The sequence below is a fragment of the Vicia villosa genome, linkage group LG1 (genome assembly GCF_029867415.1).
Source record: "Vicia villosa cultivar HV-30 ecotype Madison, WI linkage group LG1, Vvil1.0, whole genome shotgun sequence".
NCBI lineage: Eukaryota > Viridiplantae > Streptophyta > Magnoliopsida > Fabales > Fabaceae > Vicia > Vicia villosa.
The window spans coordinates 238,846,701-238,918,789 of record NC_081180.1 but is presented as its reverse complement, the minus strand read 5'-3'; the positions used below and the strand labels follow the sequence as shown (position 1 = coordinate 238,918,789).

Genomic DNA, 72,089 nt, shown 5'->3' with positions numbered 1-72,089 from the left:
GTCACATAGGTATCTGAAGAGTTTCACCGGAAATAATTCCCTTCAAATACCAGAAGAATGTATTTTGTAAAGAAATACAGTTTTAAAAACAAACTATGAAAAGAAAAAGGTGTTGGGTCTTACACTCTATTAGAGGCCCACTGAAATTGATTCACTGTTTATGAAAAAGCAGTTGAAGAGATTTTGCTGGATGTAAGGTTTTGTTGAATGAAAACCTTAGTCGTCGTTTGATCGAAGTTGAAAACAGTTTAAGTTTTGACAAAAGGTCAACTTAATTAGGATAAAGATAAAATCTATACCTAATTAAGACCTAAATGATCAGGGTTTTATCACAAATTATTTACAAAATGATTAAGTTATGAAAATCAAGTGAAAACTATATTTAAAGTTTTTTTAAAATACTTCAAAATATGTTATTTTAAACCTAATAAAAATGTATCAAATAATTAATATTTTTTGTGATTTTTTTATTATTCATAAAATAGATATGTTTAACGACAAGTGTGTGAAAAATCAAGTGAAAATGACTTAATTTGAAGTGTGAATCAGATGGTTAAAGTTGTGTAGAAATTGAATGGGAAAAGTGATAAAAAATATGGTTTTGTCTCCACCAAGGCTTGAACCCACACCCTTGAAGTCACCAGTTCAAAATAACACCACTGGGCCAAGCGCCAGTTGGTGACTATAACATGCTTCTATTTGATTAGGTTTCAAAACAAGTTTAAAACCTTTGAAAAATAAAAGAAATAAAAAGTCTGGGGCGAAGGGGATTCGCCAAACTTGTGGGCAAGAGAGTACTAAGAGCGCATGTGAGGCCACTAGGGCAAACAATGAATTCGTTTAGTAAACGGATTCAACTAAATATATTTTAAACTTGAACCCTAAAATTCAAAAGAATGGCGCCATCACCACTTCGTCTTCAACCTCAAGCTCATTCATATTTGAATTTCTGAACTCTCTCAATTCTCAACCATTTGCAAAGATGTAAACATCAAACTTGTTCTAAATTCTCTCACGATTTCAAATATGTAACCATCATAAACTATAATTAACTATAGCTGCTGAATTATCTAAAATACGTGAAGAACCCTAAAATTTGAAAATGAAATTAAATGACTATGTTGAAGAATAAATGAATGATGATAGAGGGTTTTTAATCCTCTGATGATGCTGAATGAATTGGTATTGAGTTTTAACACAAAGAGTACACGAATTAAAGAGGTGGAGTTCAAAAACTTACCTCTGAAAATGAAGGTCGCGGTGATGGTGGAGAGCTTTTGGCTATGGATGAATGATCACAAAAGCTTCCTGGTGACTTAGTGATGCTAACTGAATACTTATTGCAACTTGAATTCTTCAGAATTGCCCTACTCAACACCTTCTATTTGAGCTTTAAGTGAACATGGAGGTTGGTGATTCTGCACTTACAGATGAGCTGCGACCATCTAGATAGCTTCACTACACCCTAAGGAATGTATCTGAATCCTTAGACTTGTTTGACACCTTCTGAAATGTTCTACAGACCTCCAACTGCTTAGGCTCCAAAACCAAAGTGAAGATGGTGTTCTTGCATTTACAGAAGTGTTCCAGGTACTTGGATCACTTCTAATGAACCTCCTTGGGATGTTAGAAGGCTTACCAAAAGAAAAGCTCTGGTTTGAAGAATTTGATTCTTCTTGCCAAAGAACTTTTGAAAACCATAAGCATGAGGGAGAGAATGAGAAAGCAAGTTCTTGAGTTGCTTTGGTGTGCTTATTACTGAGGTATCCACTTCTATTTATAGGCAAATGATGCAGAGTAGTTTGGGAGAGTGAGCTTGCTTAGTGAAGTAGTTTTGGTTTCTTGGCCATGAAGAAATTCAAAGAATCTCCAAATTGTAATCATTGCATTTTCGAGCTAGCTCCCCATCCATTGATCTCTTCTTATCTTAGGGGACAATTCTAATGCAGAGGAGAGTTCTAATTAGCTTAGAAAAGATTCCAATTAATGAATCACCATTTGCCATAAATTCACAAATGTAATGATTAGAGACACCAATTAGTGTAGAGACGCCAATTAGTGTAAGCACTTGCATAAAATTGCAAGTTTCAAACTTAGGCATGACTTATAATTTCAATTCAAATTCCTAACTTTGATCAATCATATCTCTTATCTCAAGATAAATTTGGAGAAGGATGACCATAATTTGGAATGCTATTAACATGTACTTCAATTCATTAGTTTGGAGTTTCTTCAAAATCATTTGGGAAATTTGTGAAAAATGGGCTTAAGGTTTGAAGAAAACTAGGGTTTTTTGCTAGTTTCATGAAGGCAACAACTTTGAAGCTCCATATCTCTTCAATGGTTGATTTCTAGCCAAAAAATCATATGTGACAAAGTTGTTCATTGGATCAAAATATACAACTTTGACATTGGAAGTTTTTTTCAGTTTGTACTTGAAATTTTGAGATATTCCCTTCCAAAGTTTTGAAAAAAAGACCTTTAAACACTTAGAAAAATTTATAAGTATGAAAAGTCAATCTTTGACTTTTTGATCCTTGATTGATTTTCTTGATTTTTCTTGGTCAAATGTCTTCAATAATCATATATTGATGATATTGATCCTTAAAAGTCATGGTTTGACCCAAAAAACCCAAAAGTCAAAGGTGATCTTGTACAGTTGACTTTTTTTAGATGAAGTCAAATCTTGGACTTTTGTGATGAATCAAGTTCTTCTCCTCAAATGAATGATATGAATGGAACATGTTGAGGTAATAGAAGTTCTTGAACCATGTTTTGGGTTGTGGAGCCATGTCCTGATTAAAAGTCAATTGTCCAAGTGAATTAGGTCAAAAACCCTGATTTGTAGGCCAGATGAAATTGATGACTGTAGATCTTGAATTGAAGTACAATTCCCATTGGATATTGTCATAGGGATCATTTGAGGATGATTGAATACTTTGAGTGATGCCCTGAAGCTTTTTAGGGTTTCTCAGATGTGGTCCCTAATTTCAGTCTTTGATGGGCTCAAAACCCTAGTCTGGTGACCTGAGCAAACCTGAGTCCCGATGACTGGTGTCTAATCAACATAGGTGAATCATTTGAGTCCCATGATGGTATTAGAAGTCATTTTCTTATTGATTGATCCTTTGCCTGAGCTCTTTTGTTCTTGAACACCCCCGATTGAGTATCAGATAAACAAATGACTACTCTGGGTACTTGTCTTGAGTTAATGAAATGTCTGGAGGTGTGACATCTCAGGGGGGTCAAAATTAGGGTATTACACTCGAGAAAACTTGTTGTAATCTTGTATGGGCTTCTCACCGGCTAAGGCAGTACATGTTGACTCATACGATATATCTCATATCCAAAATGGATCCAATCAAATACTTGTTTGAAAAGCCTGCGTTGACTGGAAGAATTTCCCGCTGGCAGATGCTGTTATCAGAGTACGACATCCAATACCATGCCCAAAAAGCCATCAAAGGAAGTGTTTTAGCCGATCATTTGGCCTCCCAACCTATTGATGATGACAAATCTTTACAAGACGATTTCCCAGACGAAGAGATCATGTATTTGAAATCAAACGATTATGAGGAACCTCTACATGGAGAAGGACCTGATCCTGAATCCCGGTGGGGTTTGATATTTGATGGAGCTATTAACGCTTATGGTAGAGGAATTGGGGCAGTCATTGTTATGCCACAAGGTTCTCATGTGCCGTTCACTGCAAGACTGATATTCGATTGCACCAACAATATGGCAGAATACGAAGCTTGTATCATGGGACTAGAAGAAGCCATTGATCTTAGAATCAAGATTCTGGATGTGTATGGAGATTCCGCTCAAGTCATTAATCAAATCAAAGGAGAATGGGAAACCCGTCATCCTGGTTTAATTCCTTATAGAGATTATGCCCGAAGATTGCTAACCTTGTTCAACGAAGTTGAATTCCATCACATACTTCGTGAGGAAAATCAAATGGCAGATGCATTGGCTACCTTGGCTTCCATGTATCAAGTGAAGTTTCCAAATGAAGCTCCTCAAATTTTAATCATGTGCCTGGATAGGCTGGCTCATGTATTCACTGTTGAAGCTCTCACAGATGACAAGTTGTGGTTTTAGACATCAAAGTCTTCTTACAAAATCAGGAGTACCCACCTGGGGCATCTAGCAAAGACAGAAGGACTTTAAGAAGATTGTCTGGTAATTTCTTCCTAACTGGGGATGTGCTCTACAAAAGGAATTTTGATATGGTATTGCTCAGATGCGTGGATAGACACCAAGCAAACCAATTAATGCAAGAAATTCATGAAGAATCTTTTGGCACTCATGCCAACGGACATGCAATGACAAGAAAGATACTGAGAGTAGGTTACTATTGGATGACAATGGAATCTGACTGTTACAGGTATGTTAAGAAGTCCCCCAGATGCCAGGTCTATGCTGATAAGATCCATGTGCCTCCGATGCTTCTCAATGTTATCTCCTCTCCATGGCCTTTATCTATATGGGGAATTGATATGATTGGAATGATTGAACCTAAGGCTTCAAATGGACATCGTTTAATCCTGGTCGCCATTGATTACTTTACCAAATGGGTCGAATCTGCCTCTTATGCCAATGTTACTCGACAAGTCGTAGTAAGATTTATCAAGAACAATCTCATCTGCCGCTACGGCGTGCCCAACAAAATCATTTCTAATAATGGTTCTAATCTGAATAACAAGATGATGAAAGAGTTATGTGGAGAGTTCAAGATTGAGCATCACAATTCCTCTCCCTACCGTCCTAAGATGAATGGAACGGTAGAAGCAGCTAACAATAATATTAAAAAGATTGTCCAAAAAATGGTTCTGACTTACAAGGACTGGCACGAAATGCTCCCTCTTGCTCTGCATGGGTACCGTACTACAGTTCACACTTCAACCGGGGAAACGCCTTTCTCCTTGGTATATGGCATGGAAGCCGTACTCCCGATAGAGGTTGAGATTCCCTCCTTAAGGATCCTAATGGAAGCCAAGTTATCAGAAGCTGAATGGTGTCAAGCTAGATATGATCAGTTGAATATTATTGAAGAGAAAAGAATGATTGGATTATGCCACGGTCAGTTTTACCAAGAAAGGATGAAGAGAGCCTTTGACAAGAAAGTCAGACCTCGAAGATTCAAGGAAGGCGATCTCGTGCTCAAGAAGATATTACCTCTTTAACCAGATCCCAGGGGAAAATGGACTCCCAATAATGAAGGCCCATATGTTATTAAGAAAGCCTTCTCAGGTGGAGCTTTGACTCTTACGACTATGGATGGTGAAGAATTCCCACTACCATTCTATTAATAAAATTTGAGCCTTATTTCATTTCTTGGAATTCTTATTTTTATTCTATCTTGCAAAAATTTTGTTTTAAAATTAATAGATTTGAAACAAAGTCAAAAGTTATTTTTTAAAATAAAAAGATAGAATATTTTCTTAAGACTCTTGAGTACAGAAGAGAATGTTGACCTAAAATCCCCAAGAGAGTTGGTTCTTGAAGCAAGAAGAGAAAGCACCGACAGGTTTCACTCCTACAAAGCGGCTAGGTCTTGACACCAGTTGTCTCCAGCCAGAGATAGGTTTTCTTCTCGGAATGTGTTCCCCTTTTCAACGGATTTTCTTCTCGGAATGAATCCTTTGATAATGGAGATTGATTTGAAGGGTATTCTCTTCCCCTGCAAGATTTGCAACCCCTACATAAGATATTATTGACAATCAAGCGAGTATATACCCTGGTGTGGTCATTTCCCAGTGTGGTCATCTTATTATGTGTCTGTTTTGTCTGTATGCACACAACACTCACTTATACACTCATGCATTCATGCATCATACATTCATGCACATCATTTTCATCTTGTCAATAAGGTGAGCTTATTATTCCCCAAGCAATGTCTTTACTCCTTTCATTTAAGCGTCAGCTTTAGGCAAAAAGACCCATAATTGTTATGTTTCCCCAGAGAGTTTGTTCCTCATGGGAAGATCTTGTTTCAACTTATCCACCTGTCTGTAGATAGGGTGAACCCCCATTTTGAGCTTGTTCCTCAATGGGAAGTGTCTTGTTTGGTGTTTCATTACAACTCTGCCTTGGATTGAACACTTTCTCCAGCAGATATGATTATTTGGATCAGCGAATCTTGGATTCTCAAAGTGCATTTATTTTGCACGATTGAAGACCTGATGTTTTCCCTAGAGAGTTGTATTTATATCCCCAGCAATTACTATTGCAATTATTACCTGACGACAAGTCATGATCTCTTTATTTGAGCAGCTTGTATGTCCCCAATTTCCTTCTTGAAAGAAGATGACAATCTCTACAGAGCAAGAAAAATATTTCCAGCAAAGAAGTTTGGGAATGATATAAGTTTCACAATAGATGGTTGGCCTTCTTAAAATGATGAAGACAGTCTGTTGAAGAACCTGATTTTGCAAGTGACTAGTCTCTTGGTGTAACAAGACAATTCACTATGGAAGATTCACAATAGATGATGAAGACAGTCTATTAAAGAACCTAAAGAAGATTATGAATGGTTAGTCTCTCCAGCATCGATACAGTTCATGTTGAAGATATTTATGAATGGTTAGTCTCTCCAGCGTCGACACAGTTCATTAAGAAAGCCCACTGATTTCCTTCCTCAGCATGAGAATGCTTCCTATGAAGAAGATTAAATCCTTGTCCTCTAAAATCCTGAGTCTACCAAAATCTATTACATTGTTCTTTTCTTAGAGTCAGGGACTGTTCATTACATGTCCCCAGTAGATCTGTTTCCTTCCTCCTAGTTAAAAGGAAGGATGTTGTTTGTTTATTTATTCCATATAAAAATAATATATATATATATATATATATATATATATATATATGTTGCTTTCATATCATGCATGTGGGCTCTCAAGGTCCAAAATTGTGCTATCTTTTTTATTTAAGTCCCTCCTACCGTGCTAAGACGAAGATTCCACCTTCCCCTAATCAAGTATCAGGAACTTAAATAGGGGCATCTGTTGCACCCCAATTTTTGACCACTGAGATCCCACCATATCCTAAATATTAGGATCATCATTGTCATCACTATCATCATGCATTTATCATTTGCTAACCAAAAAAACAAAAAAAATTATTGTTTGTTGCTTGTGTCCTAAGACAAGAGACTGATCAAGTGAAGACCGAACAAATTAGAGTTTTTGAGGCCCACAAATAAATCCAAAATTCTTCTATGATTCAAAGGGTTCTTCAATCAAAATCAAAAACCAATGATAGGTCAATGCAAGAGCAATCACCTTCAAGTTCATCAGAAGCTCCAATTAGGATTTTTGACCTAACTTCCACTAGAGGGTTGACTTTTAATCAGGAGATGGTTCCAAGACTCAAAATATGATTCAAGGGCATCCAAATAAACATTATAGTCCATTCATATCATTCATTTGAAGAGGATATCTTGATTCATAAGGAAATCACAAAACTGCAACTCATTTGGAAAAAGTCAACTACGCAAGTCAACCTTTGACTTTTGAGAAAAATAGTCAACTATGAACTTTTAAGGATCCAAATCATCATCATATGGATATTGAAGACATTTGATCAAAGAAACTTTAAAGAATTCATCTAGAATAAAAAAGTCAACAAAAAGTCAAATTAGGGTTTTTAAGTGTATTTTGACCTAATTCATGGATCTCAAAATTTTGCTTACACACTCAAAAATCTCCCAAAATGAAAGTTGTAGATCTTGGCAAGAAAAACAACTTATCACATAGGAACTTTTTTCAAAAAGTGATTATTTATAAGTGATTTTGAGCAAACAAGGTTTATGTTCAAAAAACTTAGAAACTTTTCTAAGTGTTTTACCTAGTTTTTCCTCCACTTTAAGTCCATTTTTCTCCAAGATCCAAAAGGAGTTTGAGGAAACTTCCAACTACTCATTTGAAGTATGTAGCAAGGGATTTCCAAAGAGCTAAGTAGCATGAAAATCCATGACTCCATTCATGAGATATGATTTTGTCAATATGCCACCATGAACACTTGGAAATGAAGAAGAACATGAAGAAAGTGAAGAAGTTATGTACCAAACTTGTTCAAATTTGAAAGATTCCTTTCTTTCAGCCAATATAACTTGTTCAAAGCACTATAATCAGAAGATTACACTTGCTTTTGAGCTATAATCCAAGTGTTTAAGCCATTATCCAATTGATCATTCCATTAATGGCATAAAGATCATACTTCCATTTTGATAAAGAGGCTTTATGCACAAAGTCCACTCTCCTTGAGCCACTACAATGTCTCTTCTGCACCAAAAGCAATTTGAATCTCACAAGCAAGCCTCTAAGATCATATCAAAGTCCTTGCAAGCATGCTTAAAGTTTGTACTCACCATGGGAACCATAACTTTCTCATTTCTTCACAAAGAAGCAACATGGTACAAGATCACATGTGAGCTTCAAATCTCTGATATTTTTCCCTCCATAAACCCTAAATCTTGCCTCTAAATAGAGGCCATTGCTCATTGCATCCCTTACACTAGAATTCTCCCAGTCCATAGTCACTTGAAATTCTCAATTTTCTCTTCTTTTCACTTTTATAGTGAATTCTTGTTCTAAGAGTTCTGGGTATCAAACAAGAGTTTGAACAACTTCTAAACATCAATTAGAAGCTGTCCATACCTCTCTCAGCCTTTCAAACACTTCCAAACCAAAAATCACTTTTTAAACTCCATTAAAGCTTTCTTTAAGTTCATAACTAGCCAAAACTTAAACCAATCACTTTCAAACCAAAACAACCTTTCAATCAGCTTCTATTTATCATTTGGAAGCTATCCATAACATCCAAACACTTGCCAAACACTTATAACCATAAATCACCATTCAAAATTTCACAAAAAAGTCTCTTTGAACCAAATTTTGGAAATCAAGTTTTACTCGTGCATTTTGAGGCCTTTTGAGTTTGATAGCTTCTAAACATCGTATAGAAGCTATCTAAACTTCTGTTTTGCATCTGGAACACCATTTCCATAGCTAACTCACCATAACTTTTTTCAAGTTCTAGGTGAAATCGAGTTTTGTTTTGCAGGCATTCCCAGGTCTACTGAATTTCTCTCCCCGAGTCCATTTTCAGAGGTATATTTATTGAACTTGTGCATATCTGTTTGAGCATTGTTCTAATCAATTCTTGATACCATTATGTTCATAATGATGTAGGGAACAAAATCCCTAAACTCTTAGGGCCTGATTGTTAAAATTGACCATTTAATTTAAGTTTGAGTTTTTAGGGTTCACCATTGGTTTTTAAAAATTCACGCGTTTAAGGGTGTTTTAATTGTTGTTAATGATCTGGTTAAACTCGTGATTGGATTCTAAGCATGTTTGAATCTTACATTTTTGGAAGGTTGAGTTATGAAGAAACACGATTTTCTGGAAAAATTGATGTTGTTGTTGTTCTTCGTTGCTGGAGGTTTAAGAAGATGAGTGGGAAATTTGAATTTTATCACTTTTTTTATAATATATTGAATGGCGCATGTTTTATGAACGACTACATCGTTCTAGCCCAGTTGGTAATGTGAGTTTGTGTGTTGCGCGTGCCCAAGGTCTGGGGTTCGAATCCCCCTCGCCCCAGACCTTTTGGTTTTATTTTTTTTATGTTATGCACTCACTTGTTTTCATATATTTTGAATTGATTGCATTGTGTTATCACCACACACGCCTAGCAGAGTTAATTGTTGTTTTGTGTTGCAAACCAAAGGGCGTGGGTTCAAGCCCTTGTGACCACACCCCATTTATTTTTTTAGCACTTATTTCTTTAGTTTTTATAAAACTGAAAAATCATAACAAATTGAAAAATTGAGTTTTTTAACTTGTTCTTTTTTTGTATGATCACTTATCTTGTGTATTTTCATACCATGTTAAAAAATAACAAAATAATTTATTTTATCGTCATTTTAAAATTAATCGAAAACAAGTCTTTTAATATATTAAAAAATCTACAAGAAATATGTTTCCTTTTGAATATTTTTCTAAAGTGACTTAGTATATTTTTGTAAATACTTGTTTAGGGTTAGGTTAGAGCGTCATTGACTTTCTCATGTACCCTTAGACCATTTCTCTTAAAGAAATTGGTATTTAACAATTAAAATCATTTATGTCTAGGTGTTTCTTTAGAAACCCTAAATCAAAACCCTAATTAGAAAACCCTAATTTGAAAACCCTTAGGTTTAAAACCCTAATAAAAAATTTGCAATATGTTGATCGTTGCTTATCCATGCTTATCTTTGTACACACTTGTTAATTTTACTCCATGTCTTGTACTTAATTATTAATCTTTGTACATAATTGTTGATTTTCTAGTCCATGCTTTGTACTTAGATGTTAAACCTTGTCTTGTACATATACTTGTTGATTTTATGTCCATATGATTTGTACTTGTTATTATTTTTGTTTATTTAACTCAATGATTAATCATCTCATTAATCATTCATCATTCATACATGATTTGAATCCAAAAGTTTAGAGGCATTCATCTCTTTCTTGTTAACACCCACTTGTTTTGAAACCTTGGTATTGAGAATAGAATTATTCCCGGTCAAACTATTCTTAATCCATTGATCTTTTTTTTAAACCTTGGTGTTAAGAGATGAATTATTCCTGGTGAAACTTCTCTTAACCCATTGACCTTGTATTTTAAAGCTTGGTCCTTCTTTGATTTGTTTTAAAATTGTTAAGTATTTTAAAGCTTAACCTTTTAAAACTTATTAGGTATTTTAAAGCCTAATCCTTTTTTAACTTGTTAAGTATTTTAAAGCTTAACCCTTTAAACTTATTAGGTATTTTAAAGCCTAATCTTCTCTTAAACTTGTTAAGTATTTTAAAGTTTAACCCTTTTTTAAAAAAAACTTGTGAGTATTTTAAAGCTCACACCCAAAAAGATTTTAGCCACTTTGGTCCCTTTTTTTTTTCCTTTTTTTAAAAAGAGGAACTACAGAAGCTCTAACTTCCCTATTGCACTTAAGGGGTATGTAGGTCTAAGATGCGATATCTTATCGAGCTCACTTTCAAAAACTTCTCTTCCCATCCCCACCCTCTATTTCAAACCAGTTTTTCACATAGGATTTTCACAAAAAAAGGTTATTTATAACAAAAGATAAAAACATAAAAACAAAGAGGTTCCCATGGAGTACCATGGATATGAGGGGTGTTTAAAACCTTCCCCTTGTATAACAAACTCTCCGTAGCCAGATCTCTGATAAGTTTATTAGTTTTGATTTTAAAAACTTCTGTGGGTTTTATTCGCTCTTTCACCCATTCCTTTTTAGAAACAATAAAGCGCGGTGGCGACTCTGTTTAAAATGAGCTAAGTCTTCCCATGACTTTAGTCTCACCAAATTCACCGCTACAAAGATTATCTAAAATAAGGTACAATATGTTGGGAAAATAACAAACATAGAGAAAAAAGAGGAATAAAATAATAACATAAGAGAATAACGTGGAAACTCTAAAATCGGAGAAAAAACCATGGCCGTTGTCAATAGACAACTAGAGAATAACACTATGTATAAATTGTTACATCACATAATATATTCTCAAATACCCCAAGCCCCCAGTACACTCACACCCTCCAAAACAAATATTTAACTACATCTCACAACAATCTAATACAAGAGCATAAGAGAACAAAGAAAGTCAAATACAAGCTTAAAGTGCCTTTGACTGGTGTATCTTGTAACGAAGAACTTGAATTCTTTATATAACCTTGGACTCCCTCTTCCTTCACAAAATTAAGCGATGTGGAACTTTTTCAACATATATATTTTCAACCAAACCCAATAATCTCACCTTTATTGAAAATAATACGTAAACTTTCATTGTCTTCACCGACAAACAAACTCCACCATAAAGAGTATCAACATGTATATTTTCAACCAATCTCATCAATTTCCACATTGATTGAAAATAATACATCAACTTTCATTCTCTTTACCAACAAACTTACTCTACCATAAAGAGTATAGTCACTTAAATCTACACCACTCCAAGAATTTTCACATTGTCTTAACCGACAATCATAATTTTAAAAACTATCATACTCTTTCATGAAGAATATATTTCACTTTGAAGATAAACCACTTCAAGAATTTCACATTGTCATTACCGACAATAATATACTTTATCATGAAAAATAAATTTCACTTGAAGGTAAACCACTCCAAGAATTTTCACACGTAAAAAACCAGGTTGAAACTTTATGGTGCAACTTCCATGTTGGTAGGAAGCTCTTCAACCATCGACATAATCTTGCACCTTGTGTAATCTTGTTTTATAAACACATCTTTCACTTGAAGTTTCCACAAGTCAAAAACAATTCTTCCATCAATTTTCTCTAATTCAAACTGCACAGTAGAACTTGTGACTGTAGCTCAACAACTCTTTCACAACACCACCCTTCTTTTCTAATATGGAATATCAGACAAAGCCGCAACCATAAAGCATAATAAAAACTCGTATCCCTGGATCGAACCAAAAGCTCGGATACGAGTTGTTTGAACAAAAACATAGAGAAAAAAGAGGAACAAAAAACAACATAAGAGATTAACATGAAAACTCTAAAACCAGAGAAAAAACAATGGTCGTTGTCAATAGACAACCAGAGAATAACACTATGTGAAAATTGTTACAACACATAATATACTCTCAAATACCCCATGCCCCAAGCACCCACACCCTCCAAAACAAATATTTAACTACATCTCACAACACTCTAATACAAGAGCATAAGAGAACAAAGAAAGGCAAATACAAGCTTAAAATGCTTTTGACTGATGCATCTAGTAACAAAGAGCTTGAATCCTTTATATAACCTTAGACTCCCCCTTCCTTCACTAAACTAAGCGATGTGCGACTTCTTCAATATATATATTTTCAACCAAATCCAACAAACTCCACCTTTATTGAAAATAATACGTAAACTTTCATTGTCTTCACCGGCAATCATACTCCATCATAAAGAGTATTAATATATATTTTTTTCAACCAATCTCATCGCAATTCTCAACACAAAATGGTTGGAGTAGAAATTAAACATCTACTCATTGTAAACAATCATGATATGGTGGTTCAAATGTCCTTACGCTCACAATGAATTAAATAAAAATATATGATTAATAAAATTAAAAAATAAATTACTCAATTAATAATTGTATAAAAAATTGGAGTTACTATTTTTATCATAAGTAACCTTTATCTTGTGATGTTGATCGGACTAATCTGCATTGTTGAATTGATAAATGTTTTTGTGATTAGATGAATAGAAGTGACGACTTTATTTTTTTTTTACTAATTGTGGAATTAAATAATTTTATAATTTCATAAAATAAAATTAAGAGACTAAATGATGAATTTTGAAATAGGGGATAAAAACACTATTTTAATAATCGGACAGTACTGGCCAGTCGAGCCAGTTGAACTGAAAACTGGAGGTATCACCAATCTAGTCCGATTATTATATTGAATATACTATTGAACTAGTGGGAACCATCTATGATCGGGAAAAAATGATAAAAATCGATGAATAGATGATTTTAGAAAATTGGCAGGTTAAATGCATGTTTTTTTACCGACAAAACGACGTCGTTTCGATTTTTTTAAAAATAAAATAAAATGGAAATATAAGAAGACTTTATTCAAAATTTATTTTGAAGAATTTTCTCATGTTTGCAATTACAACTTGTTCAAAATTTATTTGAATTTATATTTTATATTATTTTATTGTGAGTGATGATTACGTTTAGTATTTAAATTTTAAGGATGAACATGTGAAATTATGATATTTTAAAATTTTGTAAGTGTTAGTGATATTTTTTAGAGATCGAATGATTTAGTTTGACCAATTTAATAGATATAATTTTATTATAAAAACTGTTTTATTCAACTGAATTATTCAATTTATTTTAATTTAGTTACGTGATTAAACCAATAATCTAATATAGTTCAATACTCTCATTGATGTAATGACGGATTCAATTTTATAAAACATTATCAAAAGGTTAAAACATCTTAATAGAAGGATAAAAAGTGTTTAAACCTAAATTTAAATTTAACGTTGAATTCACTTACATAAAAATATTATACATAAATCATTATATATTTCACTTATATTTTGTTAAACCTTTTGTTTTTAATGGTGATGAATATAGTTTCTAATTAATATTTTTTTTCTACTAATGAAACGATAGATGTACTGTCATTTTCATTTGATGGGACTATTATTTATTGTGCAAATGTGTGTATGCACTTCATGTGAAAAGAAGTGAAGCTTTTAATAAATGGCACTAGTAATGAGAATCACGTAACATATGGCTGTCTGCCATTATCTCTCACTGTTCCAAAAGATAATACACTCACCAACCACATATTAAATAATGTGAGTGAGTGACCTAAAGAAGCCATAAGAAGATATTCTAGATCTAAACTCTTCCATTTGCTTTTCTGCATAATTCACTCCTTCATTTATAAAGGTAAACTTTCATCTATGCTCTTCTCTTTCACCTTTATATATAAAGGCTGGTTTTCTTTTTCATTATTGAAACATTCAATAACATGTGTTGAAGATTTCAGGCGGTTGAAACTTGTAGGAGGATGGCATGTGATTATTTTGACCAGACTCAATCATTTTCAATTATACCAACTATGATTTCCTTGATTAAACATATAAGGTATGCTGTCTATAGTATAGCAAAGATTTTTAATTTTATTTTACCTTGTAATGTTATAATAGGAATCTTAATTTCTAATATTAGCTTAGGGTGTGTTTGGATTGGTGGTGAACAGAATTGATTATGAGAGAATCGAGTTTGGTAGAATTGATTTTGAGAGAATTGAGTTTAGAAGAATTGATTTATGTTTGGATACAATGATATAGAAGTGATTGTTATCCATTCATGTTGTTTGGATAGTTTTAACAAAATTGATTTTGAATTGTAAAATTACCAAAGTGGTAATAAATTCTAATACAAATAAAAAACAAAAGAAGTAATTGATGAAAATTAAAGAGGGTAAAGAAGGAAAATTTAAAAGAGTTGTAATAAATAATATATAATAATTGTAGAATTGATTCTACTAAACTCAAAAGCTAGGAATTGTAGCTTATACTATTTTGGAAAAGTATCCAAACAAGAAAAAAAAACCAATTTTCAAGTTGAAGTGGACTAGAAGTGCTTTTGGGGCTTGTAGAAGCCAATCCAAACATGCACTTAGCATTTCTATATCTATCATATAAAAAGATTTTTTACTCTAGAAATTACTTCAACACTCTTTTGGCTTCTTAAGCTTACCCGTGAACATTTTACGTTTAATTTACCGACACATCCTAGGGATTTATCGTTTTACAAGTTACTAAATCTTACTGGTTGGTAAAATCTGTCTTTAGATTGTACTTGACAATAGTGCATCTAAGATAATTTTGGTGTTGGCAATTTAAAGTTTCTCATGTATTAGGAGAAAAATGTAACACAACCAGCTTCTACATTTCATTTATATGATAGCAAATAACAAATTTGGTTTTATTTTAGAGTATCTCTTCTTGTACTTTTAGTGGTGTTTTTGCACTCTTGGTTTTATTTCATGACCATTGCTGAGGCACGATAAGTTGGACTTAAACCACTTTTTAAAGGAGTTAAATTGTTTATTACATGGGCATTTGATCAAGAATGTTGTCGGACAGAGGGAGGAGTGAGATGTCCGTATTCTTTAAGAAATTAATTTTTTAATTTTTAACCATCTTGTTTTAATTTCTATATTGTAGGAGAAGTGTGTATGGCACACACTAGATGATGAGCTGGTTGAGATTAATTTTAGGAAAAGACCATGAGTACGACTTTCAGACATGTTTACGCGTGCTAGGCTTGGATATGAAGAAAGAGGGATCAAGCCTCCATGGATGGACGAAAATGTGTTTAAAGAAATGCTTGTTTATCGGAAATCAGATGAGTTTAAAAAAAATCTGAAAAAGCAAAGCAGCATAAAGCATCCGAAAGGCAAGCTGCTAATCATAGAGCCGAAAGCATTAGTATTGCTGATCATGCTGATCGGATGGTAAAATATTTTCATCTCACTACTTTTTTTAAATTATATTCTTAATTCCGTTATATTTTTATTGGAGTTCTATGTGTATTAGATTGTGGCTAAGATAAGAACTCCATTAATACAAGAGCTTCACGAGAGGACTTATCGGAAAAGAGATGAAGAGTATTGCGACGACCGTGCTAGTGATACTCAAGTAAGTTGATATTAATATTTCTTCTCTTTGTTTTAAATTTGATCTCTGGTTAATTTTATTTCTCATTAGAGATAAAAAACAATTATTTATAGGGTTTTTAGGGTACTTAGCATTAAAAACTATACGCTGCCCAACTCCCCTTATTGTGATTTATACCATTATACAAGTCTTATATTTTAACAGATGCACAAAGTCCTTATATTTTGTTAATAAAAATAAACATAGTCCATTTCTATGTATCAACTTTTATAAATGCAAAGTGCTTTAAATAGGAAAGTGTAGTATATATATTGCGTTAATAGCTGTTTTCTTTTTGTATGACTTTTTTAGTGTTCATAACAAGTTAAGGGGAATTTAGATAATGTTAGGTTACCAAAAATTCTTATAACATAAATTCATTGTTCATCAAACTCTTATAACATTTAGTTTGATACCATAAATTAAAGTTAATACCATAAATTTTCAAATGATAGGAATTAAAAAACTCAAAATAGTTTGACAAAATATATACCGTAAATTCAATTTTAGAAATGAAGACATTTTAAGTTATTAAGTGTCTGTATATTCAAATGATGTAAATTTTTTGTTTTTTACATTTGAAGAATAATAAATAGTATTAATTAATAATTACTCGTTATAAATGAGATGAAAAAAACCTCGCATTAACTTGCAACAGTTTTTTATCGTTCGTTTATTGTCTATACCCGAGTTCCCCTTATCTATTCGTTTTTATCGTCTGTGTTGTGTTGTTTTTTTTGCCTGTATCATTATATATGGTTGTTATTCTGTTATAGTGGTTGGTGTAGAGGCTGCATGTGGAGTTTATGGCTAGTCTGTTTGTATCAGTGGGTGCAGTTCTGTGTTTGTTTGTGTTGCATCTTTGGCTTGTTCTGTTATTACAATGTATTGTTATTATTCCAAATCATGAGTGTTTTTCAAGTATTGATTTAGAAGGTATTGAGTTGAATTAAGTATGGCTAAATAAATTAGCACCATCAAAATGGTCATACTCGTTGATATTCATTAATTAGGAGATAAAATTATGAATTATTTTCACTACAGGAAAAAAGGCCTCCTGCCACGCCCAGAAAACCGAGGCTATATGCAAAATAACCGTGGCGTAACGCTTAGGCCACGGTTTGGCCACGGAAATCCAACTGTGGAGTATACGGCCGTGGCCTAAAGTAAAGTCCACGGTTTTTTGGTATAGACCACGCCTTTGTTACAACCGTGGCTTTTTTAGGCCACGGTTTAGGTAGCTTGATTAAGGCCGCGGTTTGTATTTGCCATGACTCCAAAACTGTGGCTATATGGTAAAGCCACGGTTTCAATTTAACGTTTAAGATACAATTTTAGTTCAAGATATAGCCACGGTTTGGTTATGACCACAGATTTAAAACCGTGTTTATATGTTATGCATTCTAAACCATTTAGCTTGCCACGGTTTATTTCTGTATCATTATATATATATATATATATATATATATATATATATATATATATATATATATATATATATATATATATATATAATTAGGAGAATATTCAGTAGATTCTTGATAATAATTTTGGACGTATCATACTCTTTGCCCCCACGTTACATGAATATGTATGAACTTCACAATATCTTGAGAAAAATTACAAAGCACTTTTCTATGTCAAAATTCAAATACACTAGTCTTGAATCCATTTCCATCTAGAACAAAACAACACATTTTCATACAAGTGTGCAACCGCCGCTGCTTAAAGAAACTAATAGAATAAATTCAGTTAGACACTATACACTGTCCAATTGTTGTCTTTGACTTCTTTGAAGAATAACCCAAGCTCATGCATTTCCGTAGTGAGTTAGGATCCATTCCACCACCATCATCTACATAGGAAACATAAATTTATTTCCAACAACTAGCACATCAAGCCAACATAAATTACAATATTAGTAGATACTATGCATGTTTGAATAGAATACCTAGAAAGCATAGCACGGGTGAATTATCCTTCTTGTTCTTAAGCTTGTCAACCTTAACAAAAGTTGCACCATTTTGGACCTAGTAATGCAAAGGAAAATTCAGCACATCTCTTACTCTATGAATACAAACACTTCATAATATCCTTCTTAAAAGTTCTAAAATACTGGCAGGCCATCATCAGAGGTAAGTTTTGCAAGTTATTTTACAGTTTTATGTCAAGCAAATAAGAATCAAATATTGTTAATTAAACATAAATCTATATTTATGTGCCATTCAAAATTAAAAATTGTAAAAATATACTTTAAGATTCCATTTATATTATAATTGTTTTGCTAAAAGTAGAAGTGGGTGTTAATTACTCCGAGACTACAACTCAGGGTGCTAGTAGCATGTCTTGATATATTAAGACCCAAAGGGAGGTAGAATAGAAAGCTACCCATGGGATTACTTGAAGTATCCAACTCCAAGTATATCTCCCAGCAAGAAGGCTACTCAGCTAGCTCCTGCATGGAACAGGAACACCTAGGGTGAAATGATCACCAACCATTACTACTAGTCAAAGGCAACTCAAAGTTTAATCCAATGCACATAGACGACATAAATTATTTAGCTGATCCTTCATCAAAAGATGTATACTCATGCCAATTTGAAGTTTTAAATGTCATAACATAAAGTCAGCTAAGAGAGCACTTACACATGCAACAAACATTCAACAATATTTTTCATGTTGAATAACTACTACTGTCTCGCTACCTAGAAAACGAAAATTCTTTATTGACTTAAATCATACCTCATCAACAGCATTATCCACTAGCTCAGCAATTGCTGCAAACAATGAGAAATTCTGTTATTGTTTTTTGTACTTGCCAAACAGATTCTAAGTTACTAATAATTTAGATTATACAAATACAAGTGCGTTAAAAGAAAACCTCCGAAAGCCCAGTTATGAGAAGTGGCATTAGAATGAAGAAACTTGGGATGAACTCGTGCATGATCCAAGTGACCTAAAATTGCAATTAGGGCAAAATCAGTAACAGAAACAACAATTAAATTTGAAAGTAAGCAAAGAAACTGTAATGTGAAAGACCTTGACTGGGAGATGGCTTAGAAGTTGGACCAACAACATAGTCATCGGCTTTCCATAAACTATGGATTTCAGTGACTAACATAACTGAATGTCGCTCATTATAGCACTGGCGGAGGCGTCGTCGTCGCTGTCGACGTTGAGGACATGGACGGTGGTTTTCTCTGTTTTGGGAGCGACGGACATGGGAGAGGAACGAAGTACAGTCTAACCTCAAATACAACGCTAGTGTAATAAGCAAGGCCACGAACAACTGATGCATCAAATTGATGCATCAAATTATCCCGTCCATTTTGTCGCTGAGCATTTCTACTGTTAAGCTCGTTGATCTTCTGCTGAGCCAATGGTTTCAGCTTCTCCAGTTCATTCAAGGAAATCAGCAATCTCTACAGCAAGCGCTTGAAAAATCAGGTGAATCCACAATTTTATAAGAAAACATTGTCACTTAAATATCAATAAAGTCGACCACCGACACATTGAGCAATCTCTTCTGCTGGGCCAATGGTTTCATATGTGTTTAGTTGATAGGCGATGATTAATTATGGTTGATCAATAGACCACAATATCTATATTATTCAAAAGAAAATTTAAACATTATATCAAGAATCACAAACAATTTCATTGTTTTCATGTGTACCTTAGAAGAAACAATCTTGTGATCTGCTTCAGGATAGGTGGTTCAAGATTTTCAAGATTTTTTAACAGCATCTTCAACACTTAGGATAGGTGGTTCAAGATTTTCAATACTGTATTCAACAAAAGCGGAATTTGCAGCAAACTCTGCAAGTTTCTGAGTATCTGCAACCTAAAGAAGCCATCCGAAGATTAAATCAAAGAATGACTTGTATCAATCTCTAAGTAAATGAAAATGGATGTTATAAACAATGAATACTTGTAATTATCTATATTAGTTGTATTTCGTTTATCAAGTCAATGAGGTTTAGAATAGTCAATTTGAACAAATTAAGGGATTTAAGAACTCACCACAAAGGCAAGACAATCACCGACACATTGAGCAATCTCTTCGGCAAATAGAGGCTCGCTTCCAAATATAATCTTTGCTCCAAGGTTCACCCCACCATTCAGAATGTCTTTACTTGAAATGATACCCTTCACTCCATCAAGTTCCAATTCTTGCCTGAGTTTCATAATTGTTATTCTTGCCAATGGTTTTTCACTATAAACATACGCTCCGTGCAGACAATTTGGTGGTGATGGAATATCATCCACAAACACAGCCTCACCTATATTTGATTTATCATTAAATTTGTACAAAGTAAAAAAAACTGTCATCAGTATTTAACTCAAAATTTGATTTGAAACAAACCTGAAGCTTGTAGCGCAGCACCAGATTTCACAACTGGCTTGCCAAGTGGACTATACTCACTTCCTGGAATTAAACTCTAGTAGTAGTAAATACTAAACACACTACATGTATTGAATTGAATTTTGACTTTAATTATTCTCCACTCTCCAACTAATATGAAATTTGATAAACTTCAATGTCTCAAACCCATCAAAACCTAAATCAAACCCTATCTCAAAATCTAATAAAAGCTAGAGTCCCCTTATATTCCACTCTATAAAAAAAACATCTTTCTTTATCTATCAACAAACCTAAACCCAGTTACAACCCCAAGTATCTAAATTTCGAAAAAATCATTGAAAATCAAAAAAGTCCCAAACAAAAGCAATGAACCTGTCGAAGTATGTTATCAGCAATCCGATAATAGGGCCAGCATCTAGAGGGTGATTATCAGTGGACATATCTAAGAGAGCGAGATCGACATCTCTGAAACTGAACCTCTTGAATGTTCTCTTCTTTGGCACTCCTTGTGCGGCGACCTCGGGTTCAACATCTGCCTGCAAAATTAACGGAATAAATCATCTAACAATGGAATGAATGATTCAACAAAGCAAATTCAAAGAGAGTAAAAAGGTTTTCACCATGGCTGCAACAATTTCTGAGGTATCACGGTTAGGGTTCTTCTAGCAGCGGCTATGTGGATAACAGAGTTCTTCTTCTTCTTCCGACTTGACGGCAATGTTTTCTTGAAGGAAGTGGATTTAGAGAGGAGAAAGATTCAAAATCGTGAGAGAGAACCGATTTGAGGAAGGAGAGAGTTTGAACATTCTTTTGGTCGTGAACAAGATGAAGAGAAAGTCAGAATGAAATGGAGACGGCGATTGAGACATGAGAGAGGGGAGAGGAAAAATTAGGTTAAAATGAAAACTTGTATTTATATTTTTATTGTTTTTTTAATTAAAAAATATTATTAAAGAAATTAATTAAGAAGAGGGAAACGAAAAGAAAAGAGGGAAAAAATGGCGGGGACTAAATTTTTGGACTTGGACTAAAGTTTTTAGTCAAAATTATAAGGCCGCAGTTTTCCTTTGTAGCTTAAAATATCCGCAGTTGTATAATCGTGGCAATTGAAGTAAATGCCACAGTTTCATACTCCGGATCCAATATTTTATAACATAATTCTACGCTTTTAAAACCATGGCCAAATCATATATGTGGCCACAGTTTCTGAGCTGTGGAAAATTTTAGCGTGGCCGTAGGCCAAATTTCTAGTAGTGTTTTTATAAAAGTTACGTTTTGTTTTTACTGACACCATAGACTCCCAATGTATATGTAGAGCACCCTTTCATTAGTGGCTTTTGAATGGCTTTTGATCCATTGTTTTTATAAAAATTGCCTATACTTTTTATTTCATTTAATTGCCTTCACCTATATTTCTTATTTAAATAAATTGTCTAAACTCTATTATTTTATTTTATTTATTTCTGTATATGTAGGCGGAGTACCAAAGCTTGAAGGTGGAGTTTTTAGCTAACTATCCTGAGGTAGGTGGTCCACGGGGCGACATCCTCTTGATCCAGCTATTGATCAATATTTGTGGTTGAAAGCAAGTAAGGGAAGGAGTAGAAATGAGACAAATTATGCTACTGGACCTTTAGCTGGCAACTACAAAAAAGGAGATATGTGTTCTTTAATTAGGAGAATTGCAGACGGGGAAGGGTCTTCACGTCCTCCGACATTAACCCCTGAAATAACTGAAACAAGTAGACAACTAGCTCAGAGTGAAGCAGCACGTGAAAATGAAACATTGAGAATAAACAAATGGAGTTGGAGGAAGCATTGAGACTTTCACAAGAGCAAGTAATGCTTACACAACAACAAATTCAACAACAAGTGAAACAACAAATACAACAACAAATGCATCAAAAAAAGCAACAAATGCAACAATTATTTCAACAACAATATGGTGGTGGTGGATTTGGAGCGGTTGATAACCAAGGAGTGGTAGACGAGAATGATGAAGAAAACAAAAATAATGCGGACGTCTCAAATTCCGAATGAATATTATTTTGAATTTAAATATTTTAGATTAATTATGAATTTCTTTATATTAATTATGGATTTCTTTATATTAATTAGTATGAATTTAAATATTTAGAATTAATTATAAATTTAGTATTTTAATTTTTTTTTTAATTTAAATGATTTATTATATTTATATTATTCTAAATATTAATTTTAATATTTAGAATAATATATATATATATATATATATATATATATATATATATATAAAATTTATTATTATATATACACGTTACTATTTGTGTTGTGCATTTAACATGGTATCTCAAAATATTTGTCAGATGAATTTCACCTTGCAAGTTTTTGAATATTCAAATATTGCTAGGTGATACTCACCCCGCAAGTCACCTAACATACTGCTACTCCTGCTCTGAATCAACTGTGCCACCTGCTTTGAATCAATTGTGTCACATGGAACGAAGTTGTCTATAACTCTTGAAAAGCGTGTTTGCTAGGTGCTTTAAACTTGGCAAAGTTGCGGAGTGAAAACCACCTGGAAAAGTTGTGGGGTGTGAATCCCCTTGCAAAAAGTTGCGACTAATGTTTTTGCAAGGTGAGCGTATCACCTCGCAATTCTTGCATTGCAGGGTGCTATTTGCATTTGCGTGGTGGTTTTCACTTGAAAAACTTGAGTTTTTTTTTTGTAGTGGAAGAGCTTTGAATTGGCATGGTTTAATGTGTTATTTGAATATGAGTGGTCCTTGAGTGAGTTGTTTAGTGTTATGAGTGCAACTTTGGTTAATGTAATGTTTGAATTAGGAACTAGTTCATGTTATAGCAGCCTTAGGTAAATGGATGGTTTATTTGAACTATGGATGGTGGATTGATTATATATGCAAACTTGTAGCATGACATGTTTGTACTGATTATTATCTTGTGTTGTACAGGAAGATTATGTGAATCATTTGATACAAGCCACACAAAATGATAATAATGTGGATGGATCAGAAAAGCTACAATTATGGAAAGACGTTGCCGGCGGTAAGTCACGAGGTCGGTGTTACGGAACTTCCCTAATGGCGGTTAACGTACAATATGGAGTGTCTTACTTGACCTAAGTGACCGTTTCAAACCTGAATAGAGAAGCGTGTGAGATATTGGATCGAACTCTAGTATGGTCGATGGGTAGCTTCTTGGTTCGACATGGTTAAGCATGAAGTCTAAGGTTGTTCACATGCTGGTGTCGAAGTGTGCATGTTGTAGTCGAAGATGGGTCTAGCATGCAGGTGTCGAAGATGCTAGGGTTGTTAGCATGTTAAATTAGGTTTTAGTGTTTAAACCCTAATTTGTTAAGTTTTCTTGTTTATTAAGTTGGCTTGTGTAATGGGCCTTGTGGAAAAAGCTCATTAGTTAGTATGTTATGTTTTATTATAAATAGCATACTAGTCTCTCATCATTACTAAGCTGCAAATCCTAATTTAGGGTGAGAGAGGTTATTTGTTATTCTTGTAAACTTGTAATCTTGTTTTAAGAGAAAGTAAAAGAATAACAGTTATAACCAATTCTTGTGTTCTTCTCTTCCCTAATTCCCTATTATATTTTGTTCTTGACATCGTTTTCACAACAAATTGGTGCGGTGAGCGTGGAGAAGATGCCGTCAACAAAGTATGAGATTGAAAAGTTCACCGGAGTGAATGATTTCGGTATGTGGCGCTTTAAGATGAAAGCCCTACTGGTTCAGCATGGTTGTTTGGAAGTGTTGAAGGGAGATGCAACCATGAATGCTGCATTAACGGCAGCGGAGAAGACGACTATGATCGAGAAGGCACACAGCGCAATTTTGTTGAGCCTTGGTGATAAGGTTCTCAGACAGGTATCAAAGGAGACGGAGACATCAGTGTTATGGGAGAAACTTGAAAGTTTGTATATGACCAAATCGCTGGTAAATCGACTCTACCTGAAGCAGGCTTTGTATTCATTCAAGATGGTTGAAGACAAAGTGTTGGTTGAGCAGTTGGATATGTTCAACAAGCTGATTCTTGATCTTGAAAATATTGATGTAAAGATCGATGATAAAGATCAAGCGCTGTTACTATTGTGCGCTTTGCCTCGATCACATGCTCACTTTAAAGAAACTCTCTTGTATAGAAGGGAGTCTCTGACCTTTGAAGAAGTTCAATCAGCCCTATATTCAAAGGACCTGGACGAACGAAAGGAGCATAAACCTTCGACTGTTGGCGAAGGTTTGGCCGTTAAAGGAAAACTCTTACGAAAGGATGGTAAGTTTGACAAGAAGAAGGGAAAAAGCCAGTCGAAGTGTTACAGTGGCGAAGCATCTGGCATTAGATGCTATCATTGTAAGAAGGAGGGTCACACAAGAAAGGTGTGCCCTGAACGCCTGAAAGATCATGGAGGTAAGGATAATGGCAATGCAACCATTGTTCAAGATGATTTCGAATCATCTGATGTTCTTGTGGTTTCAAGCAGTGACTCGAGAAGAGAGTGGATTATGGATTCAGGTTGCACTTGGCACATGAATCCAAACAAAGACTTGTTCGAGGAATTATGTGATCAAGATGGTGGATCAGTATTGCTTGGAAACAACAAGGCTTGCAAGATTGCAGGTGTTGGCTCTGTGAGGTTCAAACTCCATGATGAGTCAATAAGGTTGTTGACTAAAGTCAGGTATGTTCCTGATTTGATGAGAAATCTACTTTCTCTTGGTGAATTCGACAAGAAAGGATATGTTTTCCAAGGAGAGAAAAGTATCCTAAGGGTCATGAAGGGTTCGAAGGAAATCTTGAGAGGCGTGAAGAAACAAGGCTTGTATACCCTTGAGGCTGAAGTTGTAAGTGGTTCGACAAATGTTGCATCCACGAAACCTTTGTCGAAGACAGAAATCTGGCACATGAGATTGGTCCATGTCAGTGAAAGGGGTCTGGTCGAATTAGGGAAACAAAATCTGCTTGGTGGAGACAAAGTCGAAAAGCTGGAGTTTTGTGAACCCTGTGTACTTGGAAAATCTTGCAGAGTGAAGTTCAACAAAGGCAAACAAAGAACACATGAATCCCTTGATTACATCCATGCTGATCTTTGGGGGCCTGCAAGGTGTCCATCACATTCAGGAGCAAGGTATTTTCTATCCATAGTAGATGATTATCCAGAAAACTATGGGTATTCATCCAGAAGACTAAGGATGAAACTTTTGAGAATTTCAAAAGTTGGAAGACTCTGGTTGAAAATCAGACTGGCAGAAAGGTCAAGAGGTTGAGAACCGACAATGGCCTTGAATTTTGCAATGAGGAATTCGACAGTTTTTGTGCTACCTCTGGTATTGCAAGAGGCACAGAACTACTGCAGATACTCCACAGCAAAATGATTTGGCTGAAAGGTTTAATCGAACTATTTTGGAGAGAGTCAGATGCATGTTGACTAGTGCTGGACTAAAGAAGGTGTTCTGGGCTGAGGCTGTTTCGACAGTAACATATCTGATAAACAGATGTCCTTCGACAGTGTTAGATATGAAGACACCTAAAGAAGTTTGGTCGGGACATCCACCAGATCTCGACAAACTGAGAGTATTTGGTTGTGTAGCCTATGCTCACATTAGGCAAGACAAGGTCGAACCTAGAGCTCTGAAATGCATGTTCATGGGGTACCCTGAAGGATTCAAAGCTTATAGGCTATGGTGCCTAGAGCCAGGTCACATGAGGTGTATCACCAATCGAGATGTAGTTTTCAATGAAGCTGGAATGGCTTTTAAGAAAATTGATGATGTTGGTCGAAGTACAGAAACATCTGACGAAGAGCTGGAACAGGTAGAGATTCCTGTTGAGGTGGAGCATGTTAATGTTGAATTGCATATCCCTGATGAAGTCGAAGAAGAAGCAGAAGATGCTGAGGAAATTGAGGAAACTGTTGATGACTACCTATTGTCAAGAGATAGGTCGAGAAGATCCATCAAGCCACCTCAGAGACTTGGATATGCAGATCTTATAGCTTATGCCTTAATCTCTACAAGTGAGGTTCTAAACGAAGAACCTAGAGACTACAAGGAAGTTATAAGGAGTCAAAATGAGATTGAATGGCTGAAGGCCATGGATGATGAGATGAAATATCTTCATGATAATCATACTTGGGAACTGATCAAGAAACCTGCTGGGGTAAGGTTAGTCAGCTGTAAATGGATTTTCAAAGTTAAGGAAGGAATTGAAGGAGTGACTTCGAAAAGATACAAGGCAAGGTTAGTTGCAAGGGGTTTCACTCAGAAAGAAGGTGTCGACTTCAATGATGTGTTTTCTCCTGTTGTGAAGCATAGGTCCATTCAGATGTTGCTTGCCATGGTGGCACAGTTCGATCTTGAACTGGAACAGATGGACGTGAAGACTGCGTTCTTGTATGGTGATCTAGATGAAACGATCCTGATGAGGCAACCTGAAGGGTATGTCGAAAAGGGGAAGGAAGATTATGTGTGCAAGTTAAAGAGATCTTTGTATGGGCTGAAACGATCTCCTCGATAGTGGAATAGGAGATTCGACAAGTTCATGGCACGCATAAGTTTCATTAGAAGTCAGTTCGACCACTGCGTTTACTTCAGATTTCGACCTGGTAATTCATTTGTTATTTTGTTGCTTTATGTTGATGATATTCTCATAGCAAGCAACACTGTTGAAGATGTGACGAGGGTGAAGGCCGAACTTAATAAGGAGTTCGATATGAAGGATCTGGGAGCTGCTTCGAGGATTACTGGAATTGGCATTCAAATAGATAGAAAGAAGTCGAAGTTATGCTTATATCAAGAGGCATATCTACGAAAGATTCTCGAAAAGTTTGGTATGTCGAATTCAAAGCCAGTTGTGACTCCAACAAACCCTCAATCCAAGCTGAGTATTGATCAGTGTCCCAATACTGATGTTGAAAGAGCCTATATGAATAACATTATGTATGCTAATATAGTTGGTTCTTTGATGTATGCTATGGTCTGTACAAGACCCGACATAGCATATGCAGTAAGTCTTGTAAGCAGGTACATGGCGAATCCTGGAAAGGCTCACTGGCAAGCATTGAAGTGGATTTTAAGGTACATAAATGGGTCTCTGAATAGAGTCCTAATTTATGGTGGAGCCTTGGGTGAAGATAGTAAAGCAGTAATTGAAGGATATGTCGACTCTGATTATGCAGGTTGTATGGATTCCAGAAAATCTATTTTTGGATATGTTTTCACTATGTTTGGCACAGTAATTAGTTGGAAAGCAACACTTCAGAAGGTTGTTGCTCTATCAACCACTGAAGTAGAGTATATTGCCTTAACTGAAGCTGTGAAAGAAGCATTGTGGCTTGAAGGTTTTGCGAAGGAGCTGAAACTTCAAGGTTGAGGTATCACTGTTAAATGTGATAGTCAAAGTGCAATACACCTGTCGAAGAATTCATCCTATCATGACCGAACTAAGCACATTGATGTGAGGCTGCATTTCATCAGAGGAGCAATCGAGCGTGGAGAAGTCCAAGTGCTGAAGGTTTCGACTGAAGACAATGCTGCTGATATGATCACCAAAACATTGCCAAGTTGCAAGTTTTTCCACTGTATGCAGTTGACAAAGCTGCATGAAGAAAGCTAGTTTGTTCCCTTGATGTTGTAGAGTTAGATCTAAGGTGGAGATTTGTGAGATATTGGATCGAACTCTAGTATGGTCGAAGGGTAGCTTCTTCGTTCGACGGGGTTAAGCATGAAGTCGAAAGTTGTTCACATGCTGGTGTCGAAGTATGCATGCTGTAGTCGAAGATCGATCTAGCATGCAGGTGTCGAAGATGCTAGGGTTGTTAGCATGTTAAATTAGGTTTTAGTGTTTAAACCCTAATTTGTTAAGTTAGCTTGTTTATTAAGTTGGCTTGTGTAATGGGCCTTGTGGAAAAAGCTCATTAGTTAGTATGTTATGTTTTATTATAAATAACATACTAGTCTCTCATCATTGCTAAGCTGCAAATCCTAATTTAGGGTGAGAGAGGTTATTTTTTATTCTTGTAAACTTGTAATCTTGTTTTAAGAGAAAGTAAAAGAATAGCATTTATAACCAATTCTTGTGTTCTTCTCTTCCCTAATTCCCTATTATATTTTGTTCTTGACATCGTTTTTCACAACAAAGCGGATAGCCAAACCATTCAGACGGTTAAAGCCGAGGCTTCTAAAGCCAATGAAGAGGCTGCATTAGCTAATTCTCGTGCAGAAAAAGTTATAGTTGAGACAACAGATTTGAAAAGACAATTTGAAGAATTTATGTACAAGCAACCCAAAGGGTCCTACAAAGGGCTACCACAAAAACCATGTATTTCATAAGTAAATGAGCAACATGCTCTCTAGGCCTTGCTTCATTATTATAGAACTATTTTCTCCATGACACTTGCTTGCGGCTGTTGCTTTAAAAGACTTTTCAAAAATCTTCCAAGCTTCTTTTGCATATTCCACATAACTAAACTTTTCAAAATTATCTCGACTCAGACATTGATGAATTATAAGGAGAGCCCTATAATTCTTCTTCTTCAATTATTTATGTGTAGCTTTTTGTTCATCCATTGTGTTTTTTGCAAGCGGTGCTACCACTTCTTTCACAACATCCCAAATATATTGATAACAAAAAACAATCTTCATTTACTTGTACCAATTCTCATAGTTATCAACTTTCAGAATTGAAGTACTCGCTGGAAAGTGCCAGTTTGTTAGATCAATTTACAATAATTGTTTTTCAATAGGAAAATGATATATAAGAAATCGCACTAGGGGTGCGACCCTTACAATACAAAAACTCTACTAAGAGTTGAAACAGGCCATAAGCATCTTGTACCAATCGTAAAAGCTTTTATGAGACAAAGGATAGCATAAATCCAACCATGTCCAAGAAAATAATAAAACATTAGAAAACACCATATCAAAATTATCGGACTTGTTCTAAAAAATGATGGCATTTCTCATTAGCCATAAACTCCATATAGTTACTATCCAAATAACATTAACATTGGTCTTGGTGTTGGTCTTTAACTTGATTTGAATAGAATCAAACTTCAAAAATTCTTCAAAGGAAAGGTGTAAGTCTTCTCCCAGCCATTGGTATATTCTTCCCCAAATTTCTTTCGACACAAAGCATTCAAAGAACAAATGGTTCAAATTCTCCGGATGGTCCAAGCAAAACAAACAGTCGGTCAAAGAGATATTCGTGACTCCCCTATAGAGTAGAAGATCAATTAAAGGGGGTCTATTAGAAAAAAACCTCCAAGCAAATATCTTATTTCTTAGAGGCAATCTTGAATTCCAGATTATATTCATGTCCTTAACCGTTGTTGACTGCCGAGCTAGTTCATCAGCCTCCTCTACCAGTCTGGACACGCTCGAAACCAAAAAAACTCCATCCTCTTTCTGATTCCAAAAGAAACCGTCCTCCTCCGTGTTCAATTGGTTCACTGCCTACAGAAGCCGCAACAGCACGAGGGATTGCGGACTCCGGTTCAGCTGTCGAACCAGTAGCAAATAAGTTATGCAAGTTCCAGTAAAAAACTCCTTCCTCCCAGTAAGAAGCTTCCGCCATTGCACCCAGTTTCTTGGTTTAGAGATCATACAATTCTGGAAATTTTACTCGAAGAGTTTGATCTCTCAACCAAATATTATGCCAAAACAGAATATTACTTCCATTATTTAGGTGACAGTTAACACAACCGGAAAATCCTTCCTCAAAGTATTCCAAATTCAAATTATTTTGGATTAACGTCCCTCCACCATATGGAATCATCATGATTAATAAATTCCCCTCTAATCGTTTGAACCTTAAGCTTCGGGTTAAATCACCTCAAATCAATGAATCTTCTCCAAATAGCTTCTTTCTCCGTGAGTATCCTCAACTTCCATTTGAGAAGTAGAGCTTTGTTCGTTTCACTAACGTCTCTAATACCCAACCTGCCTTTGTCTTTGGGTTGGCAAACATTCTCCCATTTCACCCAATAGATACTCCTTTTATTCACATTGCCACTCCACAAAAAATTGCTTTGAAGTCCTCTTATCTCTTGAATAATCTTCTTTGGAGCCTTATAGAATGATATAGTGAAAGTTGGTATGGCATTGAGGACCAAGTTAATAAGGATCAATCTTCCTCCGATCGAAATGTTCATACCCTTCCAAGACAAAAGTCTATTCTTGATATTGTTTAGAAGCTCCTTCCACCCTTCTTCTTCCTAGGATTAACTCCCACCCAAATTCCTAGAAATTTGAAAGGTGTGGATCCTTTCTTGCAAGAGAGAAACGAAGTTTCCGTATTCATCAACCAATCCCTCACATGCACACCTAAAATGTTGCTCTTAGAGAAGTTGATTTTCAAACCTGAGATAATTTCAAATCCTCTCAATAAAACTTTCATATTTCAAAGGTTGTCGCAAGATGGTTCTCCTAGAATAACGATATCGTCTGCAAATTGAAGGATTTCCATATGGTATTCTTCACCAAATTTGAAAGGTTCGAAATCCCAACCTCCACCGACTTTTTAACCAAAGCGGTCAAGCCCTCCATCGCTAGAACAAAGAGAAATGGAGACAAAGGGTCACCTTGACGCAAACTTCTTTGAGCCGAGAAATCTTTAGTAGCGCTTCCATTAACCAATACGTGTGACTTGTGAAAATACTAGCTTCCATCCACTTCATCCATCTCTTGCCAAATCCCATTCTCTTCATTAGAAGCCTAAGGAAATTCCAAGAAATTGAGTCATACGCCTTCTCGAAGTCGACCTTAAGCAAAAGACAGCTTCTTTTCTTCCTTTTTGCCCAATCTAGAATCTCATTCACCAACAAAACTCCATCCATCATATTCCTACCCGAGACAAAGGCGGTTTGGTTGGGGGAGACCAACTTAGCTAATTGACTATATATATATATATATATATATATATATATGTCAATTTAGTATTCAATTTTAGCTATGAAACTTCAAAAGATATTGTTAATATTTCATCTCAAATAATAATTATAAAATAGTCATTAGTTTTACTATCAATATTAAAATTTTATTTTTCTTATTTATTTTTAGAATTTTGGAATTTTAGTTTGAAGTCCAATTTATTTTGATTAAATCTCTCAAACTTATAATTTTTAATTAATTAAAAATTTGGGTCAATTCAAGTTTTAAATTAATTTCAATTTGATTTAATTTTGAAAAAGAGAGAAATAATAAATTTAAAGATAATCATTCTAAAATACAATCTATTAAATAATATTAGCTTTTTTAAAATATAATAAATAGATAAATAATTTATTTTAATATATTTTGTATGCATTTATAAATATCAAAATATTTTTTTAAAGTTGTTATAAAAATACAGTGACATTTATGTATTAGTTTGGAAGCATGAAATGTAACGAAACAAGAAAAATAAAATAAAAAGAGGATCAAAATTATAGAAAAGAAGGTGAAAGAGTAACTGTTAAATAGGGGTGTTCATTGGTTCGGGTAAATCCGAACCAAACCAGAATCCGAACCAAACCATAGTGTTTGGGTTGGATATTTTTTCAGTTCGGGCAAGAACCGAACCAAACCAATGAAATCCAATGACAATCGGTTCGGGCATCGGATTTTGAATTTTCTACCCGCAAGCCCAACCCAAACCAACCATAATTAATTACCATGAAACTTACTACCAAACATTCAACTTCAATAAGAAAAAAATAAAATGTTGTGTGTGGACAAGTTATGCTATTTTAATTGAGTTAAAAGGTAGTGCACTGATAGTGTAAAATAGTTTTACACTGTCATCCAATAGAAAGCTATCAATTAGCCATGTCATTAAATTATTTTTTAAATAAAAGAGTGGTTTAATTGGATACATGGTGGTGATTGGTTGACAGTGTAAAAACATTTTACACTGTTAGTGCATCACCCATTTTCTCATTTTAATTTGTTATTAGAAAATTGATAGTGTAATATGATAAATGAACATAAAGTTATGAAACACATTCATTATCATATTAATTCAAATGACTAGTTATAGATTCAAAAGTCTTAATCTTAGATATTTTTCTTGTTAGATATTTTTGAATCTATTAGAGAAAAATTTCTAGTATAATATTTAAATTTGAACACTATTAATATTATATTTTTTTTAATATTATGAAAAATTAATTTTTATAAATAAGTTATTTTTTAAAAGTATTTTTGCATTTTTTATCTACCTGATCAATCCAACCCAAACCAATCCGTTGTTTCTCGGATCGGTTCGGTTTGGGCTTTATCGCAAAAATTTGTAAATCCAATCCAAACCAATCCATTTAACTTTAATCGGTTTGGATATCGGATTCTCTCAAAACCGAACCAAACCGGCCCGCGAACACCCCTACTGTTAAATTGAATTAAAAACTCACATGTAATATTTTTAGGGCAAAGAGTAACTGTTAAATTGAATTAAAAACTTACATTTAATATTTTTAATTCAAGAGTGTAACTGTTGCAATTATATAAATACACTCTCACCAACTAAATATTAAAGTGAATGAGTGAGTTAACCAAGGAAGCACAATTAAATTCAACCAGAGAAGCTAGTTGTACAGCATTCCCACCAACCACATATTAAATAGTGGGAGTGAGTAACCGAAGGAAGCAACGCAACCAAATAAACCCAAGAATAGATTCTAGATCTAAGCTCTCCCACTTGCTTCTCTGCATAATTCATTCCTTCATTTATTTCCATAAAAAGGTAAGCTTTCATTTATGCTCTATGCTTTCTCTTCTAATGTTTTATTTACAAGAATACAAATATCTTTATGGTGAGTTGATTTTTAGTTTGTTCTTAAAGATTGATTTTATATATAATTTTGTTATGTAGATGTTTTATTCAATCAAGTTATCCAATTTATTTTAATTTAGTCACGCGGTCCGACACCAATAATTAAGTAATTTAATATTCTCATTGATTTAATGATTCACTTTTGTAAAACAAAACCAATTAACGTTGAATTCACTTACATAAAAATATTATATATTAATCATTATATATTTCACTTTTATTTTCTCAAAACCAATATTAGAGAATCAATTCAATAAATTAACCTTTTGTTTTTAATGGTGATGAATATAGTTTCTAATTAATATTTTTTTTCTTTTAAATATGAAACGATGGGTGTTGTATCATTTTCATTTGATGGGAGTATTATTTATCGTGCAAATGTGTGTATGCACTTCATCAGAAAAGAAGTGAAACTTTTAATAAATGGCACTAGTAATGAGAATCACGTAACATATGGCTGTCTGCCATTCTCTCACTATTCCAACAGATAATACACTCACCAACCACATATTAAATAATCCTCACCAACCACATATTAAAGATAATACACTAATAATGTTGAGTTGAATTTTTTTTTCTTTCAAACTCTGGTTTTTAGGGGAAATGAGCTCTAGTAATCTAGAGTTTGCACTGAGATGTATGGTCACTGGTCAAACATTGTTCCCAACTAGAAATTGAACTCAATATTTTTCGAAGTACGTTTTTAGCAGGAGTTGATTTTTAGTTTGTTCTTAAAGGCTAATTTTCTTTTTCATATTGACACATTCACTAACATGTGATTACTTTTTCTTTTTTAGTGCAAGTTTTGAAGATTTCAGGCGATAGAAACTTGTAAGAGGATGGCATGTGATTATTTTGACAAGATTCAAGAAATCACAATTATATCAACTATGATTTCTTTGATTAAACATATAAGGTATGTTGTCTATAGTATAGAAAAGATTTTTAAGGAGTTTGTTTTATTTGACCTCGAATGTTATAATAAGAATTATAATTCTCTATTATTAGCTTAAGAGTTCTATATCTATCATCATATAATAACATTTTATACTCTGGAAATTACTTCAATAATCTTTTCACTACTAAAAATATTACATTCACTACGCCAAAAATGAGTTTTACAAGCGCACCTTAGACAACGCTTTCTTCCAAAAGCGCTGCTATAGGTTAAATAAAAAAATAAAACACAGAAACAGTATACGAAAAAAGTAAAAGCGCTGCTAAAAGGCCTACCTTAGACAGGGCTTTTTATAAGCGCTTCTAAAAGGCATACCTTAGACAACGCTTTTGAAAGGGCCGACCTTAGATAGCGTTTTTCCCATAAGCGCTGTTTAAAGTCATGTAAATTTTTTAAAAAAAATTCTCAAAAGCGCTGCTATAGGCCCATATTAGCCAGCACTTGCTAAATGCATACCTTAGCCAACGCTTTTTCTTCAAAGCGCTGTCTTAGGCGAATTACATTAGAACTATTTAAAAATAGATTCTAATCCCAAACAAAAAACCCTTACTTTTCTATTCTGTATCGGTCTTCTTCTCTCTCAGACGAAAAACCCTACAAATCGAACCCAAATCTTCATCCATTTCAACATTTATTCCATCAACGTTCCATCTCTACTTTTTTTCAACCTAAAATTGCATTTCGTTTTCGCGACCAACATATTTGAAGGAAATTTCATTTCGTTTTCGCGACCTAAAGTTCAAACTGTGAGGAATTTCGTAGAATTTCTCGTGTCGTACGCGTTCCAAATTGATTTCTTGCTCGTGATTCACGACTTCACACATTTTCCAACTGAATTTGTTTGAGATTCCCTCCTTCACGCTTCAGATTTTGTGGTTTTTGTAGTGTTCATGATTAGCACCTCCACAAGACACAGTTCAGGTATTCATCTTTCAGATTTAAAATTATATTTATGGAATTAGGGGTTGTTGGGTATATATTTTTAACATTTTTTGTTCAGTTTTGATTTATGTTCATGCGCTTCTGGTAATTTGATTACTCTTTTATTGATATGGATTATTGTCTCTGATATAGATTAAATTTGTGTTCTACTAATTTCTGGTATTGATATAGATTATTGTCTCTGATTATTTGATGTTTAACTGAAACCAGTCAGACTGACGTCATCAGCAAACCACTGCTCCTCGCCAGAAAATCGCTGCTCAGTTAACTGTCGTAAACGCCTCCACAGGTAATTCACTTAGTTAACTTCCTCTGTTTTATATTTTTATCATAATCTAAGACTCGTAATACCAAGTTGTGAATGAAATGTGATATAACCCTCCCAAGTTTCCACCGACACTGCTCTTTAGGGCTATGACAGATTTTTCTCTTTGAGTCCTTAGTTACGTTGTTTACAAAATTTGTGTACCAAACAGATGAGAGTTTTCATGTCGTTGTCTATCATCCATGAAGGAAATTGACGGACTGTTCTCGGTTTGTCGATTTTGGGTTTTACTTGTAGTTTATTTATCTTTTGAGTAGTAATCATGTATCGGCTAGATTTTAAACCAACTCTAATTTTGTATCTTCATTTTAAGAGTTAAAACTGAGACTAGCAAGAGTTTAAACCATTTTTACTCTTACTTAAATGGGGTTTATTAGAAAACCATCTTTATGATATTATCAACTTTCTTATAGAGTAAGTAAAAGAAATAGAGAAAAGAGAAGCTAGAATTCAATAGTGATAAGAGTAGTAAGATAGTTATATGGATGGAACATGGAAGCTAGGGTTTGTTATGATGATAATATATAAAAGGGTGAAGGGCTCCTGTAGTAGGTAAGCCATGTTTTTGGAATTGAGATCATGTTTAATGATGTCTTTGAGGTGTGTGAGATCATGTTTAATGATGTTTAATGGTGTTTTTTATCTTTGAATTTATTTTATGCTAGCACTATGAAGTTGTGTGATATAATGTGGTAGGAAGAAAATGTTAATTGAGTAACTGAGATCTTGTATAGGGTGGAAGGAATGGTAAGTATTTAGGAAACTACTTTAAAAAACATGTTACACTTAGGGAAGTTGAGTTTGGATTCAACGAGGATTTGACTCTTCCTTTATTGGTTACATATTATATGTTGAACTAGTTAGAGGTTTGTTAGTTATATATTTAGGTACTCCTCTAATTACAACCAAGTAATTCGTATTTCAACCAAGAAAAGAAAGAGATGTTAGTGAAAGAAGTAATATCATAAAATATTATATATTATGTCATTGTCAATAAACTTATATGATGTGTCACATGTTTTTATAGTTTTATGTATATGTGTCTGTAATTTATGTGCGTATTTGGTTCGTGTTCTACTTTGTGAGTGATATTTAGTACCTATTTTTTTGTTTTATTTTCATTGTTCATTGTGTTATCCTGTGATTACTATATGATAATATTTGATAATGTAACTATGTGAGTGTTACTAGTATGTCTGAATGTGTTAATCAATGAATTCGTGTGTATAGTATAATCTTATGATGTAATAAGTTTATGTTTTATATTCAATTGATTATGGAATTTTATGAGTGCATATGAGTGTCATTTGATTATGTTTTTCTTTATTATAGGTTAATTAGATGGCTAGTAACGAGGATCAACCACATGATGATGCTATTGATGATGGAGATCATGAGAACATTGTTGATTAGGAAGCGGAAATTAGAAGAGGAATAACACTTATGAAGAGAGTCATTCGTGATAGAGACCGAGGCATACTATTAGATGCGCATTGGAGCGAAAGTGGCCTACTAATTGAGCCTAACGGTTCAAAGATTACAAGTTTTATTGGTGCACTCGTAAGGAATGCAATTCCAATTACTTGTGATGATTGGAGAGATACAAATTTGAAAAAAGCTAAAGACAAACTTTGGATTGAGATACAGGTACCATATGTGTATGTTTTTCGTAGAGGAGTTTCAACAACATGGAGGATAATAGAAGAAAAATTTGTCTCAAATTGGCCGGAAGACTACTAAGAGGGTTTAGGACTTTTTTAACTAGGAGATATCTTATGGATGCGAATAAAAATTTTGTTGATGCAGAGTATCGAAAAAGATATAGCAGTTTGATTTCACCTGAAGAATGGGTAACGTTTAAAGTAAAACGAAAAAACCCATATTTTCGGAGTAGAAGTGAAACAAATCGGCAAAGAGCACCAGGTCCCCCATATCCATACAGAAAAGGGCGTATGGGATATGGACGCTTAGAACAGTCTATTGTAAGTATATATAAATTTCAATGTTATACTTGTTCATCGTGAGTTATATTTGATCATATTATTTGGCTTACTGTGTAGTTAACAAGGGAGAGTAGTTATGAAACATCTGTTCTACCACATGTTTTGTGGAAGGAAGCCTGTGTGGGAAAGGATGGAGTTATCATAGAAGATGTTCAAAAAGTTTTTGAAAAATGCGTAAGTATAGCATTATTTCTTTAATTAAATCAAAAGTTTAGTAACATATTATTAAGACAAATTTTGAATATTCATATGAATTTCAGGAGACTCTATCTCAGTCTATATCTCCAGATGAATGCAATGATTGCAGGAGCATACTTAGCCGCGCATTAGATATTCCTGAATATTCTGGTCGGGTGAGGGGTAAGGGATTTGGAATCACTCCAACATCCTTAAAGATGAAAAAACAGAAGGCTCCTAGCAATAGAGAACTGCAGGAAACCTTGTATGCACTACAAGCTGAAGTCCGTGAATTGAAAAGGGAAAAAGAATTAAGAGAGCAAGCTTCAGGTTGTAAAGCTACTAGTGACAAAGGTAGTATCGATTGTAATTTTCAACCGAATCTTCCAGAGGTAATTATATATATTATTATGAAATTAAAGTAGTTTAATTTATTTAATTGAAATATATACACAATAACAATTTGAAATTTATTATTGGTTTTAGGGCATTTCACCTTGCCAACTCTACTTATCGTCACCGACTTATCAGATGGTTGGCAAGGGAAAAGTGCATAACACTTTGGGAGAATTACTTCACACTAGACCGCTCCCTACGGGCTGTTTGAAAGTATCGATTGACATTGCTTTAGAGAAGGATGCGTTACTACCGCATCCTGACGATGTTTCGGATGCCACATTGGTGGGAGATGCAATAGGTTCGTTTGTTGCATGGCCGTCAAGCCTCATTAGTGTAGATGATGAGGTATGCTTAAAACCATATATATGAATCTTTGAGTATTCAAAGTTTTTACGCGCATTTTATGTACAATTGTTTTTACATGGTTATGTTAATTAGACTCCAACAAAATCTAAAGCAAAAGACAAGGAGCCTCCGCAGAAAATCGAGTCAGTTGCATCACTAAAAGAGGTACATCACAATTATATGATATTTATGCATGAAAAATGTTAATTCGTGATCTTATATTTCACCTAACTAATTATATGATATTTAGATGCATGCTAAAGAGATTGAAGATGTCAGTAAGGGTAAGAAGCCTGAAAAGGTTATTGCTAAGAAGACCGCAACTAAGAAAAAATCTACTCCCAATAAGTTTAGGCCGTGCCTTTCACATTTTTACAACTCTCTGATATTCCGCAAGGAAACACCCGTCTTGTACCTATGGAGGAAGATTTGTTTGGTATTGAGCATCAAGAAACAATTAGTATGGAAGATTTTGAACAAATTTTTGAACATACGCAATTAGGCCTCGGTGTTATTGATACATACATAAGGTATATCCGATCTAATTTGTTTAATTAAATGAACAATTCATTTACTCATTTCAAATATTAATGAGGTCTTTTATTTAAGGTTTTTGTATGAAAAATTGATGCACCCGAGTGGATTGAGGCAAAGATTCGCTTTCTTAGCTCCCTTCAATACCAACTTAGGGTTAATCATATCTAAACCGGATGAAGTCATCGCGTATGTACTCAACCATTTTATGGCCAACATAAATTCAGAAAAGTTGTTCTTTTTACCGTTTAATACCGGCAACGGGTTAGACTTTAATTCTAAATTCATCTATTATAATTTATCATATTTTGACATTGTGTAGAAAGTTTTCATCTCACATTTGTTTTGCCTTACAGTGGACATTGGTTGTTGGTCGCGATTAATCCTATCAGAGAAGTTGTATATTTTCTGGATTCCTTACACAATCCAATTAGTACATACGAAGCTATGAAGGAGTTGGTTGATACGTAAGTGAGATTGTTCTAAATATTCGTGTGTATATTTATCTATTTATTTATGTGAATTGTTCTAAATTATGCGTTTATGTTTTATTAGCGTTATACAAGTTTTTCGAGCACAAAGAGGAAGTCAAGTACCAAAGAGTAAAGCCAACAACATCACATGGATTCGAGTGGAGGTATATTAATTAGTTATCACAATTTTGATTATATAAATAGTGATGATACGTGATAAAACTTAGGTCTTATCCATATTTTCTTTCCATGTGTAGTGTCTTGAGCAGCGTAATGAAGTGGATTGCAGTTTTTACATGTCGCGGTTTATGAAGGAAATTCTTCTTTTGAATCAAATAGAGATTCCGTCCAAGGTATGGATTTCTAACTTAAGAGTTATTTTAATATTTAACACATATTTCTCATATAATTAAATAGTTTTAACTTAAACATACCATGTTATATTATTTTGTAGTACTTTGATGACTTCAAGTGTGCTACTTACTCAAGATCTATGTTGGATGAACTTAAGGAGGATTGGTGTCAATTCATAATTGAGTTGAAAGTTGTATAGGTATGAAATCTTACTATAATTGATGAGAATTTTGAGTATAGCCAAGTGATTGTAATGGTTTGATGAAATTGCAGGATATTAAAGGGTAAAAAGGTTACAGTTGTTGGCAAGAAGAAAAAGTAGATATTTAGCATCCTTTTGACTTGTGTAAAAAATAACAATGTTTTGGATGATGCAATTATTTTCATTGAATTGGATGTAATTTTGTTGTTGTTTATTAATATATTCTTAGCATCTTAGCATATAAAAAATACAAAGTTTATTCGTGTATATATATATATATATACTCTTAGCATCCTAGCTCTGAAAAATAGAGTTTTTTTTTGTTGTTTATATGTGAAATTTGTGATGGTATATACAGGTGCAAAATGTGGTGAAAACCTGGGGCAAGCCTTTTTTAAATAGATGCATCTAAAAATTTTGTGGACATTAGACAGCACTTTAAAAAGCGCTGCCTAAAAGCTCTTTAAAAAATTTGTTCAGAAAAGCGCTGCCTAAATGGGGCCTTTAACAACGCTTTTAAGAAAAAAGTGTTGGCTAAAGGTGGCCTTTAGCAGCGCATTTAAGAGGCTTTTTCTTAAAAATTGTTTCAGAAAAGCGTTGTCTAAAGTGGGCTGTTAGCGGCGCTTTTAATATTAAAGCGCTGTCTAAAGTGGGCCTTTAACAGCGCTTTATAGGTAAAAGTGCTGGCTAAAGGGTGCCTTTAGCATCGCTTTCAAGGTGAAAAAAAGCGCTGCCTTTACCTACGGCGGCAGGGGAATAGACAGCGCTTTAAAGCGCTGCCTAAAGCCAAAAAAAGCACTGTCTTTTTCCTTGTTTGGCGTAGTGATTTGATTACAAGATTTTACATCAGGTATAAAGATAACTGATGTGAAAAATATATGTCAAAGAATTTTACATCAGGTTTTATAACAAATTGATGTGGAAAAAATTTGATTTAGGGATTTTCCGACATTTAATGGAGCTGGTGGGAAAAATAACTCAAAAATTAAAAATCCAATACACGGTGGCATTACCGTAAATAAAGCGAAATTATTTTATCAAGGCTTTTACATCGGTGCGTTTAGCAACTGATGGAAATTATATAGCATAATGGGCTTTTACTTCGGCCCTTTAGGAAAACCGATGGGAAATATATACCAGAAAGAGAGAGCGATGGAGAGGTTTTAAGATAATTCACATACGAATATGTTAGTAGGAGTTATATTCGAGTTTTTTTAATAACATTTTTATTAGGTTTAGTGATAATTTTTTGAGTTTATAATTAATAGGAAAAAAGTCAAAAGGGTAGGGAAAATGTGTCTAGGAATGTATACCCACACGTATTATCTCAGGGAGGATATCGCTTGCTTGTGGAGAAAATTAAAAATGAAAGGATATCATTGAGAGATGATTCTACATTAGATGATAATGATAGTCCATCTCCACTGTCACGTCATGAGTTATGGAAGAGAGCACGACAAAAGAAAAGAGGAGAATACACATCAAAGTCTACACAAGCTGTTGCAGAAAAAATTGTCAGTAAAACTTGGAAATTACTTCAAGTATCATTATATTTGTGATTGATAAAAACTATTGAAATTAGTTGTGGTTTTTGCATTTTGTAGGATTCTCTAGTTGAAGAAGCTGAAAAAGGTGTCTTTGTTCCACATGGACGTAACGATATCTTAACAGAAGCCATTGGAACACCTGAGCATGGCGGTCGTGTTCGTGTTGTTGGAAAGCACCATAAACAAAGGATTTACTTTGGAAGGTCGTCTTCACGTCAAGGGCAACATATAGATGTAAATGAACAACTTGAACAACTTTCATCAAAATTGGAAGCAAGACTTAGAGTTGATTTTGATCAAAAGTTGGTTGAAGAGCGTAAGGCGTTGCAACAATCTTTTATGGAGACACTTAAGTCAATGGGTTTATCGCAAAGCATAGATAATAATAAATGCATTGAAAAAATAGAAGTTGTCGAAGGAAGCGGAAAAGGAAGTTGTTCAGCTGCAAAAGGAAGCACAAAAGACGTGGAAGTTGATGATGTTCAGAGATTGTTACTCATGCTTGTGAAAATGGATGACCAACACTTGAAAATAGAATTAAGTCATTGTAAATTTGCCGTTCATTTTTTAATGTCAGCCAAGTGTATCAAAGAGTTGTTAATGGATTACTATCAATATCTATTAATAGGTTATATCTCTCATCACTTCGAATCTAATGTTTATTTTAAAATTATTCAGGTATATTCATCGTGTATGTATTGATAATTCCACATCAGAAGTATATAGAATTATGGACCCTGCTATGTGTATATATAATGATAATATGCTGAAATCTATAGCAGGTGTTAAAAAATACATACAAGATATGTTAATGTTGGTAAATAGAGTTGGCCACTTACTACCACTTGTTCATCGGTAAGTTTTTATGAAATTTTGTTTTCTATTTTTTAATTTTGATAATATAGATATTTTATATGACTTTTGTGTTTCTACACACACGTACAGACAACATTGGCAATTAATAGTCATGTGTCCAAGAGACAATATTGTGATCGTCTTTTGTTCACTTCATCGGAAAATTGATAAAGCCACGAAGAAAATTGCTACAACGTAAGTTTATCTTTTATGTGAATTTTGTTATAATATAGTATATATCATATATATACATAAATTTTTATAAAAGTAATTTCATATTTTATGTGGCTTTATATGGATTTTTTTCTGAATTAGTGCTTTTGAGGTTCATCAATTTGCAAATGACAATAGAAAAAAGTCTACATGGCTTCAACCCAATGTAAGTGTGATGTAAATTATAATTCTATATTTAATTTTATGATAATTATTCACTAATTATGTCATTCATTTGTAGACAAGGAAACAACATAACTCTAATGATTGTGGGTACTATGTGATGAAAAATATGTTGGATATTGTCTCTGCCAATATAACCGAATCTTGTATGCAGGTAATAAAATAACTTTAATTTGTTATTTACTTTGCGTTTTGTAACTTAATATAAAATTTCAAAGAATAACTTTATTGTTATTTACAAAATATAGGTATTTGATGATCCTACAGAATTAACACAAGATGATTTGTATGATTTGCGACTTCGTTGGGCAAAATGTTTCTCCGAGTTATATAAAGATTATGCTTTATCTGGTGAATTATACGGAATTTTCTATATTTCTGATTCGAGCTAGTTTCTTGACTTTGGTGTTGTCTGCTGATGTCAATTAGTGTTATTGTTTATTATCAGCAAATGTAATTTTGGTGTTGTCTTCAGAAGTTACAACTCATCTTTTCGTGGATGCATGTTGGTATTTAAAGTGCGCGAAAGGACTTAAATGGTTGGATATTTGTTGTTTTGTTATTTTGTAGTAGTCCACCGTGTGTAAACTTTCTTACAATTTTGTACACTTGTGTATCCTAAATTAATACTTTTATAAATCAACTGTTCATTTTGAAGAACATATATATGCATCTTAGCTATTTGGTGCAATTAAATTATATCCTTCACTGGTTTGAAAAATGTAAAAATAGTTACCTAAATGTGGTCAGTGTGATGTGGGAAAATTTTGAAAAATAGCGACCTAAATTTGGTCTGTGTGGTATTTGAAACTTATATGAAAAATTAGGTACACAAAAAATTACAGCAAATATAGGAAAAACAGCTAGTATACGCTTAAAAGTATAGTACATATTACGTCGGGCAAACGGGAAAACTGATGTAAAAACCTATCTATTACATCGGGAAATCGGAAAACCGGTGTAAAAACAATATATTACATCGGGCGAACGAGAAAACCGATGTAAAATATGGCGTATAAATTTTTTTATAAAAAAATTGAATTATTTTTCACATCAGACATCTGAATTCATTCGATGTGGTATGTTACTTTTTCACATCGGGCCTTGGCCCGATGTAAAATGTTCTGATTTACTACATCGCTTGGCTTTACATCGGACCTAGGCCCGATGTAAAAAGTACTTTTCGCCCGATGTAAAAATTACTTTCTGAACTAGTGTTTGGCTTCTTAAGCTTACACGTGAACATTTTACCTTCGATTTTTTAATTTTCTAAATCTTCTTGGTTGGTAAAGTCTGTCTTTAGATTGTACTTGACAATAGTGCATCTAAGATAATCTTGGTGTTGGCAATTTTAAATTTCTCATGCATTAGGAGAAAAATATAACACAACCAACATCTACATTGCATTTATATGATAACAAATCACAAATTTGGTTTTATTTTAGAATATCACTTCTTGTAATTTTAGTGGTGTTATTGCACTCTTGGTTTTATTTCATGACCATTGCTGAGGCACAATAAATATGGCCGTTACCTAGCTAAGTAAGTGGAAGAGTCTCTGGTTCCTGTAGTTGTTGTCCAACTGTGATAGTGGTTGTCCAACAATAAATATGAACTTCCTAAAGAACTTTAGACATAATTGGATCATAACTTTCATGTTTGAAGAAATTTGAATTGGCATAGTTGTACATGAGTTATTTGTACATGAATTGGCATAATTGGATCATAACTTTCATGTGTTATTTGTACATGAGTGGTCCTTGAGTGAGTTGTTTAGAGTTATGAATGCAACTTTGGTTAATGTAATGTTTGAATTAGGAACTAGTTTATGTTATAATTGATGATCTTATTATTTGTGTTAATGCGTAATTATACGAGACGAAAAGTGACGAAACATCACTTTCAGTACATGTTTTGTGAAAGGAAGCTCGTGTGGGCAAGGATGGAGTTGTTAGAGAAGATGTTCAACATATTTAAGATGAATGTGTAAGTATAACATTGTGTCTTTAATTAACTCGAAATTTTTTTAATATATAATTAATTTTTTATCTTCACTAATAAACTTCAATTTGTAAATGAATTTCAAGAGACTCTATCTCAATCAGTACCCACATGTGAGGACCTGGATAACAGGAGCGTACTTAGTCGAGCAGTAAATGTTGCTGAGCATCCCGGTAAGGTGAGGGGTAAAGGACATGGTTGACTCCATCTTTCTTGTATAAGCATCCAAGGAAAAGAAATCCTAGCAATCAAGAAGTGATGCAAACGTTGGAGGAATTAAAGGCGCAAGTCCGCGAATTGCAAAAGGATAAAGAGAGATATATGGCGGAAAAGTGCAATTCAGAGTTGAAAGAAACTAGTGACAAAGCTAGTATCAATTGTCAAAATAAATTTCCCGTGGTAATTATATATATGTTATTATGAAATTAAATTAGCACATTTATTTTAGGGGTAATGAACTTTTTGGTCCTTTTAAATATCTCAAACTTCAGTTTTTGTCCCTCTAAAATTTTCCTTCAAAGAATAGTCCGCCTAAAATTTTAAATTTTAACTTTTGGTCCCTCATGACAAAATCGTAGCTAAATTGGTCTGTAATTCCGTCGCTAAAATAAAAAAACTGCTAAAACCGTCGCTAAAAAATGTCGCTAAATTGTAAAAACCGTCGCTAAATTGCAGGAGGGACCAAAAGTTAAAATTTAAAATTTTAGGAGGAGCATTCTTTGAAGAAAAATTTTAAAGGGACTAAAAACAAAATTTGAGATATTTAGAGGAACCAAAAAGTTCATTAACCCTTTATTTTAATTGACATATATACACATTAACAGTAACATATTTATTATTGGTTTATGGCATTTCATCTTGTCAGCTATACTTATCATCACCGACTAATCGCCTAGTTAGCAAGGGAAAAGTGCATAACACTTTGGGAGATTTACTTCACCATAGACCGCTCCCTGATGGACATCTGAAAGCATCGGTTGATATTGCATTAAATCTGGATGCATTGCTACCGATACCTGACATTGTTTCAAAGACAACATTGTTGCGAGATGCAATAGGATCATTTGTTGCATGGTCGTCAGACCTCATATTCATAGATGATGAGGTATATTGAAAACCATCATGAATCTTTTAGTATTCAAATTTCAATTATGAATCATTACGTACATTTTTATTACATGTTAATTTTAGACTCCTACAAAACCCACATCTAAGGATAAAGGGATTTTGCGGCACAGCGAATCTGTTGCATCACAAAAAGAGGTACATTTAAAGTGTTAATTATACTGCATGATTTTATAATTTACCTAAGTTATATTTTTTTAGGTAACTGCTTAAGATTCACAACAAGTGATCCAGAAAACTAGTAGTGTACCCAACAAGAAAAGGGATCTTCCAAGAACTGTGGCAAGAAAAGCTTTTGTACCTCGATTTCGGATGTGTCTTGAAATACTTGTGGGAACATCAAATTTGATGAATGGTGCTATTCGTCAAATGGATATGGAGGAAGGTATCTTTGCTTTTTATTGCTCCGAAACAATTGCAAAAGAGGAAATGGAACATATTTTTCAGCATACAGAATTAGGCATCGGTGTTGTACACTCATACATCCGGTAATGCGATCAATCTATTATTTAATTAGTCGAATAATTTATTTACACATTTCAACGAAAATAGTATAATGTTTATTATGTTTTTATTTAAGGTTCTTGTATGAAAAATTGACCCGCGGGAATCAATTGTCAAACAGATTCCATTTCGTGTCTTCCTCCCGTGTCAACAGAGCATCATTTTTTAAGGATCCAGATTCGATAAGATATCACTTAGTTGAGAGACACATGGCCAACAGTACATAAAGCATTAATCTTTTACCGTATAATACTATTCCTTTAGGGTTAGTACTTCATTCTAAGTTCATTCTAATCTTTGTATCTTTTGTGTTGAAAATTTCTATCTAAACTTTTGTTTTAATTTATAAACGTCATGGTTATTGGTTGCTATTGATCCTTTCAAAGAAATGGTGTATTATCTGAATTCGGTAGATGGTGATTGGACAACTTATCCATATATGAAGTTAATGATTGATACGTAAGTGATATTGTTTTAAATATTTGTGTGTATTTGTATAGTTAATTATTTCTGTGAGATTGTTCTAAATATATGTTTTTATTTTGTTAGATCAATACAAGTATTCCGCTCTCAAAGAGAAGCTCGAGTATCACGGTCTAGATCAAGCAACATTACATGGATCAAAGTGGAGGTACATTAATTTTCACAATTTTTCTTATAATAGTGATGCTACTTGATAAAACAAGATAACTATACATTCTTATTTGTTTTTCTATGTAGTGTGCTCGTCAACGTAACGGTATAGATTGCAGATACTTTGTCATGAGGTTTATGAAAGAAATCCTTCATTTGTATCGAATAGAGATTCCAATCACGCGGTATGTATTTATAACTTAGGATTTATTTTAATATTTATCAGATATTTCATATAATTTATTACTTTTAACTAAATCATGCATAATATGTTTTGTTATGTAGTACTTTGATGAATACAAGTACGCTCATTACACGAAAAATCAATTGGAAGAAATCAAGGAGGAATTGTGTGAATAATTTAATGAGAAAAGAATCATATAAGGTATTGGAAGTTGAAAAGTGTTATGAAAAATTAGGTTTAATCGTGTTGGAGCCAAGTTAGTTTAATTGTCTGTGTTGTTCTGTTCATACCTTGGAGGACCTTTAATTGTGTTGGAGCCAAGTTAGTTTAATTGACCGTGTTGTTCTGTTCATACCTTGGAGGACCTTTTATTGTGTTGGAGCCAAGTTAGTTTAATTGACCCTGTTGTTCTGTTCATACCTTGCAGGACTAGGACCGTCCGCTCCTCGAATTTTGGCGATTTTGAGCTGATTTTGTTAGGCTGATTTTGTTATTGTTAGGGCTGATTTTGTTAGGGCTGATTTAGTTATTGTTAGGGATGACTTTGTTATTCTTAGGGATGATTTTGGTTCTGTTGCAAACATGTGAATTGAATTATAATGGTGTATATATTTTGGATTATAATGGTATTATAATGGTATATAATGCCTTTTTTGTATATAACGGCTTCTTCGTTGAAATGTAAGGCTTGAATTATAGGTTTATGAGATTATTCCCAAAAATATGCTTTCTAAAAAAGAAAGAATAGGCAGTGCTTTTACATAAAAAACGCTTAAAATGTCATTTTTTACGTCAAGCAAAGGAAGCGCTTTTTAGGAAAAGTGCTGCCTATAGTACCCAATAGAAAGCGCTTTTTCCTAGAAAAGTGTTGCCTAAAGATGCCATAAAATACATTAGACACCGCAATTAAAAGCACTGTCTAAAGGGAGACAATAGAAAGCGCTTTTTCCTGAAAAAGCGCTTCCTAAAGATCCCAACAAAAAGCATAAAAGGCTAGACAAAGTGCTGCTAAAGGCCTACTTTAGAAAGCGCTTTTCCAGGAAAAAGCGCTGCTACAGACCTACTTTAGAAAGCGGTTTTCAAGGAAAAGTGCTGCCTAAAGTATACATAAGACAGCGGTTTTGTGTTAAAAAAAAAGCATTGTCTATACCTCACTACGCCAAATTTAAGTTTTAGCAACGCAGCTACAAAAGCGCTTTTGGCAAAAGCGCTGCTATAGGCCTTCGCTAAAAACAAGACTAAAAATCAAGGAAAAAAAGCGCTCCTGTAGGGGGTACCTACGAAAGCGCTTTTAGAAAGCGCTGCTATAGGGCTGCTTACTAAAGCGCTTTAAAGAAGCGCTGGTATAGGGCTTGTTACCAAAGCGCTTTTAGAAGCGCTGGTAAAGGGGTAGGTTACCAAAGCGCTTTCTATCAAAAAGCGCTGGTATAGGACTGGGGTACCAAAGCGCTTTTCAAAAGCGCTCTCGTAGGGTATTTACAATTAAATTTTTAAAACAAAACATTCCCAGGTTATTACGTTTTTCAGAAATCAGGATACCATTCTAGAGCTTCTTCCCCAAACGTAAACCTACCATGAAAATCTCTGCCTTCCATCCTTGAATCACCATTCCATCCTTGAATTTCGATACTGAATCTCTGAATTTCGTCTTCTCCTTCCGCCTTCGCAAACTCTTCGTCTCCTCATTCACTTCGTGGCTGAGTAATAGGGATAAAAGGAGACGCTCTCAAACTCTTCGCAAACTCTTCCGCCTTCCGCCTCCGGCTGAATCTTCGTCTCAGTCAAAGGAGACGCTCTCAAACCGTTTCGAGAATTGCTGACCACGATTGTAAGTCTCTAAAACCATCTCTCTATGCATCTCTTGCTGACCACCATTATGCTGCTTGTGCTATGCATCTCTTGTTGTTTTTTCATATTGCATTTTACTAAAGCTTAGAAGAAACCTAGCCCTGTTTCAACACTTTATTATTTGATTAAAAATGTGTAAATTACATCCTTTGTTGTAATCTGTTCTGTAGTATCCCAGTTTTAAGGTGAAGAGGCATTGATAAGTTTAATCATAGATTCATAAGTTTAATCTGTTCTCCATAAGTTGTTTTCACTTTTCAGTTTATTTCCATAAATTCTTCTGAGTATCTTGTGTAAACAGCCTATAGCTTATATGAAGAGTTTGACTGTGTTTAATATTTGTTATAGAAATATGCATACCTCGTATATGAGAATTTATGCAATAACAGTTTATACTATTAGCGCTTTTTTAAGTTGTTTATTCAAATAAGACCTTAATATGTTTTGGCAGAATTAACTCTTTTTATAGTCCTGGGCAAAATGGCTATCGGCATATGTTTAAATTTTTCGGTGGAACACAGTATATGCTAGCTATGTTTTTGTCAACCATGTTCCTTCTATAAATGGTTTATGTATATATTCAACTTTTGCAAGTAATTAGGTAGAGAAACAAATTTCACTTTATATAATTAATATTCCCACAAAGTGGGTTGAAGATTTTAGTTTATAATGGTTATGTTTGTTGTCTGGTTTGTTCCAAGATTTCCTAACTTTGTATTTCTTTCCTTACACAAGTTTGATAAATTGTTAAGTTGATAACTTAAGAAATAGTGTAATGAATTTCATGATTTCTATTTCCTTTTCATTGGTTCTGTTTTGATTTTAAGTTTGATTTGCAATATATACTGCCTCTTTATTTTATAGAAGATGCACTGTGGAGGATACTACTAGTCGATTGAAATCACCGTGGATGCCGTAATTAACACAATTTTTTCAAGAGAGATCTCTCTCTAACTAGATAGCATGTTTATGATTTGTTTATATTCCTATGCTTTACTGAGTTATTGTTACTATTTTAGTTTTAAAGAGGATTTATATATTTTATCATTTTTATGTATTTGATTCTTCTATGTTTAATTTGGAGATCCCTTTGTCTTCGGATTTTTGGAATCTGTTTTTTGTATGTTATAGTAATAAATGGAGGGGGCAAAATCATTTGACACCTCTTAAGTAATGTATTCTATTATACGATGACTTATGATTGTCTCTTTGTATCTGCAGAATCTGAATCTCTAAAAGAAAATTGCTTAACCTTGTTCCAGAAAAAGCGCTCTTATAGGGTGTCTACCAGAGCGCTTTTTCCAGAAAAAGCGCTCTTGTAGGGGGGTCTACCAGAGCGCTTTTTCTGGAAAAAGCGCTTTCGTAGCCTACGCCAGCGCTGGCTTTGGCAGCGCTTTAAAGCGCTGTTAAAGGCCAAAAAAAGCGCTTTTAAAGCCCTTCCGTGTTGTAGTGCCTACAGTAGCGCCACCATAGGCAGCGCTTTTAAGCGTTGTTAAAGGACAAAAAAGCGCCTTCTTTTCCCTTTTTTGGCTTAGTGATCGAAGGTTAATCTGAACTTTGGCTGGTGGATTGATTATATATGTAAGCTTGTAGCATGACATGTTTGTACTGATTATTATCTTGTGTTATACAAGAAGATTATGTGAATCGTTTGACACAAGCCACACAAAATGATAATAATATGGATGGGTCAGAAAAGCTACAATTATAGAAAGAAGTTGTCAGCGGTAAGTCACGAGGTCGATGTTATGGAACTTCCCGAATGACGGTTAATGTACAGTATGGAGTGTCTTATTTGATATAAGTGGCCATTTCAAACCCAAATAGAGAAGCAGATAGTCAAGCCATTGAGGCGGCTAAAGCTGAGGCTTCAAGAGGCTGTATTAGCTAATGCACATTCCTAGAAAGCTATAGTTGAGACTGCAGATTTGAAAACGCAATTGAAGAATTTCTGAAATAGCTGTGGGCTTTGCAATCAGACATGCAAGTCCTTCCATTACTCCTTCTAGTGTTGATCCTAATACTCATGGCCATTACGATAATGACTCTAATAATGAGTCAGTGGATCTAGAGGAAACGAGTGATGAATGTTGAGTAATATGCATTGTCTTTTTCTTAATTTTAGAACTTGTTCAATATTGTGGATTTTCACAAGTTTGATATTTTGTGTTGGTATTTTAATGTAACTTTGATATATTTATATAGCAATATTATGGATTGGCACAAGTTTGGTGTATTGTGTCATTATTTTGATGTAAGTTTGACATCTAAACTAATGTAGCAATATTGTGGATTTACATAAGTTTGTTATCTTGTGGTGAAATTTTGATGCGATAATAATAATACATTAATGAATAGTTTGAAATTATAAACAGGTTTTGGAAAATTTCATGTACCAAATAAATTTGGATTTAAACACGTTTAAGTAAAAAAGTAATAAAAAAGAAACTAGTGTCGGCTATTAGTGACGCTACAACACACAATTATAGGATAGCGTTTATCAAAATTGACGCTAAAATGAAAAATAGAAAATTATGAAACCATTAGCGTCGGTTATTAGCATCGCTATAATACACAGTTGTAGATATGTAGTTTTTAACAAAGCTGACGCTACCTCAATAAAGCCAACATTAATGTCTCTCATAACCGACACTAACTGGCCATAGCTATATTGGACTGTCGCTCTTCACCGATGCTAACACATTGAAGAGAATGTCTAAGTGTCGCTTTTAACGCAAGTATATAAATGTTATCATCGATAATAGCCGACGCTACATTGAAATAGTACTATAACATCAGTTTTGTATTTTAGCGTTGCTCTTGCGTTTCACAAACCGACACTAACTGTAGCAACGACACGTCTTTATGCTTTGCTTCCACCTTAAGGGTGTCTACCACTAAACCGATGCTAAGTCGCCGCTAACACGGTGTAGTGTCGGCTTTTGGCCTTTTAGCGAAGGCTTTTGACCGACCCTAAAACACAGTTTTCTTGTAATGACTTCATTTATTCACGTTATGACACTCAGAGAACCTCGTGGTTTGAAAGTTCATACTATTTTTTTTTTTTTTTGTGTTTTTCCCATGACATTGCTGATCATTTAATGCATTACAACCTATATCCTTTGCTTTTGCATTTTCCATACGACTACCACCATTTTATAGTATTATTTTATCATCTTTCCAATCAGACATGTCTACTCAAGTCATATATTGTGAGTTATTCAGGACCAAAAATTGTTCATTTGGGTTAGACTCAACAAACACAACTTCTGCCATAACACAACATTCTTCCTTTTTCCTCCCTTCAACTCTAACTTCCTCTGTCTTTTCTTCATGGTCGGACCATTTGAGAAGATTAGCGACATCAACGACATGAAAGAGCTATCATCTTATCTTATTAATATCATCTTATAACCCTTCTATTTATGTTTTCATATGTAAAAAAATATGTAAAAAGCCTTAACCCACACACCACACAATTGGTTAGAACGGTATCTTATAAATTTTAATTTTTTTTTAAAGATATAATATTATTAAAACAAAAATAAATATGTATTATATATTTTTAAAACTGCGCGTATTATATTTCTAGAAAAAAAATAATATTATATTTTTCAAAGCAAAAATACTATATTATTTAAAAACTAGAATATTATCACTTTTTTTAGAAACAAATTATTATTATCATTTTAAAAAACTGAATATTGTTATTTTAATATTTGTACAAACACAATAATTTTTATTATTTGTTAAAAGAAAATATTCTTATTATTTTTAAAAACAGATTATTTCCATTTGTTTCTTATTGATGAGAAAAGAATCTCTATTTGTTTCTTTTCTCATAGACATTTCTTAATCCATAATAAAAACATAATTATAGTGATATCCTTTATATATAAAAGAGAGGGACACTTTTGTAACTTGTATAAATAGTTAAGGAAATAGTATTCATTAATTTATTTAAATTTAATTTTTTTATTGTTGAAATGAGCAAGTATCATTTCACTTATATAAAAAATTTGTCTCTTACTCCACTTCAAAGAAATTTAATAATATGTTAATTATTTTTATTTTTTACTCTAGAAATTAACCTTTGAAGTTATTGTATACAAACTTTATTTACTGTTCGTTTAGTAAAAACTAATTGAATTATTTTATAGCTACATTTCAAATGAATCTGAAATATTTTTCTTATACTCTTAAGTGTTGAACTATTTTAATGTTTGATGGAATTTAAACATTATAAAAATTAAATATCTAAAATAAAAGCACATAAAAAATGTTTACAATAATGATTTGATGGATATGTCATTTATGGATAGTCTCTCGTGTCTTGCTATAGTATTATAGTCTAATATGTTTAATATGTTTTAACATATAATTATATAATTGTTATGATTAAAATGTTTTGTGATTAATATAATGGATACGATATTGTAAACGTGCAGTATGGAAAATTACAAGTGTTATCGTAGTTTGATGTACGATCGTAGGTATGATGGGAGACGTGGACTTAAACCACTTTTTGAGGAAGGAGTTAAATTGTTTATTACATGGGCATTTGATCAAGAATGTTGTCGGACAAATGGAGGAGTGAGATGTTCGTATTCTTGAAGAAATTAATTTTTTAATTTCTAACCATCCTGTTTTAATTTCTATATTGCAGGAGAAGAGTGTATATGGCACACAGTAGATGATAAGCTGGTTGAGATTAATTTTAGGAGAAGAGCATCAGCACGACTTTCAGACATTCTTAGGTGTGCTAGGCTTGGATATGAAGAAAGAGAGATCAGGCCTCCATGGATGGACGAAAATGTGTTTAAAGAAATGCTTGTTTATTGGAAATCATATGAGTTTAAGAAAAAAAATCTGAAAAAGCAAAGCAGCGTAGAGCATCAGAAAGACGAGCCGCTATTCATAGAGCCGAAAGCATTAGTATTGCTGATCATGCTGACGGTAATATATTTATATCTCACTACTTTTTAAATTATATTCTTTATTGTGTTATATTTTTATTGGAGTTCTATATGTATTAGGTTGTGGATTGCCCTAACATTTTTTAAAAGTTGTATGGATTGCCCTAACATTTTCAAAATATTTTATTTTAACCTTAAGTATGACACATCATCAAAAATGTTGATGTGGCTTTGTTTTTTATTATTTTTAATTCAAACCAAATGCCACATGTGTTTATTTTTTATGAACTGACCAAAATGCCCTCATCCTCTTCCCATTTTCGGTCACCCAACCTTAGCAACAAAAATCCTTTTCATCCTCTCACCTTCTCCATGAATACACAAAATTAAAACTCTATGTGCCAAGCTTCTTCACTCATCGTTCCTAATCTCTCAATAATCTCTCTCTCATCTACTCTTGATCTTTTCCTCTCACAGAAAGCATAAACTAAAACAAAAATATTCAAATCAAAAGCATAACAACAACAACAATAAATTCAAATCAGGAGCTTGAATCCTCCTTTGCGCTGCCAAATTCAGATCTGCGTCGTGTGCACTTTGACACTCGTTGCGTTTCAAACTTGCTCCTTCTCTTAGTTTTTTTTTATTTCTCTGAAATTGAAGACCTGCTTACCATGAATATGAGATCCGTCGAGCTGACGTTACATATTTGATGATGGAAGACGCGTTGAAGTTGTTGCAAGTTGTTCTTATGAATCAAATGAGTTGACGTTGTGAGCTTTATTGATCGATGAAGCTGTGATATGCCTTTGCAGATCGAGGAATCTGTGATGAATCTGTGTAGGTGTTGAGTTACGTTGACGGATTTGAACGGATGTGAGCGAATCAGTTCTGATGGAGCTTCGTGTTGATGAGGGTGTAGATCGCGGATGAAGGTCGTGAACGTTGTTGGTGATGAGTTTTGAACATTGTTGTCGTGTTATGGGGTTTGTCGTGAACAGCAGGGAGGAACGAGGAAACGAAGAAGGGGGTGGCTAGGGAATGAGAGAGGAAACAAGTTTCTTATCCCTGATAAAGAGGGCGTTTTGGCCAATTCATAAAAAATAAATGCATGTGGCATTTTGTTTAAATAAAAAATAAAAAAATATGAAGCCACATCAACATTTTTGATGATGTGTTTTGTTTAAGGTTAAAATTAAAATATTTTGGAAATGATAGGGCAATCCATGCAACTTTTTTTTTTACAGGGGTTTTTTCAAAACTCGCCTATATGGCAGGGGAGAAAAAGCTATTTACCCTTAAAGTTAATACCATAAATTTCCAAATGATAGGAATTCAAAAATTCAAAATAGTTTGACAAAATATAGACCATAAATTAAATTTTAGAAATGAAGACATTTTATGTTATTAGCATTTCAGAAATGATAGGAACTCAAATGATAGGAAGAATTGATTTTATATTAGTATCTGTATATCCAAATGATGTAAATTTTTTTGTTTTTCACATTTGAAGAATAATTAATAGTATTAATTAATAATAACTCTGTTATAAATGAGGAAAAAAACCACACATTAACTTGCAACCGTTCTTTTATCTAGAAGCTTGTTTTTCGTTTTTATCGTTTGTTTATCGTCTAAACCCGAGTTCCCCTTATTTGTCCTTTTTTATCGTTTGTGCTGTGTTGCTCTTTTCCGCCTGTATCATTATATCTGGTTGTTATTCTGTTATATTGGTAGGTGTAGGGGCTGCATGTGGAGTTTATGACTAGCCTGTTTGTATCAGTGGGTGCAGTTCTGTGTTTGTTTGTGTTGCATCTTTGGCTTGTTCAGTTATTACAATGTATTGTTATTATTCCAAATTTCAAGTATTGATTTGGAAGGTATTAAGTTGAATTAAGTATGGCTAAATAAATTAGCACCATCAAAATGGTCATACTCGTTGATATTCATTAATTGGGAGATAAAATTATGAATTATTTTTTATTAAAGTAACTTTTTGTTTTTACACACAATAGACTTCCAACGTATATGTAGAGCACCCTTCCATTAATGGCTCTTGATCCAATATTTTTATAATATAGCCTATACTTTTTATTTCATTTAATTGCCTTCAACTATTTTTTTATTTAAATAAATTGTCTAAACTCTATTATTTAATTTAATTTACTTACGTATGTATAGGCGGAATGCCAAAGGTTGAAGGTGGAGTTTTTAGCTAAACATCTTGAGTTAGGTGGTCCACGGGGGCGACATCGTCTTGACCCAGCTATTGATTAATATTTGTGGTTGAAAGAAAGTAAGAGAAAGAATAGAAATGAAAAAATTCATGCTACTGGACCTTTAGCTGTCAACTACACAAAAAGGGATAAGTGTTATTTATTTAGGAGAATTGCAGATGGGGAATGGTCTTTACGTCCTCCGACATTAACCCTTGAAATAACTTAAACAACTAGACAACTAGCTCAGAGTGAAGTAGCATGTGAAAATGAAACATTGAGAAAAAAACAAATGGAGTTGGAGGAAGCATTGAGACTTTCACAGGAGAAAATAATGCTTACACAACAACAAGTGCAACAACAAGTGCAACAACAAATACAACAACAAATGCAACCATTATTTCAACAACAATATGGCGGTGGTGGATTTGGAGCGGTTGGTAACCAAGGAGTGGTAGACGAGAATGATGAAAAAAATAACGCGGACGTCTCAGATCCTGAGTGAATATTATTTTGAATTTAAATATTTTGGATTAATTATGAATTTATTTATATGAAGTATGAATTTAAATATTTAGAATTAATTATAAATTTAGTATTTTTAAAATTTTTGAATTTAAAATATTTATTATATTTATATTATTTTAAATATTAATATTAATATTTAGAATAATATAAATATATTTTTTTTATTATATACATTATTATTTGCGTTGTGCATTTAACATGGTATCTCAAAATATTTGCTGGGTGAATTTCACCCTGCAAGTTTTTGAATATTCAAATATTGCTAGGTGAAACTTATCCTGCAAGTCACCTAACGTATTGCTACTCCTGCTCTGAATCAACTGTGTCACATGAAACAAAGTTGTATGTAACTCTTGCAAAGCATGTTTGCGGGGTGCTTTAAACCTTGCAAAGTTGTGGGGTGAAAACCACCTGGCAAAGTTGCGGGGTACGAATCCCTTTGCAAAAAGTTGCGACTAACGTTTTTGCAGGGTGAGCGTATCACCTCGCAACTGTTGCATTGAAGGTGTTATTTGCATTTACGGGGTGGTTTTTACCTGGCAAACTTGAGTTTTTTTATAGTGGAAGAACTTTGAATTGGCATGGTTGTATGTGTTATTTGATTATGAGTGGTCCTTGAGTGAGTTGTTTAGAGTTATGAATGCAACTTTGGTTGATGTAATGTTTGAATTAGGAACTAGTTCATGTTATAGCATCCTTAGGTAAATGGATGGTTTATTTGAACTATGGCTGATGGATTGATTATATATGCAAACTTGTGGTTGTAGCATGAAATGTATGTACTGATTATTATCTTGTGTTGTACATGAAGATTGTGTGAATCGTTTGATACAAGCCACACAAAATGATAATAATGTGGATGGGTCAGAAAAGCTACAGTTATGGAAAGAAGTTGACGACAGTAAGTCACGAGGCCGGTGTTACGGAACTTCCCGAAAGGCGGTTAACGTTCATTATGGAGTGTCTTACTTGACATAAGTGACCATTTCAAACCTGAATAGCGAAGCGGATAACCAAACCATTGAGACGGCTAAAGCCAAGGCTTCTAAAGCACATGAAGAGGCTGCATTAGCTAATGCTTGTGCTGATAAAGCTATAGTTGAGACAACATATTTGAAAAGACAATTTGAAGAATTTATGCACAAGAAACCCAAAGGGTCTTGCAAAGAGCTACCACAAAAACCATGTATCTCATAAGTAAATGAGCAACATGCCCTCTAGCCCTTGCTTCATTATTATAGAACTATTTTCTCCATGACACTTGCTTGCGGATGTTGCTCCAAAGGACTTTTCAAAAATCTCCCAAACTTCTTTTGCATATTCTACATAACTAAACTTTTTAAAATTATCTCGACTTAGATATTGATGAATTATAAGGAGAGCCTTATATTTCTTCTTCTTCAATTCTTTATGTGCACCTTTTTGTTCATTCATTGTGTTTTCTGCAACCGGTGCTACCACTTCTTTCATAGCATCCCAAATATCTTGATAACAGAAAACAATCTTCATTTACTTATACCAATTCTCATAGTTATCAACTTTCAAAATTGAAATACTCGCTGGAAAGTGTCCGTTTGTTAGATCAATTTACAATAATTAATTGACTATATAAGTCAATTTAGTATTCAATTTTAGCTATGAAACTTCAAAAGATATTGTTAATATTTCATCTCAAATAATAATTATAAAATCCAAACTTCTCATCTCTTGATGCTCTCTCTCTATTCAAACTTTTATCAAATTTCTTTCTTCCTCTTTCAAGAATTCAAACGAGCTTCAACCTTTCAAATCAAACACCACCCAAATTCACATCAGAATCAAAACAATCAACTAAACAAAAGGTAACGAAGCAGATCTGAAGATGTTGCTATGGTGACGACGGAGGGATGGTGCTCATCAGTTAGGAGCTGCTCGCGGCGGGATCCTGGCCGGAGTGTGAGACTACGCGGTTACAGTTCTGAAGGAGGGAATATTTCTATGGATCTGGGCGATATCCTGGAGGATGTGTGTTGGCATCGTGTTGCTTGATTTGGCATCGATGTCAGTCATGGTTTGCAGCAGGTGCGTAGATGAGCAAGGATCTTATTTGGTTTCATGTTTGCATTTCTAATGTCAGTCATGTTTGAGTTTCTTAGTTTGAAAAAAATCTCCTAATGCATGCAACCAGCCTTTCAATTCAGGAAGCAACAAAAGCAATTTCCCGATAATTTTCGTCCATACATAGCATCCCAACATTTTAATTTATATTTATGTTAACTTAGAGTTTCCATCCTATACATTTTCACTTCGGTATATATTTATATGTTAAGTTTTGAACTTAATGCAGATATCTCGGATCCTTTGGACAACTATATTTCAAGAGGAACTGCTGATTTCCTTACTTGCAAAGATCCTAAGTATCAATAAAGTCTATGGAACATGGTTTCATATTTGTGTTAGATTTAAACTTTTACTTATCACCACCTATTTGGTTGAACATAATAGAGTTTAGTATTGATAATAGTAACAACAATAAATTTTCGCAGTTACTGGTATTTATTTGCCTATCATGTTGCAGATTATGGCAGATAAAAATATGGAGGATAAGGATATTGTGCCAGCTCCAAAGCTTATTGAAGTTGTCTTCCAAAATTGTAGAGGACAGGTGGATCACTAGGTGGAGCCATATCTCAAAATTATGGTTGAACGCTTGAACCGGACAGAAAGGTCATATTTGAAATGTCTTTTTCATGCAATTGGTAAGGGGCTTTTACAATCAATAATTACATGAATGAAATTATCGGGAAATTTCTTTTGTTGCTTCCTGTCTTTATTGTGTTAAAGAGCCTTCAGCTTTTCGATTTTGTTTATGTTTTGTAATGTAGTTTTATCCGATTTCAACATAGCCATTTGATTTTAGTTCAGTGACTGAGTTCGCCTAATGCACGCAACTGCTATGTCCGAAAGGTTTAGGAACTTTGGTTTGAAACAATGTTTTACTTTCACTTTGTTATTTACTTTACTATCATTATTTTACATCAGGTATTCATGCCGGAGAACATATATTTATTAAGAGGGAATCATGAGTCAAAATATTGTGGATCTCTTATGAGGTTGGGTTTGGCTCAAATTTTTGAGAGAGCCTTAAACAAGATGTTTCAGTCTACCATGAAAGTTTACTTCAAGGTTACTTGGCTTGTGTTCTACTTTGTGTCTAAGTCAAGGGATGCTAATCAACAAGCAACAGATTTGGGCAGAGGGAAATTAAGGGCTTAAATGATGGGAACATATGATACCTAGATATGCTTCATCAACAATTTTATCGTGCCGGTTTTTGATTGCGAATTCAGAAGTAGCTGCAATGTTACACGGGTTTATGTCACATCTTTATGCAGTTTTATAGTGCGCTGGTTATTTTAATGAATTGTTTCTTTGCTGATTAAAAAAATAAACCACTGCATTCAATTTTCGGTTAAGTAGAAATTTCCTTGCCTGATGATATGTGAAAAACTTTCTTAGAATAAATCCAATTAGACTTTGATTTTTTTCAGTAAATTATAATTATTAATTTTTGATTTGATTTTCATTTATATTCAATAAAAATGTTTTGATTTAATTTTTTTTCAATAAATTATAATTATTAACTTTTGATTTGATTTTCATTTATATTAAATAAAATGACTTAATTTCATTTTCAATTAGACTTTGATGATTGATTAAGTTAATAGTATAAAAGCAAACAATATAAAAAAAATTAATAGATAAATTCAAAGATATAAATGAAATTTAGATAATGAAAAACTATATTAGTAATTTAATAATTTTTAACAATTTTTTTATTGGTTATACAAGTGATTTGATTTAATTTTTTTAATAAATTATAATTATTAATTTTTTATTTGATTTTTATTTATATTAAATAAAATGACTTAATTTGATTTTCAATTAGACTTTGATGATTGAGTAAGTTAATAGTGTAAAAGTAAACAATATAAAAAAAATTATTAATAGATAAATTCAAAGATATAAATGAAATTTAGATAATGACGAAAACTATATTAGTAATTTAATTATTTTTTAACAATTTTTCTATTGGTTTGTTAGGTTTGTCAATAAAGTCATATTTCTGTTAGTATACTTGTCAGCTTTTATAGCATTGGAGCCTACAATTTGTAGGTTCTATGAACATGGCAGAAAATCACATGGTTTATGTCTTAATTATTTATAGTAAGAATTTATTATCATAATTTGTCATTAATAGTTATAAAATTAATAAATATTTGTCAAATTAAAATTTTGAAATAAAAGATTTTATTTACTTCAAAACGAGAAACAATTTACAAGCAAGCTAAAGAAGCCATAATTGACCTAATTACATAAGGTAGTTGACTATGATCTTTCTATAGTTGGGATTTTGCCACCCTCTATACACTATAGTATCAATGATATCCCTAGTCACAGGTTGAATATCTCTATTATTCCCTAACCCATCAAAAATTCTTTTGTTCCTATACATCCAAATGCCATACACAATTTCAGTTAAGGTAGCTTTTAGCAGCCCCTTGTGCTTCCCTTTTCCTTTTGTAACCTGCTTTATCCAGTTAAAATCAATGGTAGTATCAGCTTTTTGGCCCAGCCAATCTAAAAGCGTTTGCCAAATCCCCACAATATGGCTGCACTGAAACAACAAGTGAGCCGTATTCTCCTCCGCCGCCAAACACAGATTACAAGTCGTATCTTGCAGCAAGCCCAGTCGATGTAACCTCTTTTTGGTGGCCAGCCTATCTTGAATAGCAAGCCATAAGATCACTTTAGCTCTGGGCCTTGCAATATTGTGACTCATCAAATGATACCAATCAGTTCTATTATTACTTCCCATAATCGAACTATAAATCTTCATCATTTGGAATTTCTTGTGAACTTTCATACTGTCCCATATCTGCTGGATACCATTAATATCTTGAATCTTTGCCATTATATGCTTCAAAATCCAAGTACAGTTATTTGTACCAATAACAGTATCATAATTTCTCCCTTTCAAGTAGTAAACATGGATCCATTTGACCCATAGATTGTCCACTTTCATACAAATATTCCACAAGCTTTTGTCAAATTAAAATTACAACTTAGAAATGTTTACACATTTATCTTATGTTTATAATGTAAAGTTTGTATTAATTTATTTGAAATAAAATTGAAGTTATTAAATTTATTTTTAATGTCAAAACTTAGAGTCAAAATATTAAGTAAAACAACAAACATTTATAGTATTTTAATAAATAATTAAATGTGTTAAATGAGATGAAATCATGTGATTGGTTGGAGGTACATTACCCAATTTTTTATGATGGGTAGAGAAGTTGTTCCCTAATTGAAATTATAATTAATTTAATTATATTTAAGATGACTTATTTATTTTTTTAAAATTTAAGATAACTTATTAATATAAGTTAATTTTTTAATGAAGCCAAAAAATATTGTTTAAAAATTGATACACAATAAAATAAGGACTAATCTATGAGTAAATTAATTGTTGAACTCAAATATCCATGAGTAATACTATGAATATGAATAGTTTAATTATAATACATAGATTTAAATTTTTAAACTTTAATTTTACATTTAATTTTACATTTAATTTTAAGTAAAATTTAAATCATTAATTAATTAGACGAGGAATTTTTTTTATGACAGAAAAATATAGTAAGTAATAAAAAATAATTACATTTATTAATTTTATTTTATTAAAAAGCAATGACCATAAATAAATAGTAGGTATGTTAACTTTTTATTCCATAATATTTTTATTTTATTTTAAGTATGTTAACTTTTTTTGTTACATTTAATTAATAGTAGTTTAAATTAATGTATTATTTTAATTTATGTTTTAAATATATTAATTAATTGATTTATGATTATTATAATGTATTATATTGGACAGTTAAAAATAGAATAATTCAACGGCATGTTTAACAAAGTAATAAAGAGGCCTAAAATAATAAAGAGCATTCAATTATTAAAAATTAAAAGTAATTAAATTAAATTTAGTAACACAAGTAACTCTCACAATCTCTTAATTTCAAAAAAAACATATTTATAGAAACACACGACTAATATCATTATTACCTATACTGATTAATATGATTACCGCATACAGAACTAGGCTGATTAAGCAAGTATCGATTAACGTATTCTTTTAGAGACAGTACTAAATAATAAAAAACAATATTAATAATAATGCTACTGCTTGGTAGTATAATATTTATAGACAAAAAATAAAAATAAGAAATGGTTAGAATTTAATTAAATAACAAATGTGACTTTTGACTTGGTCTTTGTTTTTAAAGCTAATTAAACAAGATTTTAATTAAAAATTCAAGTCATGTAGCACTCTCTTTTATTTTTTTGTAGATTTAATTTTTTTTTTGTTTTTTGATTTTATTTTAATTTGATTTTTATTTAGTTGTGGATATTAATTAATTAATTCATAATCAGTCAAAATAATTCTTTTTTATCATGGACGATTGTTTGTTCTTTTTTTGTTAAGTTTAAGAGAAAAGGGGTGATGCATTGACAGTGTAAAATATTTTTACACTGTCAACCAATCACCACCCATGTATCCAATTAAACCATTTTTTATTTAAATTTTTTTAATGACATAGCACATTTATGATTTTCTATTGGATGACAGTGTAAAATTATTTTACACTGTCAGTGCACTACCTTTTAACTCTAAGTTTAATTTTTATTATTTTGAAATAAAATAAAAATTAAATCTTTGTTAAATTATTTGTTGTTTTTATTAAATAAAATTTAAAAAAAAATTAGTTAAATTTTTTTTTAAAAAAAATTTTTGAAGGAATGGGGCGCTCCTTCCCCTTTTTGTAGGATAGTTTTTATTTTATTTTTTTAATTTATTATTCATTTAATTTAATTTTGTTAATAAATTTTAATTATTGATTAATAAATAAATATAATAGTTTTGAATTTGATCTATTGTTTTCCTTTTTGAAAAAATAATAAATAAAATAATAATAAAATAATTATCAAACTTTTAAGAACTCTGAGCGCTCTTTTTTTCCCTTTTGATCTTTTGATTAATAAATTAGAAATGTCTAAATTATTTTATTATATATAAAAACTTTTTTATGTATACTATTAATATCAATAACACGTTATTTTATCTATACAATAGTAATCTTATTATAAGTAAAATTTGTAAATTATAAGTGTTTTTTTTATGAGAACAAACTCAACTCATTTCATTAAACAAAAGACTGTTAATATAGGAGGAACAACATTAACAATACTACGTTTTGACAAAAAATTATAAATGTTTTTAAAATATTGTTTTTATTTAAAAAATATTACACCCGTGCTTCGCACGGGTCAAAGTACTAGTATTTTTTTTAAAATTGTTATAAAAAAACAGTGACATTTATGTATTAGTTTGGAAACATGAAATGTAACGAAACAAGAAAAATAAAATAAAATAAAAAGAGGATCTAAATTAAAAAGAAGGTGAAAGAGTAACTGTTAAATTGAATTAAAAACTTTCATTTAATATTTTTAGGGAAAATGTTGCAATTATATAAATACACTCTTTCATTTACTCCCTCCGTTTTTTATTATAAGTCGTTTTAGACTTTTCACACAGATTAAGAAAAATAATAATTGTTGTATGAAAATGAGAAATTATGAAAGTTTTTACAAAATTATCCTTCATTAATGACATGTGGAAGATAAATTTATATAATTGAAAGGGGGGAGAATAATAAATATTTAAGGATATAATAGGAAAAATAGCATTAATTATTCATTGGAATTGTAAAACGACTTATATTTAAATACAAAATATTTTTCCAAAACGACTTATAATAAAAAACGGAGGAAGTAATATTTAAAAGGTGAAAGAGTAACTGTTAAGTTGAATTAAAAACTTACATTTAATATTCACCAACTAAATATTAAAGTGAATGAGTGAGTTAATCAAGGAAACACAATTAAACTCAACCAGAGAAGCTAGTTGTACAGCACTTTCACCAACCACGTATTAAATAGTGGGAGTGAGTAACCGAAGGAAGCAACACAACCAAATAAACCCAAGAATAGATTCTAGATCTAGGCTCTCCCACTTGCTTCTCTGCATAATTCATTCATTCATTTATTTTCATGTAAAGGTAATCTTTCATCTATGCTCTATTCATACTCTTCCAATGTTTTATTTACAAGAAATTGATCCACAATTCCCGGTGATATTAAGTAATAGTAGGGTTGGTTTTATCTGGTTTTCTGCTTTTGAATTGGAATCCAAATATCTTTATGTTGATTTGATTTTTAGTTTTTTCTTAGAGATTGATTTTCTTTTTCATATTGACACATTCGACCGATTTAATAGATATAGTTTTGTTATGTAAACCGTTTTATTCAATCAAATTATCCAATTTATTTTAATTTAGTCACGCGATTCGACTAATAATTAAGTAATTCAATATTCTTATTGATTTAATGATCGATTCGTCTTTGTAAAACAAAACCAATTAATGTTGAATTCACTTACATAAAAATATTATATATAAATCATTATATATTTCACTTTTATTTTCTCAAAACCAGTAGTATTAGAGAATCAATTCAATAAATTAACCTTTCGTTTTTAATGGTGATGAATATAGTTTCTAATTAATATTTCTTTTTTTTTCCTCTTCTAAATATGAAACGATGGGTGTTGTATCATTTTCATTTGATGGGAGTATTATTTATCGTGCAAATGTGTGTATGCACTTCATCAGAAAAGTTAAACTTTTAATAAATGGCACTAGTAATGAGAATCACGTAACATCTTTTTTTAACAGAAAATACCATTAAAATATGGCTGTCTGCCATTATCTCTCACTATTCAAACAGATAATACACTCACCAACCACATTAAATAATTTGAGTGAGTGACCTAAAGATAATACACTTACCAACCACATATTAAAGATAATACACTAATAATGTTGAGTTAATTTTTCTTTGGTTTTGCACTCTGGTTACCAGGAGAAATGGACCATAGTAATTCAGAGTTTGTATTGAGAGATATGTGCATTGGTCAAACATTGTTTCCAACTAGGAATTGATTTCGATATTTTTCAGAGTACGTTTTTAGCAGGAGTTGATTTTTAGTTTGTTCTTAAAGGTTGATTTTCTTTTTCATATTGACACATTCACTAACATGTGATTACTTTTCCTTTTTTTAGTGCAAGTTTTGAAGATTTCAGGCGGTAGAAACTTGTAAGAGGATGGCATGTGATTATTTTGACAAGATTCAAGAAATCACAATTATACCAACTATGATTTCCTTGATTAAACATATAAGGTATGTTGTCTATAGTATAGAAAAGATTTTTAAGGAGTTTGTTTTATTTGACCTCAAATGCTATAATAAGAATCATAATTCTCTAATATTAGCTTAGCAGTTCTATATCTATCATCATATAAGAACATTTTATACTCTGGAAATTACTTCAACAATCTTGTCACTACTAAAAATATTACATTTGATTACAAGATTTTACATTAGGTATAAAGATAACTGATGTGAAAAATATATGTCAAAGAATTTTACATCAGGTTTTAAGACATTGATGTGGAAAAAAAATTGATTTAGCGATTTTCAGACATTTAATGGGACTGATGGAAAAAATAACTCAAAAATTAAAAATCCAATACACGGTGGCATTACCGTAAATAAAGCAGAATTATTTTATTAAGGCTTTTACATTGGTGCGTTTAGCAACAGATGGAAAATATATAGCATAATGGGCTTTTACTTCGGCCCTTTAGGAAAACCGATGGGAAATATATACCAGAAAAAGAGAGCGATGGAGAGGATTTAAGACAATTCACATACGAATATGTTAATAATCCCAAAAAAGATCTCGCTCTTGCACATGTCAGGTATAATTTTATTAAAGAAGAAGATGAGAAGAGTTTCTGAAGTCTCGAGATACCCCCGCATTTAAGGTTAGTAGGAGTTATATTCGGGTTTTTTTTAATAGCATTTTTATTAGGTTTAGTGATAATTTTTTGAGTTTATAATTAAAAGGAAAAAAATCAAAAGGGTAGGGAAAATGTGTCTAGGAATGTATACCCACACATATTATCTCGTGGAGGGTATCACTTGCTTGTGGAGACAATTTAAAATGAAAGGATATCATTGAGAGATAATTCTACATTAGATGATAATTGTAGTCCATTTCCACCGTCACGTCATGAGTTATGGAAGAGAGCACGACAAAAGAAAGGAGGAGAATACACATCAAAGTCTACACAAGCTGTCGCCGAGAAAATTGTTAGTAAAACTTGGAAATTACTTCAAGTATCATTATATTTTTTATTTATAAAAACTATTGAAATTATTTGTGGTTTTTGCATTTTGTAGGATTCTCTAGTTGAAGAAGCTGAAAAAGGTGTCTTTGTTCCACATGGACGTAACAATATCTTAACAGCAGCCATTGGAACACCTGAGCATGGCGGTCGTGTTCGTGGTGTTGGAAAGCACTATAAACAAAGCACTTACTTTGGAAGGTCGTCTTCACGTCAAGGACAACATATAGATGTAAATGAACAACTTGAACAACTTTGATCAAAAGTTGGTTGAAGAGCGTAAGGCGTTGCAACAATCTTTTATAGAGACACTTAAGTCTATGGGTTTATTGCAAAGCACAGATAATAATAAATGCATTGAAAAAATGGAAGCTGTCGAAGGAAGCGGAAAAGGAAGTTGTTCAGCTGCAAAAGGAAGCACAAAAGACGTGGAAGTTGACGATGTTCAGAGATTGTTACTCATGCTTGTGAAAATGGCTGACCAACACTTGAAAATAGAATTAAGTCATTGTAAATCTACCGTTCATTTTTTAATGTCTGCCAAGTGTATCAGAGAGTTGTTAATGGATTTTCTTTGGCTTGACGTGTCTACTCTGCAAGTATGGTGGACGTAAGTACATTTTCTTTTTTTATTACTATCAATATCTATTAATATGTTATATCTCTCATCACTTTGAATCTAATGTTTATTTTAAAATTATTCAGGTATATTCATCGTGTATGTATTGATAATTCCACATCAGAAGTATATAGAATTATGGACCTTACTATGTGTATATATAATGATAATGTGCCTAAATCTATAGCAGGTGTTAGAAAATACATACAAGATAAGTTAATGTTGGTAAACAGAGTTTGCCACTTACTACCACTTGTTCATCGGTAAGTTTTTAAGAAATTTTGTTTTCTATTTTTTAATTTTGATAATACAGATATTTTATGTGACTTTTGTGTTTTCACACACACGTACAGACAACATTGGCAATTAATAGTCATGTGTCCAAGAGACAATACTGTGATCGTCTTTTGTTCACTTCATCGGGAAATTGATAAAGCCACGAAGAAAATTGTTACAACGTAAGTTTATCTTTTATTTGAATTTTGTTATAATATAGTGTATATATACATAAATTGTTATAAAAGTAATTTCATATTTTATGTGGCTCTATATGGATTTTTTTTCTGAATTAGTGCTTTTGAGGTTCATCAATTTGCAAATGACAATAGAAAAAAGGCTACATGGCTTCAACCCAATGCAAATGTGATGTAAATTATAATTCTATATTTAATTTTATGATAATTATTCACTTATTATGTCATTCATTTGTAGACAAGGAAACAACATAACTCTAATGATCGTGGGTACTATGTGATGAAAAATATGTTGGATATTGTCTCTGCCAATATAACTGAATTTTGTATGCATGTAATAAAATAACTTTAATTTGTTATTTACTTTGCGTTTTGCAACTTAATGTGGATTTTCAAAGAATAACTCTATATTGTTATTTATGTATTGTAGGTATTTGATGATCCTACAGAATTAACACAAGTTGATTTGTATGATTTGCGACTCCATTGGGCAAAATGTTTCTTTGAGTTATATAAAGATTAAGCTTTATCTGGTGAGTTATATGGAATTGTCTATATTTCTGATTCGAGCTAGTTTCTTGACTTTGGTGTTGTCTGCTGATGTTAATTAGTGTTATTGTTTATTATCAGCAAATGTAATTTTGGTGTTGTCTTCAGAAGTTACAACTCATCTTCTCGTGGAGGCATGTTGGTATTTCAAGTGCGCGAAAGGACTTAAATGGTTGGATCATATTTGTTGTTTTGTTATTTTGTAGTAGTCCACCGTGTGTAAACTTTCTTATAATTTTGTACACTTGTGCATCCTAGATTAATACTTTTGTAAATCAACTGTTCATTTTGAAGAACATATTGATCAGTGGTTTTCACACATATATTTTCCGTTGTTTTTAAGTATTTTTAAGCTATGTTATTGAGTGTTTTATTTATCTATTCGTTATTTTATGCTTTGGTTGTATGTTTTAATGTTTTCAGACTGATATGGAGAAATCGGAGTAAATCAGTGCAAAACTCGGAGTTTCGAAGGAATTTCAAAAACATGCTACAGGAGGCCTGACACGGGTGGCCGTGTTGCACAACACGGACCGTGTCAGGAAGAGGGCGCAAGAAGAATGGAAAAACAGTGAAGCAACACGGGTGCCCGTGTTGCACAACACGGCCTGTGTTGCACGTCCTGGGGCTTAATAAGAAAAAGAAATATGACAGGGGGCCAACACGGGTGCCCGTGTTGCACAACACGGCCCGTGTTGGGTGATGACGCTGATTTCAGTGATTTTTATTATTTAGTTCAGTGGTTGGCCTGCAGGGGTGTTTTTGGGATTTCCAACCAACTTAAGTGAGTCTGCACTATTTAGGAGAGTTTTCAAGATGAATTAGGGATCTTTTTGCCACACGAAGAAAAGGGAGGATTGAGAAAAGAAGCCTGTGCAATTGGAGAAGAACAGAGAACTCTCATGAGCGGAAGCCATTGAAGATCAAAGTTCATCATCTCTATTGTAATGTCTTTATTTGATATCGTTGTAATTTCTTTGGATGATATGAGTAGCTAAACCCCCAATGCTAGGGGGGTGTCCCTGATTAACATTCGTGATGATTTTGAATTCCGAATTTCAATAACATATTTCTCTTTCATGTTCAATTTAATGGTATAAGGTTTTTAATGTTTTCCTCGTCGGACCAACTGGATTGATTTATGACTGACAATTAGGATTGACATCCATTGTTAGGGTTTTTATACCATTATACTATAATAGATATCACCTAGGACTAGGGATACCCTATAGTAACCGGATTGTTCTTGATTATAATAATACTTGATTTGATCACTAATTTTGAAGTACTTTGGGATTAGGATTTCAATGTTCAAATGTTTGCCCACTAAGGACTTAGGAGCAAATACCCTTAAGAACCGATAATTGATAAGTTGAATTTTGTTAATGAAACAAGGGTTCAGAATTGTTACATGTTAATGCACACACCTACCCTGGCATGTTACTCATATTTGGCTAAATCAACCTTTTTAAGTTTATTTGCAATTTAATTCGTAATCATAAAAACCAAAACCCCGAAGGCTTTTTGTTTAATTGAATTCCTACTAACTCTATAATATCACGCAGTCCTTGAGATCGATATTCGGGGAATTTTCCCTTTATTACTACAGAGGAAAAATAGTACACTTGCTATTTTACCGATCACATATATATGCATCTTAGCTATTTGGTGCAATGCAATTATATCCTTCACTAGTTAGAAAAATATGAAAATAGTGACCTAAATGTGGTCAGTGTGATGTGGGAAAATTTTGAAAAATAGCAACCTAACTTTGGTCTGTGTGGTATTTGAAACTTATATGAAAAATTAGGTACACAAAAAATTACAGCAAAAATAGGAAAAACAACTAGTATACGCTTAAAAGAATAATACATATTACATCGGGCAAACGGGAAAACTGATGTAAAAACCTATCTATTACATCGGGAAAATGGAAAACCGATGTAAAAACAATATATTACATCGGGCGAATGAGAAAACCGATGTAAAATATGGCATATATTTTTTTTTATAAACAAACTGAATTATTTTTCACATCAGACATCTAAATTCAACCGATGTAGTATGTTACTTTTTCACATCAGGCCTTGGCCCGATGTAAAATGTTTTGATTTACTACATCGCTTGGCTTTACATTGGACCCAGGCCCGATGTAAAAAGTACTTTTCGCCCGATGTAAAAATTACTTTATGCACTAGTGTTTGGCTTCTTAAGCTTAAACGCGAACATTTTACTTTCGATTTTTAATTTACTAAATCTTCTTGGTTGGTAAAGTCTGTCTTCAGATTGTACTTGACAATATATAGTGCATCTAAGATAATCTTGGTGTTGGCAATTTAAAGGTTCTCATGCATTAGGAGAAAAATATAACACAAGCAGCATCTACATTGCATTTATATGATAGCAAATCACAAATTTGGTTTTATTTTAGAGTATCACTTCTTGTACTTTTAGTGGTGTTCTTGCACTCTTGGTTTTATTTCATGACCATTGCTGAGGCACAATAAATATGGCTGTTGCCTAGTTAAGTAAGTGGTAGAGTCTCTGGTTCCTGTAGTTGTTGTCCAATTGTGATAGTGGTTGTCCAACAATAAATATGAACTTCCTAAAGAACTTTAGACATAATTGGATCATAACTTTCATGTTTGAAGAAATTTGAATTGGCATATTTGTACATGAATTGGCATAATTAGATCGTAACTTTCATGTGTTATTTGTACATGAGTGGTCCTTGAGTGAGTTGTTTAGAGTTATGAATGCAACTTTGGTTAATGTAATGTTTGAATTAGGAACTAGTTTATGTTATAATTGATGATCTTATTATTTGTTTCGATGCGTAGTTATACGAGATAAAAAGTGACGAAACATCACTTTCGGTACATGTTTTAAGATGAATGTGTAAGTATAACATTGTGTCTTTAATTAACTCAAAATTTTATTAATATATAATTAATTTTTTATCTCCACTAATAAATTTCGATTTGTAAATTAATTTCAAGAAACTCTATCTCAATTGGTACCCACAGGTGAGGACCTGGATAGCAGGGCGTACTTAGTCGAGCAGTAAATGTTGCTGAGTATCTCGGTCGGGTGAGGGGTAAAGGACATGGTTTGACTTCATCTTTCTTGTATAAGCATCTGAAAATTCTGGTATGACAGACTCAGACGTCAATCCCA

General features: G+C 32.9%; 2 protein-coding genes across 32 annotated transcripts; both read left to right on the top strand.

Moving 5' to 3' along the window:
- Positions 1–3,351: 3,351 nt before the first annotated feature.
- Positions 3,352–4,104, top strand: LOC131597244 (uncharacterized). The gene is made up of 2 exons (XM_058869953.1): positions 3,352–3,809; positions 3,888–4,104. The coding sequence occupies exons 1-2, from the start codon at positions 3,352–3,354 to the stop codon at positions 4,102–4,104; spliced, it is 675 nt and encodes a 224-aa protein (XP_058725936.1).
- Positions 4,105–33,170: 29,066 nt separating this feature from the next.
- On the top strand, positions 33,171–69,999 carry LOC131645008 (uncharacterized). Of its 31 annotated transcripts, XM_058915669.1 has the most exons (13): positions 33,171–33,366; positions 34,254–34,372; positions 35,300–35,335; positions 35,567–35,645; positions 37,014–37,663; positions 37,742–37,858; positions 37,945–38,253; positions 38,348–38,605; positions 38,699–38,770; positions 38,856–39,135; positions 39,215–39,403; positions 39,532–39,606; positions 39,695–39,759. In XM_058915669.1, exons 5-10 carry the CDS (start codon positions 37,370–37,372, stop codon positions 39,105–39,107), a joined length of 1,302 nt encoding a protein of 433 aa, XP_058771652.1. In that variant the 5' UTR covers positions 33,171–33,366; positions 34,254–34,372; positions 35,300–35,335; positions 35,567–35,645; positions 37,014–37,369; the 3' UTR covers positions 39,108–39,135; positions 39,215–39,403; positions 39,532–39,606; positions 39,695–39,759. The 31 variants fall into 31 exon arrangements, 7 of the variants coding, with proteins under 7 accessions (XP_058771652.1, XP_058771651.1, XP_058771649.1 ...); XM_058915668.1 differs by lacking the exon at positions 35,300–35,335; XM_058915666.1 differs by having other exon boundaries at positions 35,300–35,645.
- Positions 70,000–72,089: the final 2,090 nt, after the last annotated feature.

Coding starts and splice junctions, on each gene's coding strand:
- LOC131597244 (XM_058869953.1), top strand. CDS start 3,352: ATGGATCCAATCAAATACTTGTTTGAAAAGCCTGCGTTGACTGGAAGA. Junction 3,810..3,887: donor AGAATCAAGATTCTGGATGT/GTATGGAGATTC, acceptor AATTCCTTATAG/AGATTATGCCCGAAGATTGC.
- LOC131645008 (XM_058915668.1), top strand. CDS start 37,370: ATGGAGGATAATAGAAGAAAAATTTGTCTCAAATTGGCCGGAAGACTA. Junction 37,664..37,741: donor GACGCTTAGAACAGTCTATT/GTAAGTATATAT, acceptor CTTACTGTGTAG/TTAACAAGGGAGAGTAGTTA. Junction 38,606..38,698: donor TCATTAGTGTAGATGATGAG/GTATGCTTAAAA, acceptor TATGTTAATTAG/ACTCCAACAAAATCTAAAGC.